General features: G+C 39.5%; 2 protein-coding genes across 5 annotated transcripts; one reads left to right on the top strand and one right to left on the bottom strand.

The window, feature by feature from the left end:
• The first annotated feature begins 24185 nt into the window (after window positions 1-24185).
• LOC142141241 (transmembrane protein 198) lies at window positions 24186-43341 on the top strand. 4 transcript variants are annotated; one of them, XM_075199533.1, is made up of 6 exons: window positions 24186-24509; window positions 35919-35996; window positions 38164-38403; window positions 39263-39838; window positions 40826-40974; window positions 41813-43341. In XM_075199533.1, exons 3-6 carry the CDS (start codon window positions 38214-38216, stop codon window positions 41960-41962), a joined length of 1065 nt encoding a protein of 354 aa, XP_075055634.1. In that variant the 5' UTR covers window positions 24186-24509; window positions 35919-35996; window positions 38164-38213; the 3' UTR covers window positions 41963-43341. The 4 variants fall into 4 exon arrangements, with proteins under 4 accessions (XP_075055634.1, XP_075055636.1, XP_075055635.1 ...); XM_075199535.1 differs by having other exon boundaries at window positions 35919-36043; XM_075199534.1 differs by having other exon boundaries at window positions 35919-36065.
• Window positions 43342-51796: 8455 nt separating this feature from the next.
• MMP19 (matrix metallopeptidase 19) lies at window positions 51797-68133 on the bottom strand. Its single transcript, XM_075199532.1, has 9 exons — window positions 67951-68133; window positions 64746-64834; window positions 62355-62485; window positions 60976-61188; window positions 57944-58189; window positions 55805-55930; window positions 54327-54491; window positions 53820-53947; window positions 51797-53496 (listed from the first exon to the last, which is right to left on the bottom strand). Exons 1-9 carry the CDS (start codon window positions 68035-68037, stop codon window positions 53260-53262), a joined length of 1422 nt encoding a protein of 473 aa, XP_075055633.1. The 5' UTR covers window positions 68038-68133; the 3' UTR covers window positions 51797-53259.
• Window positions 68134-72089: the final 3956 nt, after the last annotated feature.

Below are 72089 nucleotides of genomic sequence, written 5' to 3'. Positions count from 1 at the left end.
ATGAGGCAGAGCCAGGTGTCAGGAGCCAGAGGTACAGGACCAGGAAGTTAGCATGTAAATACTATCACCAGCAATATAAAGCTGAACTGGTGAGGACCTACCTCAAGAAACCCCCATAAGGATTAGGGAGAGGACCCACTTCAAACAGTAAATGATCTACTGATCGCCCTTAGATGGTAGAAGGATGAACCAGAACACAGTGGCAATATGCAAATAAGCATACCTGGAAAAAGGAAAAAAAACAGTCACAGGCAAATCAAATGCAAATCCCAACATATACAGTACAATTTCTGATTTTGATTACACTATAGAAGTAATTTACAAATTAGGAAACACCACATGGTGCTGTGCATAAATAGGTCCATATCTCAAAGAGCAAACTCAGTGTGGATTTCCTTTTGCACAATACTTGCTGATATTTTGTTGTGAATTAAATGGGAAAAGCCTGATAAAAGAACTATTTACTATCTCATTTTTATTTTTAATGTGTCCTCTTCATCCTTGTTTTTGCTTATTATCTAGGCATGGTACACTTGACCCAAAAGTGCTCATTAACCAGATCAAGAAAAAATAAGTTTGTCCATAAAGGCACCATCTTGCTGCTCTTTCCTTACACATTGCTCACTATGGGCCTAATTCATTAAGGAAAGGAAAGCAAGAAAAATTAGTAGCTTTGCGCCTTGGCAAAATCATGTTGCATTGGAGGAGGAGACGCATATAAAATGTGATGGCAGATTTATAGTTGGGGTAGGGCAAGTTCTAGATCAACTTTCAATTTCAGTGTACAAATAAAGCTATCAAGTATTTGTGTGCTACATGAAAATAACAGACAGTATTTATCTTATGTGCAAAATAACAAACTAATTTGTACCCCTTGCATTATAACATGGTTTGTCAAGGAGAAAACTAACTCGTTTTTTTGCCTCACTTTCCTTAATAAATCAGGCCCTATATTTTTTGCTTATGAATTGTATAGATACCTCACTTTACAGGCACACTAAAGTTTCTGTCTTGTTGCTAGATTCAGCATCACCATTGATGAAACATAGGGCCATTTATCAACCAGACAAATGAAGCTGGATAGTGCAAGTTTTCAGATGCATTTGAGCCTATTTTACCACTAATTGCATATAGTGGTGCCTCATGTAGGTTTCATGGTCCATTGGAGCAGATGATGTGTGTGGCTTGATTTAAAGTTAAAAATAAGTTCATTTACATCACCTAAAAATGCGACTTACATAAAATTTGCAGTACTGCACATCATCATCATCACCATTTATTTATATAGCGCCACTAATTCCGCAGCGCTATACAGAGAACTCATTCACATCTGTCCATGTCCCATTGGAGCTTACAGTCTAAATTTACTAACACACACATACACAGACAGACATAGAGAGAGAGAGACTAGGATTAATTTGATAGCAGCCAATTAACCTACTAGTATGTTTTTTGAGTGTGGGAGGAAACCGGAGCACCCGGAGGAAACCCACGCAAACACAGGGAGAACATACAAACTCCACACAGGTAAGGCCATGGTCGGGAATTGATCTCATGACCCCAGTGCTGTGAGGCAGTAGTGCTAACTACTTAGCCACCGTGCTTGCGTCCGTCCTTCATTTGAGTGTATACTTGCGCCACTTGCATTTGGAGATGTGGTCAGGGGCATTCATGTGTAAGTTTAGTACATTAAAGGTGTGAAAATGCAAGTCAACCATGCGCCACATCCAATTTTAACTTACATGTATCTTTAAGATACAAATTTTAGGAGGCATATCTTTGATGGTGATGATGATGGGGATGATGCTGATGATGATGGCTGCATCTTTGTTCCAGATGTATCTATACAAGATTTAAGATTGCACATATTTTAAGATACATGCAACTCAAAATACTGCCACAGAAACATAAGATTATGAATGTATTTTTGCGCTTTCGTGTAAATTATAATTTTCCATTTTTCTTTGATGTTAAGAATTAAGAGGACAAGTATGAATAAAATTAATAGTAATTAGAGGTACTATTATAAGGTACTATTATAAAATACAGAATACAGTTCCTAGTGTGTCCTTTTCAAACCACTACACTCTCACTCACACACTTTTAATCATTATTTTGCTGACATTATGTTTTTAATATTACTAATAAAGATATTATTTTAACTGCTTTATATTGTGGAAATTGTGGAATTTCCATAAAATGTATCAATGATTTGAATAATGCTATTATGAGAGATTTCCAGATTTGTGCACAGCTCCAGTATACTATACATACTTTTCTTTCTTCCAATCTTCCATTTAACTCAAAAACAAAATTAAATTCCACACTAATTGGACATGTGCACAAAGTATTAATATAAATATCCTCTAATAGTTTATATCAGAACAACTTATATCATTTAATTGATTATAATGAATCTGTTTTTGAATTACAAGAAAGCACTGTACATTTACAGCAAAAGACAATGACAGCTCTGGTATTTTTAATAAAGTCAAGAACTCTTTTTATCGCTGTAAAAACATCATTAGAGGAAATAGTGTGAATGCTCTGGACTACTTCACATATGGGTGAACGGGCGCCTCTTTGTCAGCATTCTCTCTCCTGTCGCTTTCCACAAGTGTATTGTGCCCAGTGAATTCCAATTACAGAGCTGTTGCCTTTCCCTTATTTGAACTCTCTGCAGTTGGCAGTTTCCAGATACAAAAAGAGATACAGACCTATTTGTACAGGCCTTGCCATATAAACAGGACGATGCACTTAGAACATGACATGCCAAAAAAGTGTTTTAGATAAGCAAAACAGTTGCACAGTTTATTATTTCCCAATCCCCATCTACAAAAACACTGTCAGGTTGTGTACTCTTTGCACAACATAAGTGTCCTGTTTATCTAATCTTCATTAACTAGAATTGGTTCATAATATAAACCGCTAATATTGTAACTATATATCTAAAATATTCCATAGCATAAAATATCATGGTGGATTTTATTTGAAATTTAACATGCATTTAAAGAACGTTATTTTATTTTGTTCTATTTTCACTTGGTAGCACGTTTTGAGTGGAAGTCTGCACAGAAAATTATTAAAACATCTGAGAATAAAGTACATGTCACCATTGTATTGGAAAATTGAAACAAATTAGGTTCCCCAAACCATACCCAGATTCAGCCAAACAAAGCCAACTTTGTGTGAGGCCATGCCCCTGTTCTGAGTGACTGTACCCCTTTTGTCAGAAAAATTGGGACTGTCTCATAAGAATCCTGACTGCTGGCAGGTATGATATAATAATAAGCTCTTAGCCAGCCAGCCCCTCCCAACAGTACAAGATATTGATTAAAAAAATGCTTTATTTTTTAATGAGAGGGTAACTTTTTATTTTCTGTTGTTTATTTTTGGGTGAAAATGGAATTGTAGGCCTGGTGAAGCAGTAAGTTCAGCCTTATCGCAGCCAGCCAGTATTGGTGGGAGCTACTGTGAAGAAGAGCAGAGCACTCCTCCTATATAAACTCAGAAGGTAGCCCTCCCTCTTACTGGCATCAGTGCTGGATTGTGGACTGGGAACCAGTATCATCGCCCTGTGGTCCCCACAGTATTTTGCTAGTCCTGCCCACCTCCCACATCAGGTGCCTTAGCACGTCATTCAATATATTAAGAGAGCCCTGCCAACACTGCCCTGTTTTTGCAGCCCTGCCCCACAATCCCTTGCAGCTGAATAAACATTGATGGAACCCTTCTACTGTATGTATCACTTAGAGAGAATGCAAACTTACGCTAAGTGTGGAGAGCAGATGGGGTGGGTGATTGAATGCTTCAGTTCATCAGCCAATCTCCAACTGGCACCAACGCGACCAACTGGAAGGTCACAGTGGGTGTCTATAACATATCTAACTGAAGGCAATTTATTGGCAGGGCTCCCAACAAGTTAGTAGTCCTGGTACCCTAAAACCTTAATCCTGCACTGATTATCATGCAGCATTGATTGTCATATTTGATGTGACAATGGGAGGGAGGATGGGGAGCATATGTAACAAGAGGAGGGCCATATGTTACAAGGGAGGAATCTGCTGCAGTACATGGGAGTCTTGACTAAATGTGAAGCGTACATTGTGCGGCCACATAATACACAGTCACTTGGAAGTCTAGACTTGTGTGTTTGGTGGGGGGGTCTATGACATATGTAGATCTTCATTCCCCACTGAAAGCAGGTGAATGTTTTGAAGATATATTCTCATGAACAGGCATTTTACCAGCAGTAAATTGCTAGTAAAATGCATTGAAATACTGCTAATACAAGACTTTTATTTGGAGTGAGGTGTTCCGGAATGTCTGATCTTGTGTGTCCAAGCTCCTGATCCTCCTGCATCAGCTGTAAAAGGCAACCCTAGAGTAAGCAGTGGTACAAGACAATCAGCTCCCATTCAAGTGACTGACAGATCCTTTATGACAGACAAATATGTACTGTAAGAATGGTTGGTCTCAGGTGGAAAAACTATAAAATATATATTTGTTCTATGGTGATAGTGTATTTAAAGCACTATATATATATGTTGATCTGTTCTATAGGTAACTCATATTATTCTGATGTGAGTGGGTAATATATATATTAGCAGAGCTGTTACTAGAAATTTTAGCGTCTGGGGCAAGAAGGAAAACTGACACCGCATAGCCGTAAATGGTAACTAAAATAACCTAAACTACTAAATTACTGGGGCCCCCATTCAGCTTTGAAGCTTGGGCAGTTGCCTGTCTCACACAGCCCTAGTTCCAGCCCTGCCTGCTACCTGACTGCAGGAAAGAGGGTGCGGGAGAACCTCCTCTACAACATTTCAACACAATAAAATTTTGCTATTCACTCAGCATATTTAATTTGCAGCACATATAGAATAGTAACATTTTGGTGTAATCCTGTATAAAATCATAGTAGCAAATAGAAAACAAACATTGGCAGGGGCTTGTGACCATCCAAAATCATCACTGCTACATTTCAACCTAATCATGATCAAAATAAATTAGAAACATATGATAAAGAATAACTAACATAAGATAAAATGCAAAGTTCAACTTACCTTCACTCTGGTGTTACCCCAAGTCGGTGGATCTACCTGAAGGCTCCAATGGTCCGTCACTGAGATCTTCTTTCTTCTTTCATATTAGTGTTTCCAACACACCTCCTCCGAGGACCGCAGAGCTGAACCTTTGAAGCTAGATTGTGATAACAACTGAAGGTAAGAAGAACTTTGTATTTCATCTTAGTGAACGCCACTCAAAACAGAATCTTGTAATTTTATGCGGAATTCTAATTGAAGGAAGCAAGATTCATTAAGTATACTATGTTTATTAATACCTATACAAAATGGATAAAAACACTAAACTAATAAACCCTGATTGGGTTAACCCCGTAGACAAATTAATCATTGCCAATATTTATAAGTTATATATTTGACTGTCAGAAGATATAATATTCTTTTTTAATTGTTTTTAACCCAAAGTAACCTCCTTTGTTACAATAGTAAACACTTATGTGAAATAGACAGAAGATTCTCTGCAGCTATGTAACACACAATTCTATTGTAAAGCAATGCTTCATTTGTGAGATGACCTACGGGAAACAATGTAACAAGTACGTAGAGAATCTGCATATAAGAATTAATGTATGTGTATTCACACACAAGCAATCATTGTTTCAATTGAAAGAGACTTAGAGCACATTGTTCTGTCATAAGAACAAATGTTTATAGTGATATCCCTATAACTCACTCTTTAGTTTTGATTTGACATAGGGTATTAATTGAGAGTTGGTAGTATAAGCAGCAAATACATATCACACTTTACATATATTTCAAGATTTACAATCTTTATTTTATGCAAGATTAATACTGTATAATTTCTTACACAAGAACCGAAGAAAAAAATGTAATGCATAAACCCCCCTCCCCCCCCCACACTCCCCACCAAAGAAAGCCTCCAAGACAATCCATCATAACAAATAGGGAAAATGCATAAATGTAATATATTGCATGTACACTACAAACAATGCCAAGCCACTAACATTAGCCTTGTTTCTATTAACTCTCCAACTGAAATATGATGGAGTTGATGTGTATTTCAGCATAAATAGCACAATATCATGTTGTGTAAAAGAGATGTCTGTCCAAAACATTAATTCTTTGTGGGACTCAGTCTTTTAAGCTAAAATATATAGTGTTACTCATCAGCGGTGTGAGGGTCTTCCTATCTGGCGGATCCCCTGATAGCTCTAGTAGTCTGATACTGCTCTTCCTTATGCTATTTTTGAAACAGACAACATGAATGGGAAGCTCACAGGGCAGGGGCACCAACAACACTGCTGTCTGTTTGAAAAACACAAGTAGTAGCAGTATAGACAGTGTAAACAGTCTTATGGGGGAGATTCAATTAGTCTGACAACATCGGGGCTGCGCATTTTTAACGGTAGTACGGTAAAAATATACACTAATTTTTGCTTTATGGTTGTGCAAGCAAAAATCAGTGGATATAATACACGCAAAGTGTTTCCGTTTCTGTTCCAGAGACACTTCGCGCATAGCAGTATAGACAGACTTATAGAGTATATGTAGTAGCAGTATAGACAGACTTATAGAGTATATGTAGTAGCAGTATAGACAGACTTATAGAGTAGAAGTAGTGGCAGTATAGACAGACTTATAGAGTATATGTAGTAGCAGTATAGACAGACTTATAGAGTATATGTAGTAGCAGTATAGACAGACTTATAGAGTAGAAGTAGTGGCAGTATAGACAGACTTACAGAGTATATGTAGTAGCAGTATAGACAGACTTATAAAGTATATGTAGTAGCAGTATAGACAGACTTATAGTGTATACGTAGTAGCAGTATAGACAGACTTATGGAGTATATGTAGTAGTAGTATAGACAGACTTATAGAGTAGAAGTAGTAGCAGTATAGACAAACTTATGGAATATATGTAGTAGCAGTATAGACAGACTTATGGAATATAAGTAGTAGCAGTATAGACAGTATATACTGACTTATAGGGCCTAAATCGTTAAGGAAAATTAAGCAACCGTAAGGCAAAACCATGTTGCATTGAAGGGGGAGGTAAATTTAAAATGTGATGGCAGATTTATAATAGGGGTAGGCAGGGCCGGACTGGCCATCTGGCACTTCTGGCAAATGCCAGAAGGGCCGATGGCTATATGGGCCGGCCCGACTCCCCCTGTCTTCTTGGTGGCTGGGTTCAGGAACCAGCCACCTCTGCTGCGCGCTCCCCAGCTCCCTCCCCCGTTATGCTGTGCAGCCAGTTACACTGGTGAGTTTACTTTTTTTTTTAATTTGTTTTTTCTTTTACTGAAGAGGGGGGGTGCCGCGATTTTCGGGGGGGAGGGGGTCGCGGGGGTGCCGCGATTTTCGGGGTGGTGCCCGCGATTTTAGGGGGGGTCGCGTGGTGCCGCGATTTTAGGGGGAGTCGCGGGGGTGCCGCGATTTTCGGGGGGGGGGGGTCGCGGGGGTGCCGCGATTTTCAGGGGGGGGGTGTCTGCGATTTTCTGGGGGGGGGGGGTCGCGGGGGTGAGAGCCCGGGGTGCTGGGAAAGGGGGTGAGAGCCAGGGGGTGCTGGGAGAGGGGGTGAGAGAGCCGAAAGGGGTGCAGGGAGAGGGGGTGAGAGCCAGGGCATGCTGGGAGAGGGGGTGAGAGCCAGGGCATGCTGGGAGAGGGGGTGAGAGCCAGGGGGTGCTGGGAGAGGGGGTGAGAGAGCCGAAGGGGGTGCTGGGAGAGGGGGTGAGAGAGCCGAAGGGGGTGCTGGGAGAGGGGGTGAGAGCCAGGGCATGCTGGGAGAGGGGGTGAGAGAGCCGAAGGGGGTGCTGGGAAAGGAGGTGAAAGCCGAAGGGGGTGCTGGGAAAGGGGGAGAGAGAGCTGAAGGGGGTTCTGAGAAAGGGGGTGAGAGAGCTGAAGGGGGTGCTGGGAGAGGGGGTGAGAGAGCTGAAGGGGGTGCTGGGAGAGGGGGTGAGAGAGCTGAAGGAGGTGCTGGGAGAGGGGGTGAGAGCCAGGGGGTGCTGGGAGAGGGGGTGAGAGAGCCAAAGGGGGTGCTGGGAAAGGGGGTGAGAGAGCCGAAGGGAGTGAGAGAGCCAAAGGGGAAGAGGTGCTGTGAGAGGGGTGAGAGAGCCAGGGGGTGCTAGGAGAAGGGGTGAGAGAGCCAGGGGTTGCTGGGAGAGGGGGTGAGAGAGCCAAAGGGGAAGGGGGTTCTGGGAGAGGGGGTGAGAGAGCCAGGGGGTGCTGGGAGAGGGGGTGAGAGAGCCAAAGGGGAAGGGGGTTCTGGGAGAGGGGGTGAGAGAGCCAAAGGGGAAGGGGGTGCTGGGAGAGGGGGTGAGAGAGCCAAAGGAGAAGGGGGTGCTGGGAGAGGGGGTGAGAGAGCCAAAGGGGAAGGGGGTTCTGGGAGAGGGGGTGAGAGAGCCAGGGTGGTAGGGAGTGCAGGAAGAGGAGTGAGAGAGCCGGGGGGTAGAGGGTGCAGGAAGACGTGTGAGAGAGCCAGGGGAGTAGGTGGTACAGGAAGATTTGTTAGAGACAGCGGAGAAGGTGGTGCAGGGGCATAGGTAAAAGAAAGTGTAAAGGGAGAGACATCTTAAGAATGGGAATGTCAGGGATGCAGCCATCATAAAACACAAGTAGTAATGAAGAATGGAAATGCACAGAGGGGACAAGTGTTAAAAAAAATAAAAAATCAAGCCTTCATACTCCATTCACTTATATTTTCTATACCCCCACTCCTAAATTTCTGCTTCGACCACTGCCCTCTATTCCTGCTCCCCACTGCCTGTGTGAGCTGACAGCTGCTGATCCCTCCTCGCCCAGCGTGCCCAGTAGGAGAACAGAACACAGGATGCCATAATCAGGTAAGTTCATATATTTGCTCGTGTGGAATATGTTTTTAACCATCCTTTCTTGAACTGGGAACACTACAGCGTATCCAATAATGTTTAACACTATGTATTGCTCATTATTGCGCTGTAATGTTTTTTGCATATTTATCTGTACAGAGATTTTTAATTAAGAGGAAAAAACATTGCTTGTCATAAATTTTATCTGTAATTATGTCAATATATCTATTTTTGTTTGCATTGTAAATGATGTATTAAGCTGCTCTTGGGACTCACACTCAGAATCTGATATGCTGTACCAATTTTTATTTGTGAATGAGTTTTTGTCTGAGCTTTACTAATGATTTGGGGGCACTACTATGGCATAATGTTATTTGGGGTCACTATTGTGGCATAATATGATTTGGAGGCACTGTTGTGACATAATATGATTTGTGGGCACTACTGTATGGTATATGTTTTGGGGGCACTACTATGCCATAATATGATTTGTGGGCACTTCTGCATGACCAAATATGAATTGAGGGTAATACTATGTGGCATAATATGACCTTGGGGCACTACGATGTGGCATAATATGAACTGGGCACACTACGGTGTGGCATCATATGAACTTCTGCCAAAGGCAAGTTTTTCATTGTTGAATATGATGGGAGCCCAAAGAAGTTGCTGTATCAGGGCCCAAAATTCCTCTTGTCAGCCCTGCCTGTGAGTCAAGGGGGTAGACGTCTCCAGGTAAATAATCTAAATGTTTCCTATCTAATCAAACTGATGGATCATGATGGGTCACATCCAATTATTTCTCACCCACCTCCTCTATCCCCCTTAATTTATATACTGTGTTATTTAAAATGAATAGAAAAGACGCATATCCAATTACTGTAGTAAAACAAAAATATTTTTCTCTGACATTTTGCTGTAGATGGAAATACTTTTAATGCGGCCGTGTGGGTTCAACTGATCATTAAATAGTTATGTTTTTTTTAGATATATGTTAGTTTTATTTCATGTGGAATGATTCATGAAAATTCTGCCATTACTATTTCATTGAGGGAAAAGGGTACCTGTTACCTATATGTGTGTGTAAGTACTCTGTTCGTAGTTGCTATTTTGTGGGAGATTTGAAAAAAGCAAAACATTGTTTCCTACAGTGGCGTCTGTATAATTGGTGGTATTGCTGTAGTATGGGGTGGCGTGCTGGTGGCAATGTTGTAGTGTGTTTGGTGCTTAGTATTGCTAATAAGTAGGAGAGGGTATTGCTATAATGTGGGGGGTGACGCTGGACGCTGTAATGTGGGGGGTGATGCCGGTTGCTGTAATGTGGGGGGTGATGCTGGACGCTGTAATGTGGGGGGTGATGCTGGACTCTAATGTGGGGGGTGATGCTGGACGCTGTAATGTGGGGAGTGATGCTGGACGCTGTAATGTGGGGGGTGATGCTGGACGCTGTAATGTGGGGAGTGATGCTGTAATGTGGGGGGTGATGCCGGTTGCTATAATGTGGGGGTGATTGATGTAGTATGAGTGTGTGTGGGGGGTTATTTATTGCTGTAATTTGGGTACTAATAATGTATTGTCATGGTATTTATTGATGTAATTGGGGTGCTAATAATGTAATGTTGAGGGTCATTAGGAGAAATAAATACCCCCTCCCCCCCCCACACACACTCATACTACATCATGTTGTACTGCGCCAGCATCAGTGTGCAACAATATAGTGCATTGAGTCCACGTGGGCCTGTGTGCTTTAAATGCCAGGGCTGATTTTTAGTCCCAGTCCGGCCCTGGGGGTAGGGCATCTCCTAGATCAACTTTAAATTTCAGTGTACAAATAAGCTATCAAGTATTTGTGTGCTACATGAAAAAGCAGCCAGTATTTTCCTTATGTGCAAAATAATAAACTAATTTGCACCCTCTGCATTGCAACATGGTTTTGTCCAGAAAACTTGAGTAAGAAAACTTACTCAATTTTTTGATTAATGAATCAGGCCCATAAATTATTAGTAGAAGTATAGACAGTATAAACGAACTTGTAGAGTATAAGTAGTAGCAGTATAGACAGTATAAACGAACTTGTAGAGTATAAGTAGTAGCAGTATAGACAGTATAAACGGACTTGTAAAGTATAAGTAGCAGCAGTATAAACAGACTTGTAGAAAATAAGTAGTAGCAGTATAAACAGTATAAACAGACTTGTAGAATATAAGTAGTAGCAGTATAAACAGACTTGTAGAATATAAGTAGTAGCAGTATAAACAGTATAAACAGACTTGTAGAGTATAAGTAGTAGCAGTATAGACAGACTGCTAGAGGCATTATGGACCTGCTGGATCTGAAAAATGCACCACTGGCAAGTAATGCCCATTACTTAACACCACCAAAACTAAGTTTTACGTTTTGGGTGGAGTTTTACTTTAAACGACTATTACACTCCAAGACGTCATATCAGGAGTAGAACAGTGCATCGCGGGGCCCCATAGCAAAATGAGGGAGGGGACCGATGATGTCATTATTCACCTCCTGGGTGTAAATGTATCATACCCCGGTTTTTTCAACTCGCCGGGAATCTGCGAGTTGACAGCTAAAATTTAAAGCGGCGCTGGCTTGTAAAATTTTAGCTGTCAACTCGCCGATTCCCGGTGAGTTGAAAAAACCGGGGTATGATACATTTACTCCCTGGTCACCTCACTCAGCTCTTAATAGAGCAGAAAGGGGGAACTCTCCTGAGCATGCATGGTTCTGTGCATGTGCAGCTCAAAAGATGTCTCCGCTCTGGGCCTCGTAGCCACCACACCCCCTGTACTTCCTATTATTATGCTCCTGCTTCAATTTCTAATATATGAAATTGTCACAGCTTCCTGCCTTGATATAGGACTTCATCAACTCACACAGTACATATCTGCCCGTCACTCATACTCTGCTGGCTCGGAATGATGTAAAATAGATAAGTACTCCATTGTAATATGGCAACCTGCTGCAAAGGGGATAAAAACATGATGGTTAAAATAATTATACACAAATTCTCAGAAAAATCTCTTCCGCATATTTACCATCATATAAAAGTTAATTTATAAAAGTCTATATTAAGTGGATAAAATTCATGCAGTATTAACGTTTTATCCCTCTGGTGGAATATTAAGGGCATCCATCCATGCCCTGCTGCTATTTAGGTTTTGGATATGTATGTAATATAAAAATAGAAGCACCCCTATGGGGAAGCATGTTAGGTACTATTATACCCCTATAGGTATTGTGCACAGTACCAGATATAATGCTTATTAAAGACCTATTATTGAGGTTGTCTAAGTATATTAAAGCACAAAGGTGTTGGTGGTATTTCAATGGTCTCTCAATGACACATCCATACTGCATCAGTTTTACATCATTGGTATAGCCATGGTACGTCAGTGGTGAAAGTAAACACTAGGCCCTTCTCACTATTTTCTTCCTCTTGTATCTTACCAACTGTTTATTTCATCCTTTTGCGTCTCTTTAATTTTCTGCCAGTCAACAAAGGGATAACCATTCTGCTGATGTAATATCACCAGCATGATATAGAGGAAAATAAGTCTCAGAGAGAATGCTGTTTCGTGATATGTACTTTCACAACTGATGCACCATGGATATACCATTTATATACCACTGACATATAACTGATGCCCCACAGATGTACCATTGAGACACCATTGACACCTTTGAGGTTCCATATAATTAATAATTTAAGGCCTTTATCTAGCATTATATCAGGTATTTGCACACAATACCATTAGGGAATATTATTATGCTGAACATGCTTCAACATAGGGGTGCTTCCAATTTTATATTACATATTTATTTAGTTAAGTATAAACATATCAGTTTTTCAGGTATGTTATTCAGGGGTTAACCAGGGAGTGTGTGCTTGGAGAACAGCAGCGGTTCTGGGAATTTGGCAGCTTTATAAGTTAGGGTGAGTGGCTGAATGCTAAACATTTTCAGGAGACAGGAGTTATCCTTTAATGTTTTTTACAATCACTGGCTTTCATTATTAAGTTAGAACATCGTAAATAAATAATGACAATAAAATGCAATCTGTTAGAAAAAATTGGAACAGCTTACAGATGATGTGCTTGGAAATAGTAAATCCTAAAAACTTGAAAGTTAGGTTTAGTTATCTGCTTGTCAGGGGCAGGCTGGGCTGGGCGGCTGGTCCCATAGTGAGCTATCTTGGGCTGGGTCACTAGGCCACCTGCATTTTTTTCCATTGAAAATAGGCTGCTGAGACAAGTCTTGCCCCCCGGGCTAAAATTTGCCAGCCCTCCCCTGCTGCTTTTCATAATAAATAGGAAATATATGGATAAGTTAACAAGCTAATAAGCGTCCTACAACATATTTTATTAAAGGCAAAATACACTCTTTTTTATTGCTTTCAAATTATGATTTATTTTTACTTTTTCTATAAATGCTCAACTACACATATGAGCATTAGTAATTCTGTAGCGAAAACATCAATTCCCTTAATATCTGCATTTAATCCCATTAATGGCAGCACCCATCCATGCCACTAAAAAAGCTGAAGGAACACTAAATTTCAGTCTTGGATAACAAAGGAGAAGTGCCTCTAGTGAATACATTATCATGAAATTATATTTGCTTTCCTACACTGCGACAAAAGGATTAATGATTTTCTAAATGGTCCATACACCTCTCTAATTATATCCCCAGGTTAAGTTAATATGTAGGGTTCCCATGTGTTCTACTTCTCCCAGTACAGGTTTTGCCATGGGAAATCTACTGTTGAAAGATTAATTTGCCGTATTTCAAACTGCCTGTACACATGAAGTGGCATAATTAAGGAAGAATGGTTAAATAGGTGTTTTATTTTAAAACAAATTGCTGACTTAAGCTGGTCATATACAGGTCATCATATTTGATTATACATGTATATAAGATTGTGTAAACAATTCTTAAAGATCCAGCTTTGACTGATCAACTGTGTCCGATAGGGTACAAATAGCACAGTCGCATAATAACTCAATAAAAAGTCAGATGAAGTTATCATCCAAACACATTTACCATCCATCCTGTCCAAATTCTGATAAAAACTAATCAGATATTTATTGGGATAAGTATTTTTTTGAGATTGTCCACACTGAAATTTATGGCCAGTTAGTTCTAAGCAAACCTCATGTCACAAGCATGGGCCAGCTTTTTGTTACAAATAAATAAAAAATGGAGCCTTACTAATATTGCCTTTGAAGATTTTAGTTTATCAACATCTGAGCACTGACAAGTCCAAATCTCCTGCATTAAATATTGCAATTCCCTCCTTACTTGCCTTCCCTAAACAAAACTAGTACCCTACATTCTATTTTGAATGCAGAGGCTAGACTAATCTTAGTCAGCAAATGCTCTTATTCTGCTGCTCCGTTCTGCCAGTTCCTACATTGGTTGCCTGTACATTACTGAATCCAATATAAGATATTTCCACTCACATACAAAGCCATTAACAAATTTGCACCAACAAACACCTCTTACGTTGTCTCAAATATATCTTAAATCATATCTGCCCAAGATCTGCTCCTCTCATCCCCACTTGTTACTTGCTCCCGTTCCCAGTGACAGGACTTATTTTTGGTGGTACCTACTGTAGAATTCCATTCCTTGTACAACAAGACTCTCTCATAGTCTCCAAACTTCAAGTGTTCCCTGTGAACTCATCTTTGTAGGGAAGCTTGTCAAATGCCCGAATCACGTTCTTTACCTGCCTATGCATTTCTACCGGATTACCTTCCCTGTACACAGTTCAAGCAAAACTTACATTTATTCTCTTTCTATACTTAAACAACCTACTGACCCCTAAACCAACATTGCTAACAGGATCATACAGCCAGGCGCGGGCTGGCAAAGTTCAGCCCGGGGGGTGCACAGGCGGTCGCATCACATGACACGCGATGCGGCCGTGTCATTGTTTCTATAACGATTTTACCAACGATTGAAAGTCCAGATAAGCATGCAGATTTATGTGTACACACCTACACGATTTACCTACAGATTTGTGCTTCTCATCTGTCATAACCATCTGCTGAAAAGATTGTGATACTGCACACTCCATAGAGATCTGTCTACACTGCTGGTGCATACACACTGCCACATTTGCCTGACATTGTTCCATTGTTGATAGTGATTTTTAGCTAGTTTATAAGATCAAATGAACAATAGGATGTTCTTTGGTATGATAAAACGTGATCGTGGGAGCATACACAGTAATGCACAGCTTAAGAGTTGATGGAGAAGGTGAGTATGGAGCGGGAAAAGACTGCTGATCCAAGAAAGTTCCCGACTAAGCTACAGTATCTGGTAGAATGGGTGGGTTACGGCCCAGAGGAGAGATCTTGGGAACCTGAAGAAAATGTCTGCGCACCAAGATTGGTTAGAGAATTCTACCAATGTTACCTAAACAAACTTGGAAGGTCTTCCAGAGATCGGAGATGGGGAAATAATGTCTGGAACTGAACCAACCAGGCCCTCTGACCCTGTATTTATTCTGTGCAGTTGATCTGCTGCCTTGAATGCCATTGAGATAGGTATTGCTTGAACTGCAGTTCTTAAGAGACTATTTACTCAATGCGTTTCACCCGTTCCAAACCAGTGGCCAATCTGAGGAAGAACTGGGCTATTTAAACCCCGCAGCTTTCTGTTTCTATTGAGTGATTCTTGTGGTTTGTACCTACGATTTGTATACATATATATTTGTTCAATACCACTACTTACTTTTAATACCCTGCTTGCAATCAGTATATGTTCATATTGCTGTATGTGTGGACAACTGTACTATTTCACTGGTCTTTTTCTGAGTAACAGGAAAAGCCCTTGGTATTAGGCCTTATTTTTTTGTTTTGGATGCAAAATATAATTCTGTTTCTTATATGCATGGACAGCTGTTCAGTACCAGTTGTGTTCTATATACCTACTATTATACCTGTTCAGTACCAGTTGTGTTCTATATACCTACTTGTATACCTGTTCAGTACCAGTTGTGTTCTATATACCTACTTGTATACCTGTTCAGTACCAGTTGTGTTCTATATACCTACTTGTATACCTGTTCAGTACCAGTTGTGTTCTATATACCTACTTGTATACCTGTTCAGTACCAGTTGTGATCTATGTGAATGGATTTGACCAGAATAATTATTTTGTGAATATATGTGTTCTAGATGGATATGACATGTTCTTAATGTACCACAATGTACGGCTCTCAACTACTATTTAACCACAAATGCATGAATAAATGAATGATATCCTAGGCAGGAGAGCTAGCTAGTGACGAATATATTACACCTCATACCTCCCAACATTAGTCTCTCTAGCAGCGGGACGGGGGGTGGCCACTGAAAAATGGGTGCGTGACCACGGCACAATAGGGCGTGGTCACACCCCTGGGGCATGCCTAGTACTTTTGAAGTGCTTCGCTAACCTGTACTCCCCTCCAACCACCATTTCCGTCACCCATTCAGCACTGCTCTGCCATGCAGAGCAGCAGTGAACAGAATACCTCCCACCTTTCCCACCAATCGGGACAAATCTGTCTCGATCGGGATGGCGTGACAAATTGGACTACTGTCCCGCCTAAATCGGGATAGTTGGGAGGTATGCCACTGCAGTATGAAAGGGTTGACAGCAATATTCATTAAATTAGAGCAGTTCAATATACTTTTATTGTCTGTCAGAAACAATAATTGAACTATTAAATGCCTATCACCCCTCATTGACATCCCAGGGACAAGTTAGCAGAATTATATACTGTTTTTACCCTCTCTAGGTAATTTAACAATATGTTCCTTTATGTAGGATTTGGAGAGACAATTTGTATCTCTCTGACACTCAACTTCAATCTATACAGTCAGGATGAAATATATGGAGCCTTATCATTATAATTGGGAATTATTCATTGGAGAATAACATTGACACCGACAAGAAAACAGAGAAGTTTTTACTGTAATTTTTTCTGCACTTTTAAACAATCAATGCAGAATGACACTTTTCTATATTTTTAATATTTCGCTACTATGCAAGATATCATGAGATTAATACATTTTTAATGAATTATAAATTGTGATTTATTTTTTATTAACATTATACATCCCAGATTGCCCCTATAGAAACATATTACTTTTCTCTCTCTCTGTGGGGGGAATTCAATGGGTCGCGTTAATGTTAAAAGTAAGCAGCCTGTGCACGATTTCCAATTACAGTAATAGTGCGCATAATTACCGTTAATACGGTAATTTCAACGCCGGCTAAGGGAGCCGCGATGGGGGAATTAAATCCCCCCCTTTGTGTACAATATGTCCTTAATGTCCCTGGAAATTTCTGTCTCAGGATGTCTCTATTTTTTAGAATTACCCTATATAATTTATCTTATTCTAAATATAAACTGCCAGTTTCTTGATATATTTTTATTTTTGGCACTTCATATACTAGTATTTATTAAAAATAATAATTTAATATCTAAAAACATGTCACTATAACCATATATATTTTAAAATATTAGCAATGTTGGTTATGTCTCTATACCACAGAATTTGAACAGCAGTGCCCTAGGTTGATAAATGCACACTGCGTATGCACAGGGTAATTCTGACAGATCAGTGTCCAAATGATATGGGTCATTTTCTGACCGTTTACATTGAATATGCCATTAATGTAAGCATGACAGCAACACAATGTACATTTATTTCTTCTGTCTGCTGGTACCCACATATACAATTTTACTTTCCCGACCAGTTGTCATTCACTTTCTTACACAAGTAACGTATGCAAAACATTGTATGGCTTATTTAATAAAATAATGTAAGTAAAATACGTTCTATAATTTATAGTAATGAATCACTCCTTAGCTTTCATTAGCCTTAGAGTTTAGCGAAATCATGTAAAAATGTTGCACAAATAAAGTCTTGCAGTAGAACAGACCCTTAAACAGAGGCGTGACGTTCTTGAGACGCAATCTTCTTTTGCTTCACCATTCTGAAGTACAGTGACATGTAATAAAAATACATGGATAATAAATAAAAGGGTAGCGTGCCCCCTCAAAATCCTCAACCAGACCCAGCGCTAGAGAGCTGTTTTCAATTATAACAGGGACACCAGTAGGGTTTTTCTGGGCAGAGCAGGGCTGGTGTCTGCATAACGGGTGGGGGTGCAACATTCTCTCCATCCAGAGGGGCTTATCATCAGCCCCATGATAAAAAGTGAGTGGGGCTCTTCCCAATCCATCTAGGATGTTGAGGCCAGGGTAATTCACAAAATTGAGATCCCCGGAGTGGCAACTTTCTAAGACCCATGCCCATTATACCAAAAAATAAAAAACACACAATTTTCAAATAAAAATTAATTGAAAAAAATACTCCCCGAAACCCATATTCACCATTTTATTAAATAAAAAATATATTCTCTCTTGATCCATAATAGCCCAAAATGTTATTTTCTTAATATGTTGTAGTCCAGATGGAAAGAAAAAAAAAAAAAGGTGAAAATTCCAATAAAAATTGGCCAACCTCTACACTAACCTCTACACTACAAATGGTTGAAGCAAAATCAGACTTCACAGGAATTCCAATCAAAAGTGACCAGTACAGGAAAATGCTTGTGGTTGGCCGACGGTTAGGAGGAGTCCAGGGGACTATCAGCTGTGATCGTTTTGCTTTGGTCACTCGTACTGTGCAAGCAGGTTGAGTTTTATGGCAGTTTTACTTAAGGCTATATTCCACTGATGAAACACGCTACATTTCACACCCAAATGTGGAATGAGGCAAATAGTCCCCAGAACAGTATTGAAAATTTCAAAATCTGATTGACTGCTATTGGCTACAACACATATTTGCTCTTTGCATAAATCCCTAAGTGTTTCAGAAGACACATCTTATATTACCAGAGAAAAAGTTATTTTTACTGTAATCATCATCAATGTGAATATTTTTTGTATCCCAACATTAATATGATAAAATAAGATTACAATCTCAAAGGTGTGGGGGAATGACTTAATATATATGGTAGTGGAATAACAATTGTAGTTGCTGGTGGAGAAAGTGTGTGTAGGTACTGTCAGGTAGAGGCATAGTCAACCAGCAATGTTAAAGCAGCCATTGGCAGGCGAGCAGTTAGGGGGTGTTTCCTTTTACCCAGAACCCCTCCCTCCGCGCTCAAATCTCAATACTCCACAGAGTCACAAATGTTGTCCGTTGAGAGGAGTACCGCAAGATGCTGCTAACTCCTCTCCACTCGACCAATCAGCGTTCAGGGCAGAATAAGCAGGAAATGCCCTGTTATATCACTGCAGTAACTGCAAGCTCTGCCGTCACCAGGATATAGGACATAGAAAGTTGTAGATACTATGTAATGCTCAGTCAATATGTAGTATCCTTGGCCTAGGTTTTACCAGTTGTACTTGTAACCTAGAGGCAGCGAAACAAAAAGAAGACAGCAGCTGGGACATATACTAGTATATCTTGTTAAGAAACAAGTTATTATGAAAAATCAGTGTGTCAGCAGATCATTTCACAACCTCGTACACTATAGTTGCTGTGGAACTACTATTATTGCAAACCTTTAGGACATCTTGGGATTTGTAGTTCCCCAACATATATAGTGCTCCGAGCTGCCTACCTGCACTGGTAACTTTTTTTTATTGAATTGTCATTAGCCTGAAGTATATACAGGTCTCTTCATACAGTGCTGTGTACAGAATAGTATAGATAGATAGATATATTCCATTGATTATCTCATGCATAGCACAGTGTTTATAATACAAATACATACTATTATAGATCATCTATAGTATTACATATTCACACTATATTAAATATACAAAGCACTGCAGGAGTAGATCAATGGGTATATATCTAGCTATATATACTATTATATACAGCGTATCAGATCATTTTCTTTGACTTCATGCACACTGCTAAGGGATGGAAATGAGATGCAATGGTAATAGACCGTCCAAACAACTGCGTCCTTAGTGTGACCACATTGGCACAAAGCGCTACGGAATATGTTGGCGCTATATAAATAAATGATGATGATGATGATGATGATGATTGGTACCATCTTGTATTTTCCCACTGCCATCACAAATGTTTAACTTTTCATATATTTTATTTCATGTAATTGTATGTAATTGTTTTTAACAATGATCTCTTCAATCTACAGCACTGCATAGTATGTAGACACGTTATAAATAAACAATAATAATAATAACAATAATATTATCAAAAATTACTATTTTTTTAAAATCATGTATTTTCTCACAAATAATAATTCCTCTGTTACACAGTAGTTTTCTGTAGTATCTTAAAACTCAAAAGGAATAGTGTACTGATATTAAATATATATATATTTTGAAAATTAAGTATCTTACAACCCTCTTGAGTGAACACTGACACTCACATACAATTCATGTCAAGAAAGTGTTTTATCATTTTACTATTTGAATTGACCACTGGGTGGAACTGTTTTATAGCTGTATCATTACAAATTATTTCAAATTACTTTGCAATCGCTAAATATGACAGGTCCCTTTTATGTTATGCAATGCATACAATAGTTTTCTATATACAACATAATCCATATTTTAGGCCGGGTATCCAGTGATATTTGAAAGATGAAAGTTTGAATGCTAGTAGGAACCCAATTTTTTTTTTATTATTGCTCCAAAACCTCTAGTGCATTGCAAAATCTTAAAGGGAGAGGACCCCATTGCTCCCCATCCCATTGAGCCAATAGGTCATAAAGCCAGGGCAAAGAAATAATTGGTATCTGGGTCAAGAAGTGCAGTGTGTCATTCCTTACTCTGTGCACTTTGTGAAAAGCCAGTTCTGCCTCCACCAGTGCATGTTCAGAAACCACCAGCCCAAATTACTGGGAGCACATACAGCACATTGGGCTCCAGTCAGCACTGGCATCTTGGCCTCAAATCAACGTAGTTTGTCAACCCATCGGGTCATTCATTCCCTGTCCTCTCTGGAATAGAACAAAATGACACTTGATCTTAGCCAAAAGGCAAAGATCCAAGAATGATAATAGGATCTCATATCAAACATGTATACATTTGGACAGGTCAATGGATAACTGTCGACCCAGTGTTTGATGTGGTTGAGGTCAAGGCTCTGTGCAGCCCAGTCAAGTTCTTCCACACCAAACTCATCATTCCATGTCTTTTGTAGTCCTTGCTTTGTGCAGTGGGGCATAGTCATGTTGAAATAGAAAAAGGCATTCCCCCAAACTCTTTCCACAACGTTGGAAGCATAGCATTGTCCAAAATGACTTGGTATGCTGAAGCATTATGATTGCCCTTCACATAAGATGAGGGGCCTAGCCCAAACCCTGAAAAACAGCCCCATACCATTGTTCCTCCTCCACCAAACTTCACAGTTGGCATAATACAATCAGGCAAGTAATGTTCTCCTGACATCCGCCAAACCCAGACTGACCCATCTGACTGCCAAACCGAGAAGTGTGAATCGTCACTCCACAAAACACCTTTCCACTGCTCCACAGTCCAGCGTCAGTGTGCTTTACACCATTCCATGTGACGCTTGACATTAGTCTTGGTGATGTGAGGCTTGCATGCAAATTCTCGGCCATGGAAACACATTCCATTTTTTTCCCGCAGCAGTTTTTGTGCTTACATTAATGCCAGTGAAAGTTCAGAAATCTTCAGCTATGGAATCAGCAGAGCGTTGGCGACTTATAAGCACCATGCGCCTTAGCTGTCGTTGACCCCGCTCTGTGATTTTACATGGTCTTCCGCTTCATGGCTGAGTTGCTGTTGTTCCTAAACGCTTCCACTTTCTAACAATATCACTTACAGTTGACCATATAATATTGCAAAGGTGGCATCCTATCACAGTACCACGCTTGAAGTCACTGAGCTCTTCAGAACCACCTATTTTGTATCACAAATGTTGGCAAATGGAGACTGCATGGGTAGCTGCTTGAATTTATACACCTCTGGTAATGGGTCTGATTGAAACACCTCAATTCATTAACAGTTGTGACCAAATACCTTTGTCCATGTAGTGTACTTGCATTTACATTAAAAATTTAGCAAAATGTTCCAAAAAACATCCAATCCACAACACAATGCCCCAGAAAGTAGTGGGTATGGTGACAACAGGTTTCACTATCTGCCCCATTTACATGAGTTGAACCAGTGTCGGACTGGGACATGAAGGGCCCACCGGGGGACTGCAACGCAAGGGGCCCACCAAAGGGGTGTGGCCAGCCATCATAGAGGCAAGATCAGACACTAGAGGGGGAGTGGTCAGCCCACGAAGGACAACTAGCACCACAGTATTGTACGTATATAAAAAATGCAGTGTGTATATAAAGAGTACACAGTCTTGACCTGACCCTTAGATTGGGCGGAACAGTCACAAAAAAAAAAAAATCTGGATTGTCCCACTGGAAGATTTGACAGACTGTCCTACCTGTTCTTGTCACTCAACACCTGTGGCTGCTGGTTTCTTTAGTTGCGGCTTGTCTGGATCCTGGAATGTTCCCTATTTGGAAAAAAATGGGCACAATTAGAAAATTCCAACCAGCCCTGGCGTTAAATCAATAGGACCCACAATTAATGCTTAGGCCTTCCTTCAGCCCCAACATTAAAGTAATAGTATTCACATTTAATAAATAAACCTATTTCCCTCCCTCCAGACAGTCCCAGCAATAAATAGCATTTAAGTATAATAAATATACCGATTTACCGCAACCGTCACTGCCATTAAATAATTCATATTCACATTTAATAAATAGACCTCATGCTCCTCAAACTCAACCCCACATTTAAATAATAGCCCCCAAACCACCCCATCTTAAATAGTCCCCACTATAAAATTAAATTGCCCCACCATCACCCCACAAACAAAATAGCACCCATTAGTTACCCACCACCTACCACACACATATTACATTGTCACAAGCCCGCTGTGCCATCACACACACATTACTGCGCCTCTTCATCGCCATCCTCTGCTCCCTTATGATCACACTGCACCCTCCATGCTGCTTCTGACCCCCCCTTCATCACCCTGTGCCATGCTGCTCTGGCCCCTCTCTCTCATACCCTTATTGCCCCTCAGCATCTCTCATGCCCTTATTGCCGCTCAGCATCTCTCATGCCCTTATTGCCCCTCAGCATCTCATGTCCTTATTGCCCCTCAGCATCTCTCATGCCCTTATTGCCCCTTAGCATCTCATGTCCTTATTGCCCCTCAGCATCTCGCATGTCCTTATTGCCCATCTCTCTCATGTCCTTATTGCCCATCGCTGTCATGCCCTCATTGCCCCTCATCTTTTATGTCACATTTGTTTCTCTTCCCTTTCCTTCAAAATGACAGGCTGCTCGCTGCTGCGCACTTTACTAACCTGCTGCTTGCTCCTGCATTCTGCGTGTAGCTCCTCTGGGCGGCAGGACGTCCTCTTCTTCCGGTTCTTCTTCCAAGATGAGTCATGTGATGACTCATCTGTACTGCGCATGTGCAGAGAGCCGCAGTCGTGTCTGGGCTCTCTGCACTTAAATCACATATTCACCTGTTCGGAACCACGGACCAGGCGGGGGCGTGGCTAACCAGCATCGGGGCCTACCGGTCTATCGACCGGCTCACCGGCAGGCCAGTCCGACGCTGAGTTGAACTAATTATAAAAAAGTTATCAAATGCATGTATTTTGACACCAGTGTATACAAGCCTTTACTAAACTTACCAGTATATACAGTGTTACTAAACTTATGTAGAAAAATATGTGAAAATAAAGCCTGCTTAGGACATATTTTGTCTTACCAGATCTGCAACCCTTTTAAAACTTTATATGAACAGAGCACCCTTTATAACTGCTTGTCCTGGAATCATCCTACCCATTAAGCAACCTGTGTAAGCCAACCAATTGTTTCCCATGAAAATGCATCTAGTGCAGAGTCAATCTTTGCATTATATCAGATTTGAACAGTAAGGTCCACAACATCAAACTGTCCTGGGACAAGTCACCTCATTATACACACAGACAATGTTACAATTAACTATAGATCAGTCCACTTTCTCATTCAGGGGGAGCGCGATCAAATGATTTCAAGTTACTCGTATTTCTCTGCGCATACTACGTATGCTTTCTAATTAAAACGAAAAATGTATTTATCTCACATCCACATGCTATCACCACTGTCGCATTCCCCATATATATATCGATTGTGGATTTATTGCTGGCATCCCCTCCTTGGCCGGGATGGTCTGATCGGGACCGGGTGACGTCACCTTTCAGCTGTTGTGGGGAGAAAGAGGTTTCAGTTAGTTTGAATGTGGTCACTGTGTGGAGTGTGTGCTGGAGGCTGGAGATGTGTCCTCATACACACCAGGTAGTGGTGTTAGACTGGGACACTAAGTCATCTGACAGTAGTTGTTCAGCCCCCCGCCGGGCAATGCTGCACTGATTTGGGAGACCCCCAGCCTCTAGTAATGAACAGCCTGCAGTATTGAAGAGTTGCAACAAACCGCCACCAGCCACTCCCCACCCCCTTCCCTCTCTCGGATCCCTGGCTGCCGGAGGAAGTGACAACTTACTGCCTGGAGATCATCTTCCATCGTCCTGCAGTGATCTGGTAAAGGAATCATAAGACTTGTACTATGCATGTACCAAAGCTGCTGGGTGTTATGTTAACCCCTTGGTTGCATAGATGACCAATGCAAAGTATATAGCTGCTTCAATGGTCCTTTAGCAGCGGAGGAGATAAGTTTGTCATTTTTGTGTCAAGTAGACATTCATTATGTTTTCTGTAAAAGATTAAAATAATAAGATTATGATATTGCCTTCTATGCAGCCAGGTTTGTTTGTTCATTTTGTTCACTGTTGTAAACTTATGTATGTAAGCCAAGAGATCTAGTCCCATAGAGCTTACAGTTTAAATTCTTGTGGAACAGGAAAATAAATTGATGTATGTAATATTCATCATCGTTTATATAGTGCCACCAATTCTGCAGCGCAGTACATAGAATATTTGTCACTCACATCAGTCCCTGCTCCATTGGAACTTACAGTCTAAATTCCCTAATGCATTGGCAGACACACACATTGATGGACTCACAGACTAGGGTCTATTTGATAACAACCAATTAACCTACCTGTATGTGTTTGAAATGTAATGTTAGAAGGTGCTAAGTATGGTGTTTCAACTAAGAGATTTGCGAAAAACCTCTGATGTGTCACTAGTTCTTAGTAATCTCTAGCATCCTATACTACCCTCCCTGATACATTGTGCCTAAATAGCATTTTATTTATTAAGTAGAAAAAGATTCTGGAGAATTGTGCACATTCCATGACCTAGCAGTACCAAATTAAGGACATAAAAAGTATCTTATTGTTTAGAACAGTTTCCCAGTTCTGTCCTCCAGTACATCCTGCATGCTTTGAAGGTACATGTGTGAAAATTTCAGGAATAATTTCTAGCCAGTCAGATTGCATCTGTACGATTAAGGATATCCTGAAAACATAGCCTGTTGGGATGCTTGAGAGAACTGAGAAACCTTATTATTTACTTATTACACACACACACTACGCTCTCTTGGCTCATTAACTTATGTGGTATTTGTATGTTTTTTGCTTTACAAATGTTAAAGGATATTTGGGATTTGCTCATATGAATATACTTTGCATTGAGCAAAGGAGTTAATGTGAATCAGACCAGCAGTCTTGTAAGAATTGACAGTGATAGTAGAAGGGGAGGGAGATGATGGCACGTGTGTGTTTATTTGGGATGGAGTGCATTCTTCTCATTGGTGAACATTCTTGAAACATTATCTGCTCAGTTACCTGGATCTTGCGGTGCTATATACAGCTCACTGCATAGCATGAAGCACTCTACTATGTAGTGAGCTGTAGGGAAACCATTCTGTGTCTTCATACGTTCTCTAAATAGAACACCTGTTGCAGCTTTAGGCTTATTTACAAGTGTCACATGTACAACAACTTGCATATATGTATTTGACACGGCCACTTTAAAAGCTAAAGACTACTTTAGAATTGGGTGTTTATAGCTTGGTCATGTCGCATGCAAATACTGTGAACTTCTGTCATTTGCATAATGAATTGTCTAATGGTTTTGTCAAGAGATGGTTAACTACTTAATGTGTGTCTTATTTAGCACTGAATTACTTATATGAGGTGTCTGAATGTACTATTAATATAGTATGATGAAACTGGGGAGCACAAGGTTGCCTCAGAACTGAAGGCTGTTTTTATTTTGTGTATTTTTTTAAGACCGAATTCCCTCTGTTGCAGTTTAACATAAAAAAAACAGGATTTTGCTGCACAACACGTCGCTTAATTTTGTATATTTTGTTTTAACAAGTAAAGTGAATTTATATTAAAGAACAATATGTAGATAAATGATAGACCAGGGATAGGCAACCTTCACGGTCCGCAGGGGCGACCCTCTAACCTTAAAAAGGACCACACGTTATCCTTAATCTCGGTAAGAAGTTAAAACAATACATTTAATCAAAGGAAGAGACACCACTTTGTAATAACATTTCAGCAGGCATTCTAATGTGTAAGATAAACAAGAGTTATAAGCTATAATAAACAAATCTGATAATTCAATGGGACTTCTGAGTGACCAGATTTTCCATCAGCTTTTAAATGTTGGGGGTAAAGCTGAAACATGCGCAACACAACTCTGCATCTGTCATCTTGTTGCGTTCGTTGTTTTTAATATGACCCATGATGGAGATGTCTGCTCACACGTGTAAGTGGGACTAAAAATGGACAACCACTTACCAGGAATCGCACATCTCTTCCCAGTAGAATAAGGAGGGAGAACAAGTGGTGCTGACCACATGCCCCTCCCTCTCTGATGTCAGATGTACTGCTTGTGCTTTTGAACCTTCCTGTATTGTGTAGAAGAGGTCACATGATGCTTTAGGCAAAGAATATGATAAAGTCTTGTACTTTGTTTTATCACTTATTCGTTGCCCCAACTTTCATTTAAGAGTTGTATTCGTGAGTGAAGCTCAGTGGTGCTTAAAGAAGAGAACAAGGAGCTGGCACTGATGGAGCATAAACCAGTGGGGGTGCAGGTGAAGCCATGGGTGGTGGCTTGTGGACCAGGGGCCAGCTGTTGCCCATCACTGTTAAGTAATGATAATGTGTTAAATAAAATTATGAGCCTTCCGAATACTGACGATCAAGATGTTGCAAAAAAAATGCCATATTGAACATAAAATTGCGAATAGGGTAATGTGTATTTATTGTCCAGAATCACTTAAGTTCTCCTGAATTAGTTGCTCATCCCACTAAACTCCATGGAGGTGATACATGGGCTGAAGGTCAGGTGAGGAGGATAAATTATGGTATGGCATTGCACAATTCAAGAACATCATCTCGCTAAAAAATTGCTTGTGGTGCACAGCAAAATAGGGAACAATTAGTTGTATTAATCTCTTGAAGTTGCTTCTGAAGTTTACCCATGTATGTTAGCCTTTATGGTCTATCAATCTGCAAGTGACATTTTTTGTATGGTAATGTATCACTATCCAAGGGGAATTTTAGCACATTCTGTAATAGTGTCTGTTGTATAAAGATGTGTATGTGTACTTTCAGTTGTGTGTTTAACATTGATTGGAATTGTACTCCTAAGAAGAACCGCAACAGCTTTATGGGTGGTGTAGGTAAGCGTAAGCAATAGTTTGTTTGTACATATAGGGCCTGATTAACTTTTGTTAATAATAATATAATATTATTCTTTTTATATGGTGCCACAAGGTTTTCGCAGCACCATACAAAAAGTAGGGATGTGCACTGGCCACTTTTGGTGTCTCGTGTTTTGGGTTCGGATTTGTTTCGCAAAACACCTGACGAAAGGTTTTGGTTCGGATTTAAGGTTTTGGATTTATTTTGAACAGCACAGCACGAGATATAGCAGGACAGAGGACCACCTAACACACCCTCCCTCTACCCTGATCAATGCCCGAGTGAAGATGGCGGCGGCTAGCGGGGAATTTATAGAATGAGTATCGCGAGATCCGACAGCGGGATTATGACTCAGAGCCTCGGTTTCAGTTTTGCAATTGGCGGGAATACCCGGATCTGTCTCGGATTCGGCTCGGATCGGCAACGTTCGGGTGGGCTCGGATTTCAGATATCCGAGCCCGCTCATCTCTAACAAAAAGAAACAGTAGACCAAAACAATACAGGGTAAGACGGAGCAAAACAAGTAGAACCAAGACTCCAAAAGCTCCAGACACAGCAAGTACAGTGAAGTCGGAGAAGAAGAAATGGAATTTTTACAGGAGGGAAGAGGGCCCTGCTCATAGGAGCTTACATACTAAAGGGAGGGGAAACAGACAGCAGGCACGAGAGGAGACAGTGGAGGGGATCAGGTGGAAGAGGAGACAGGGAAGAGGGAGGAGAACAAGGCTGGAGAAGGTTAGGTAGATAGCTGGTAGGCTTTGAGAAAGAGATGGGTTTTGAGAGCCCATTTGAAAGTGCTCAGATTAGGGGACAGATGGATGGAGCAAGGGAGGTCATTCCGGTGAAGGGGGGCAGCACGGGAGAAGTCTTAAATTCTGCCGTGGGATGAGGTGATCAGTGTGGAGGAGAGGCCACGGTCATTGGCCAAACTCAGGGAACGGGCGGGAGTGTGAATGGAGAGGAGGTTAGAGATACAAGGGGCAAGGGAATTGGAATATACATTCTGCTCCACAGGAGGTTTCTGTTCTATCCAAGGTCTGGATGTCTTGCATGTATGTGTTTTGGTTTTGGTTTTTTTTGTGAGTGGGGGGGGGGGGTTTATCCGTATTATTAGCTCCAGCTACAGGGCAGGTGTAAGTGCCAACTGATAGTGATGACTACATGTGTGTATACCAAAGAACATCCTGGTGTATTTAATGTAAAACAAAAAATTTTTTTTTTTTTTGTAAAAAGATATTTTTGATAGAAATATATAATTCTGATGGGACATTATATTGCACATATGCATGTGCGTATCCTGCAGGCTGTTCTGTCTGCTAACATACAAAAAGAACAGTTTACAGTTTATACCCAGAGTCAAATGGAAACATATCTTGCAATACACCTGGATTTGAATACGGGCACACATACATTCAAGTTCCACGCTTGTTTCAAAATCGCAGCATGCGAAGATGAATCTGACCCATAGTGTACATTTTAATCATTCATTACTACTGTAACGTGACTTAAAACTTGCTGCATTTTATAGCAGTAGATTGATGTGGAGTTAAGGGAGGAGCCAAATATTGGGCAAGGGGAAATTTTAAAAATGGGGGCGTAACAGTAGTTCCCTGTCTGTATCACTTGCACTGGGCACAATTTATGATGGCAGCCCTGATCCGTTGACATCCTAAGAATAACGTGGGATCTTGTCCCACCTGGCACAATAATGTGCTTCCCATATCAGACTGGTAATTTGTTGGCTATAGAATTATGAACTGGTGCCAGACTTGGTTTTGGCCTCCTCTGATTCCTATGTTAGCGTGGGAATGGCAGCAGCTGGCGAGGGGGATTGGCATGTCCTAGATTACTCCAACCTATGTAAGTCCGTTCTGCCCTGTCTGTTCCCTGCATTACTGACAAATTGTGGCTTTGCTTTTGCATTGCTGTCATATTTCCTACTTTTTCCCTCTTAAGCTGATGACACTTTTAGATGTAAATTATCTGCCTATACATGTATTTGTAACGTTTATTTGATATTGCTTGATCCTATGCCCAGTACTCTGTTCTGTGTATCTCATTTTGTTATGCCATTCATCCTCATTCACTCATTACTTCCTATTGCTATGCATTCAGTTTGCTGCACCCACATTGAATACTTTTAGTTAAGCGTATCTGTTTCTCTCTGACTTCTCACAATTCCTATTTTGACCTCCCACATATGCATTCTGTTTGCTGTATCTTGTTACTTCAGTGTCTCTATAAGCCTTCATGATAACACAGTGCAGGGCTAACCCATGCTTGGATATATACTTGAATGTATTACTGGTTTATAATGCATGGCCCCGTTTTCATGGGTCAATGTAAGTAAACGCAAATGATGAACATAATGGTGTAGGATAGTTTTATAAACACCCACATGTTAATGCACCCTTAAGAGAAATGTTAGGATGTGTTATAAACTACAGTTATTTTCCCTTAGGATTATCACTTTAAAGACCATGGGGGTATATTTACTAAACTGGGGGGGTTTGATAAAGTAGAGAGATTGCCTATAGCAACCAATCAGATTCTAGTTATTTATTTAGTACATTCTACAAAATGACAGCTAGAATCTGATTGGTTGCTATAGGCAATATCTCTACTTTTTCAAACCCACAGTTTAGTAAATATACCCCCATGTATGTATCTGTAGCATGAGATAATTAAAATAACTGAAATTTCTGATGTTTTTACTGCACTAAAAATCCCTAAATGATATGTAAATGTCAAATGTATATTTCCAAGGATATATGCTTTCCCACAGCAAATACACTTGTTGGCAAAACCCCAGTCTTAAAAAGTGCTTAGGCTGGTGAAATGATTGTTTGGTGTAAATATACAATTCCAGATCTGTGTGGCCCTTTAAAAGCTGCTGTTGTGGGACACTTACTGCTGCGCATCATGATATTCTGAGCAGTGGTGTCTTCTCCTGAGAAGCCACATATAAAATGTAGCTCCAAAGGTTCTTGTTTTAAAGTGGACCAATCTTGTACACCCTGTGCAGGCAGCCACTTGGTGGGCTGAGCGAATAGTTTCTTATAGATTTATAGTATAACTATGACCTCACTGAGGCATGAGGCTCTTTGTCACTAGTTCGTTTTTTGTTTTTTTGTTTTTTTTTTTAAATCAAATATTTTTTTATTGAATTTCTTCCCAACAAAACCTAAATAAAAATAACTAATATAGTTTGTGTACATTGTACCTTACGCTTAATGAGTGTAATAAGAAGATTAATTTTGGATATTAAACTTTCTATTAATATTAAAGTAGATTTGTAATGTGATGTCACTAGTTCTTAGTGAATTCATAGACCGTATATTGGCTGAGCCCATAAAATGTAAATATACACTGTGTAAGTTACAACCAATATCAACAGGACAAGTTGGAACTTGTTCCTATAGTGGTTTGCCTTATTTGGGACCAAAAAGGAAGTATGGGGGAAATTGTATGGTTGCATAGATGTCCTGATATTGCTTTAAAAAATGATGGCCTGTTAATGTCATCATGTATATACATTTTTCACACTTACAGTACATCATAAGAGAAGAGCCTTTTTAGTGTCTTGCTTGCTTTTAATTGTATTTGACTTCAGTAGTGTGTTTTTTTTTGAATGGTAGAGGGAGGGGGTTTTCCATTTCCAGTCTTGTAATGCCTGATTAACATGTCAATGTAAACCGCTCAGCTTGTTGCAGAAATGGTAAACTAACAGCAGGTCGATTTTCTAGAAGAAAGCAGCTGAGACGGTTTAACGTATAAGAAAATAGCAGATTGTTCACAGAATACGTTGGGGAGAACAGATGCTGCCATTGGCCAGCTCCAGTTTGAAAAATGCAGACATTCAAAATTCCGCCAGCCCAGACTCTGAGTAGCTGAGATAATCCCTTATTAACCCTTATTACAGCTGTGCTTGACTACTTCACGGCATACACTGCCCCATAAGAGCACTTGTGGATGTGACCGAGTTAACTGTCATTCCTAATAAGAGCCCTTCATAGCTAATAGCTAATGGAACTGCTGGCCTGTTCTGCACATATCTGACATTCAGCTGGGGCCAGTGGGTCAGAGCTGAACACTTGTAGGCAGACTGGAGCAAAGAGTTGGGGTTCTAGGTGGTCAGAAGAGGGGGAGTAAGGGTGGCTGAGGGGCACACAATTAGTGCTTTCTCTTTCTGGAATGTAAGAAGGGACCATGACCTAGTTATGAATAAACATTAATCTTCTCGCTCGCATTACAATATCATTTTAGGCATCTTCTGCTGCCTCTAATATTCTTCCCAGTGACAGCCTAGAGACAAGTGATTCCCTTCAACTGTGAAACACCAATAATGCAGAATGTGTTGCCTCGCAGGGTAAAATAGTTGAAGCACAGTTTTCTATGGTGTAGAATATAAATGACACAGCTGTAGGGGTAGACTTTGTTTTCACGTCCACAGATATTCCACATGTATAGTCTTTTGTTTGAGGGGGGGGGGGTCTCTTGTACTGAACCTAGTCCAACTATGTAGAGCATAATGTATTACGTTTTATTGTTGGAAGCTAGTAATACATACATTCAGGTGAAATTGTTAATGAACTGAGACAATGCAATTCATATGTGCAAAAAAAACAAAAAACTGTTTGACTGGATGCTGTATTACATTACTCAGTAGTGGTGGTCTGGGCACAGCAGAGTTAAACAAAGTGAATTTCACCTTGTTCCTGTTGCCTTATACATTGTACAAGGAACCAACTGAGGCTTAAGACTCATTACTGGATCCTCTAGTAACTCTAATGGTTACTCAAAACTCGACTCGTTTCCAAATCAGCAGCTCCTTTTCCCACAGTCCTTCACCATATTACTGTACCTTCCATAGAATGTTACATAGACAGGAATTGTAATTCAAATATCACATGAATGAAAATAACCCTGATTGCTATCTAGATTTGAGGTGTCACTGAGGATTTCTTGGCAGGTCCTTAAATCTGATGTCTCTATGTTCTATCAGTGCAAGTTAGTGAGTCCAGTTTACAGCTCAGTGAGTTAGAGAAGTACTCTGCTGTTTTCTCACCAGCACTTGCAGCCTGTGTTTGTACATCCAGTTCCAGATGTTTTGGAGGGGAACTAGATACTTTCCATGTAGAGCCTCCTAGACATGTCATATTTTCCACCATCCGCATAATCCGGTTTTCTCTACTTTCCCCTGTTCACTATTTAACTGCTGGGGGAAGTAACACCTCTATAGATATGATCAGCCTGTATTTCCTTTTAGAGAGCACTACTAAACCCATTGGTAAGAAGCAATATACCCGACATGGTCAGTTTGTAGTATATTAGTGTACTTTATACAGTATGTGTGTTTTTTAAAAAAATGGATCTAGTTATTAAACATGATAGTGATTCATAGCTTTGTTAACTGTTGTGCAGATTCTGACATCTTCCAAACCTAAAATATAATAATGCATAGATATTGGTATAATTTTCATATTTTGTGATTTTAAATTGCCACTTATTTAGGACATAAGCTTATTCGGGTACTAAAGTCCATTCTTTTGTGTACTTCAGTTAATTTTGCACTTTTATTTATTTTTCTATATACTAACAGCTATTAGAACTATATTGCTAAACTATAAATGTATACATTTAAAACTGATTCATATCAGCAGTGCTTGACATATCTCAGGAACAAGATTATTGGTTGACCTGCTCCTAGAAATAAGCTTTTCACATAAGTGCGGACGACGGCGCCAAGTACATGGACAAGGTCTCCTGCACCTTAATGGTGGTGAAGAATTAAAGTCCTTTTTTTGGGCGGATTCTTATACAAGTGTGCCCACTCCACCACTTTATCCAATTTTAATAAATCCATCCCAAAATGAAATCTTGTCCCTGCATTTCAGTGCAAAGATAAGCATCTGCTTAACTCCCATTGGTCAGTGCCAATTTTTGCTCCCCTGCAAATATCCGTGCAGCCTGTCTGCACATCCATGTGCTTCCCTGTGAATCTTGGTGCATGATTGGCTTTTGAAATCGACACACTGGCTCCTCCCCTCCACAGCATGATGTCCACCCCTGCCTAGAGGCATGGTTAAAATGTAATTTTAAACACACAGAGCTGGTTCATTTGGACAGCAACCCTTGTGCTATGTAGAAGTATGTGAAAATATATTGTATAGTAATGCCAAGAATATAAAGAGAAACTTATAAAAGCTACAGTGTTAAAATACAAAGGAGTTATGTTCTCCAAATAGAACCTTGCATATGGACTAACATTTCTTTACGGATGCCCTTTGTGTCTGCTTTCATCTGTCCGATGCCTTGGTCTCCAGTCCTGAGACATTGTTCTTGTTTAGTTACTCTGACATTTGTATAGGTTTCCTTTGGGTTCCAGGCCCTGTACCTTGTCTGTGATCCATTACCTATGACTGCTAACTCTGGCTTCCAATAACTATTCATCCTGAAGAGGCAATTATTCAGCTACCTATACTTTTCCCCTGGGCCAAGTATTGTTCAAGCAAAGCCAGTGGACTCAGCTTTGTGATGAATATCTGAGGCCAACATGACAAAATAGTTTTTACAATGAAATGGGTAAAATAAAGCCACATAAAAAAAAAAAACAATGCACCATATTGAATTTTAGGGATCAGTTTATTACAAATATTAGCATATATACAAATATACAGAAGTCTGTCATTTAATATAATAAACACCTTGGACATTTATACTATGAAATCTAAAAAAATAAAAACTTGACCTACCCGTCCAAGCCAGCACACACTAACTTCCATGTCACAGACATGAGTACCTCTACAATGGAGGTAGTCACGTTCATGACATGGAATTTAAATATCAATAACGAGAAGTGTTAACTCCTAATTATCCTGCAAAATGAAAATCTGATAGATGATTTGTAGACTTTGTTTTCTAATGCAGGTTAGCAAAAAAAAAACTTCTATATCTCATGCATAAGAACATTGTGGAACCATTAAAGAAAGCTATCGCTTTGGAGGTGTAGATTAACAAGCTCTCCCATCAAGATTTCTTTCTGTTCATGTACCAAAAACACTGATACTTTCCATTGCTGCGTGGTTTAGTGGTGATCATCTTGTTTTCTTTTTCACAGTTCATCATGCAATCTTTCTGTTCTACTTCAAAATGTTAAACAATTATTTGCAACCTCCCAAGCTGGAGTGTTTTCTTTGACACAAAGGGCAGTCTCAGAAAGCGATCATATTCCATGTCCTATTGTCTTTCTAAACTAATGAATCTGCCACTTCAAGCCAGTAGTGTTGGTTAGAGCCAGTATTGATAGGTGTCATATCCGCAGAGTGACTGATGAGATAAGGAATATAGGACATGATGGTACATTATACATGTGACATGTAAAACCTTATCTTCTGACTTGTGTTACAAGTGTTGGAGAAACTCCAGTCTGGTTAAATGTTTATCACCAATTAATCTATTATAATTAGATCTTCTCCTGTGACATTTCTAATGACTATGTAACGGTGGCCTTTGGATGTTGATCTTTTGTGATGTAATGGATTTCCCATGAAATCAATGATACTAGAGCCAAAACCAGCAGATGTCAAGTTCAGAAAAATGTGTGATAATAGATTGTTCACTGGTATACCTGCTGACATTTGAATTTACAGCACAGTCTGGTGTGGCAGGAGAGGATCAGGGAGTGGTTTTGCAGAACAGGGGTTTGGTCGCATTTGTCCAAATTTTATCATCTGGAATGCAGAAGATATTCATTTGTGATATGGAGAACATAATGAGGATCATGGCTCCATAAGTGCTGGGATAAATAATTTAACTTGATCTAAATTTATTATAATCAGTGTAATCTGTACCCACAGAGCTGTCTTCTTTGTTTGAAATGTTCTTCATACCCACAGTAACTTAAAATCTGCATATCACTGCTCTAGACGGGAAACTTTTTTTTTTATAGGTTTTTGGTTTTTTTTTGTTTTTTTATTTTAAATGGATTCACATGGGACCATTAGCAACTCAATGGGGTCACACCTTACAGTTCTAGAGAAACGCGGGAGAACGTGTATCATTACGTCCAATTCTATTAGGATTGTTGTCCTTTATTACATCACAGTATTTGAATACCATGTTTCCCATGATATAAAGTGGCAATAATGTACTGCTTTGACCGCTATGATTATAGGCTTGGTATTCATACAAGAGTAAAGTATCTGACAGGAATCTATTTGAAAAAAACCTCTTTAATTTTGCCAGTGTGTCATTTACTGAATACATATCCATGGTACTGAAGATATTTACTAGTTGTGTGTTCTTTCTCTCTTTATTTCAGCATGTTCTAATGCATGATGTTCTGGTAATACCAGCCACTGAGTCAGAAGATAGCCACAGTCTCCTACAAAACAAGCTGGTGAGAGTCCACAAGAGAACTGATACGTCTTGTGTGCAGGGCTACAGGTTAGCTTTGTGAGGGTGTCTGGTATGTACCACTCTAAAGCAGACCACTGCCATGATTACAGGGTGACTTCTGCAGTATTGGAAGCTGTGTAACACTTCTCTCTGTAGAATACACCTTGTGTGGCATTACCAATGCATTATTGTGTTCAATAGTTTCTATGTTTTTTCCTCCCAGATAATTACTTGATCAATAGTTTGATAACTGGTTTGTCTTCGTGTGTGTGTGTGTGTGTGTGTGTTTTTGAGCTATGTAGAACACATTGGAAGTCTAATCATTTGTGTTTTGACAGTGGAATGTCCGTATCCTATATAACTTAATCCCTGAATAACACATCCCAGAGAGAGTCACATATGCTTGTCCTGGATTGCAGAAATGCTGCTCTCTAGGGCATGTATAGGGTTTCAGGGCTGCCGCTAGCTCTCGGGTTTCATGCTGGGGGTATGCCCACTGCTCCTGTGTGTGCACCAGATGTTGAGCTGGGCAGGGCTCGGCCGCACACCAGAATGGTTGGGATTCCCAGCTGCTACCTTGTTCTCCTGTTTCATATTTTGAATATGGACGTGGAACTCTGAGTGCCACCAGAGTAATTTTCCTGATGAGGAAGATTCCTACTATCATAGTTGCCAAATGTCCCTAACTTTCAGGGACAGTCCCAGGTTTCATCAATTGTCCCTAGAAACCATTTTATTTTTTTCCCACTATTGACCAATTTTAACTGTTTTTGTGGAGTTACTATTTATTGAAGACTAATATTTACAATACAAAATATGCCATAGCAAAGCCCTGTCAAGTTGGCATCTCAAAATGGTGATTGCAGTGCACCAAGATATGCCTAGAGTCTAGGCCCTAGACAGTACCAAAAGTCTTGTGTTTAGATATATCTACCAGGTAGAAGATCAAAATTATTTAAAAATATTGGAAACTATGTATTTTCTCTTTATTATACTAGGAGTGTCTCTCTAATAGTTCATACACCCACTTTTCACATTCTTTCCATAGGAAAGTAACAGATGTGTGAATATCTTCTCTTCCGGGGCTTCACACGATCTCCCCTCGTTAGGTTAAATTACCCTATTTTACGCACCGTGAAATCAATATTTTTACAGTTCTGCCTACTGCAGAAAATAGATGATTACATGTCTATAAAATGCTCTATTCAAAAATGATTTGTTTGTTAGTGCCAAGAAAAAACAATTTATCATCTTGCTGCTGGTCGACGCTGTTCTCTGGATGATACTTAAGTGACTTGCAGCAAAAAAATATTGTATTAAACATTCAGTTCCACTCTAGTCACTGTTGCGTGTCTAATTGTCACGTGTCTGTTGCACATCTTTATGGATAATATAGGGGTGGCACAGGTCTTAGCATTACTACCTCACAGCACTGGAGCTAAGTGCTCTCCAAGCAGGACACAATCTGTATACAGTTTGAATGTTCTCCCTGTGTGATTTGTAGATATCGTATGTTTTAAATTTTTTTTTTATGATGTGGAATCCTTTCCCTGATTATTAGATGTTTGGTGTGTGGAGTTTTTTGTTTGTGGTTTGTTTTTTGTTTTTAGTGGCACTTTTATTTTTCTTAGACTTTCAAGTAACTACCACAGCAGTGGGTCATTGGTTTCATTCTGACCAGGGCCCTATCCTGCAGTTTGTATGTTCTCCTCGTATTTGCATGGGGTTTCTTCTGGCTTCCTATCGCATTCCTAAAACAAACTGGTCGGTAATTGGCTTCTGACAAAATTAACCATTTGTGTGTGTGTGTGGTAGAATATTTAGACTGTAAGCTCCTCTGTCCAGGGACGGGGTTATGTGTATCTGTATGTCTGTGGATATATATTTAAAACACTGCATAAGTTGGTGTTCTATAAGTAATAAGGCAAGAACTTAATTGGAAATAACATAACTGTGCTAGATGATAATAGTGCATATGATTGCAGTTATATTATGTTTTGTATGGGGTTTACTTTGTATCAGTCAGTGAGATGTTGCATTAAGACTCATTCTGGCCTCTTTTTTTTTTTTTTTATTTTTTAGATTTAGATTTTTAGATTTTCTTCAATCTACGTAATATAAAAATAAAATACTTGCAGGGTTTATAACTGGCTCATTCTGTCTTGCAGGCTTCTTATTAATGGACTCTCTCACCTAAGCTCATGCTCCACATTCAGTGATGGCGTTTGATTCGTCATCCTTTGTCCTGCCTGGTGTTCTGCAGCACTTCAATATTCAAACTGTAGACACTGGGCAAGAAGACCCTTTCATGGACTTATGTAGTCTGGAGAACGGAAGGCATTATGATGTGGTTCCAACAGTGGTGTGCTCCTTATGTTGCCTCTTCGGGCTTGTCTATACTTTTTTTGGTAAGCAATTGAAATCTCTTTAAAATATAGAAACTAAAAAAGATTTCTGAGTCCTCGATGCAGATTTAATTGTGTCTCAACGCGTTGCTTCTGTTAAGAATCTTTGCTCATTCTTTTATGTTCACTGTGCCATAATAACCGGTTACTTACGTAGAAACACATTGCACAAAGTTCTAAAGGGACCTAGCGGCTAACCGAGTCTGCCCCATAGTCTACATTCTCCTCTGCTGACTTGACATTGAAAACCAAAAGAATGGAGTACTGTATTTAGGGCGGAGCAATCGTACACACAGAAGTGGAAAGAAATGGCTGGTTTCCCCAAATTTATCAAAAGCTTGTCGAAGAAAGCATTCAACAGCCTGTCTTTATTTTTTTTCTTAACATATGCTACAGGATACCTATATACCTATGCTCTAATATAGCATCTAACGGAGGCTTACATTCAGTAGGATGCAGTGTAGAAGAACTGGTAGATTGTAAATGTTCTCCCTTCTCAAGGTGTTAATTCATGTCATTATCTTTTAATATACAGCAATTGATGCCCCTAATGTGTGCTTAATGATGAGCAATGTCCTCATCCTAGTCCCCAGCCACTTCTGGGTATAAATGACACTGGATATAGTGACTAGCATTCTAGGATTAGTGCTCCTTTTCATTATTTCCATGTTAGGCTGCTGTCACCACTTAATTTTTTCTTTTTTTTTTCTTTAAGCAATGTTTTATGTGTTGATTAAAAAGCAATGTTTGAATATAAAAAAATGAGTGTTGCTGAAATCCAACTCTATAGAAATGAATGTAAAATGCTCTAGTGACTAGTCTGTAACATGCAACCATATCTTTCTGTCCTGTCTCTCTGCAGGTTACAGGTGCTTTAAAGCCATTATGTTTTTGTCGGGCCTGCTGGCTGGTTCAGCGGTCATCTTTTTACTGTGTTACAAAGAGCGGATCATGGACACACAGCTGAGCCTGGAGCTAAGCGCAGGCATCGCCCTGGGCATTGGCCTTCTCTGTGGACTGGTCACAATGCTTGTGCACAGTGTGGGTCTTTTTATGACGGGCCTGCTTTTTGGACTGCTACTGGCCACCGCCTGCCTGGTGGGCTTGGAGCAGTTCTACCACCCTCCCACAGCCTGGATTCCAGTGGGAGTGATGATGGGATCTGCTATGCTCTTTGCTCTATTGAACCTGCAGTGGCAGAAACTTTTTACTGTGATTTCCACTGCCACATTTGGCGCTACTATCATGACTGTCTGCGCAGATTATTTTGTTGAGATGATGCTGCTAGTGCAGTATGTCTATGACCGACTCCGCCTAGAAGCCTCACACTCCCTCTGCTGGTTCAGCTGGGTTGTCCTTAGTATGTGGCTATTGTTGAGCATTCTGGGAATTGTAGTCCAATGGAAGCTGACAGCTGAAGGCTTCTCTCATACTGATGGTAGGTACACCATTGCTTATTAAAGTACTATTAATACTATATCCACAGGTCAGAATAACTTTGGGTCTGCTTGTTTGTATTATGTATATGCAGAAACAGCAGTAAGAAATTATATGGTTTTCTTTAGTGTCTTTTTTTTCAATGTTTTTGTGTCTCTTGTTCTCCAGTGAGTGTATGAAATCTCTAGAGACTTAAGTCTGTAATGGAGCGGAAAAAGCTGTAGAAAGTTTTTACTATTTCATAAAACGGCAATTTTCAATCCAATTATATTAATTGCCATTACCATTGTGATTCTTATGTTTTAGCCAAACAATATGAAAGTTTAGTTTGTTGGATTTAATTATCCTTTAGTTCACCTGAGGGACATATGTGTGTTTATAAGCTGTCCTGATTTCATACTGTGTTCAATTTGTAGCAATAGGATCTATTAAATGGGTCTCTGCAAACCATGGGGTGTGCATAGAAGTTTATACAGGTTAGTGGTTAATGAGGGGTTGAAAATATATGGACTTTCTGGCAAAATGTTATACTGGCCTGTAGACATCACGAATTGTATATGCAGCGATTCACAGTCATACCTGCTTATTGCTTGTAGAGTTGCTGACCACACATTGTGTAGTAAGAGCAAACAAAGTCGAGTTGTACAATTAAAATGTAACTTCAGTCTCATTTGTTCCCAACTTTTTTAATGTTGCAACTGACCTGCTGACAAAGATGCTGCTAAATTAACTCTTTCCTGAAATGCTTGTATTTTAACCTACTGGGGAAAAAAAACACATAATTATTAATAAATTAGTATGTTTATGAAATAGCTGCAGTTTACGTCAAGAGTATTCTGTATTCACTATTATTTCCTATGACAAATTTAGCCTAGCGTCGCTCAAATTGGGATATCATTGCTCCGTCTCGTCTGTCTCTTGCTCTGCTTTTAGAAAACTACATTCTCACTCTTTCTGTTAGCACTTAGTTTGTTTCTTAATTTGACAGTGATACTAAGCAGACGCCAGAAACGCCTCCAGCTTCTTAGAATTCGTCAGAAAGACGCCAAAAAACGCCAGAACCCTACTCCACAAGATGGGACGTACCGGCGAAAGGCCAACACTATGAAAAGATACACTGGGGACATCCTTGCACCGGTGAGAGAATAAACATGTTTGGAAAGTTGAGTTCCTGGTACTATTGCAAAAATGTTTTTATAAGCAATATTTGACTGTAAAAGTAAATGCATACAGATAGTCAACATATACACAAAGGAGTGCCCATAAATATAGTGCCATAGCAACAAGTGATCTAAATGTGTAATCTTATAGCAGAACGAAAACCATTATTTTCTCTCTACCCTGCAACTGTAGATCTTTATCTCAGTGACATGGAAAACAGATTGATTGTGAATGCACAATGCTGCATGCGCTCGTGTCAGTGTAGAATGGGAGGTAGTTACACACATCTTTATGTAGTGTGCAGGAAACAGGCGGCGCACAGCTAAGAGTGCATTCAAGGGCTCTAAACAGTCTAGAAATGCATAAATAAATGCAATTATAGATTCTATTTAATATGATGCTTTTATTGCGTTCACATAACTACATTGTAATCCTGAGCTTCTCTTATTGATGCAAGTAAATGAGGACACTATGCTTATACTTGGCATAGCTGGGCAGATTGTTTTTAAAGCTGTCTTGTACACATCAATTTCCCACACTGTGTGTGACGCGTAAACCAAGGGGGTAAGAATAAATGTTGCTTGAACCTAGTTATAATATAAGGAAAACAGAGGAATTGTCAACATATTTTATGTTTTTGAAAAGCAAACCACTTGATTTACTACTTGGCTATAGTTTAGCAAATAACAAGTTCTCTCTGTTCACTTTACTGCTGATAACTCTCCCCCTACTTAGTGTTACAGAACTCTAGCTATGGTAACCTTGCATGTTGCTGCTGAGATGTGGTGATGCCATTGTTTCCTCTTTGTTACAGAGTTACCTTCAGAGCTTGAGAGACCGTCAGACTGGTACAGGCACATCCATGAGCAGCCTAAGCACAAACATGCAAACTATTGTGGACATGGACTATGAGTGCGGCTCCACTGTGCCCCTTACTGCCACGACTCCGGTTATCCGTGTCTGAGGTCCCAGGGAGAACACCTACCATTGCTGTATGTTATTACAAGACCTCTTCTTGTGCCTTACATGATGGCTCTTTTACATCTCATCCTCATTTTCCAGAGCCACTGCTGTCATCTCCTGAAGATTCAGTATGTTGGAAAAGAAGTCCTCAGACCTTGTACACCGTTTTACTTTAATCTAGGTTTTATATTGTATATGCCGGATAGGCTAGTGATGTATGGGTGTCTTTTACAAGATCAGTGAAGTGCAAATCTTCCTCATGGACCTGTGAACATTGTGCCTTCAGTGCAAGCTGGTTTCACCTGGACACTTTTTAGCTGTAAAATACTAGTTTAAACACCACATTGTACCTAAAATCAATTGGTGTCACATTATTTGAAATCTACTGTTTAAACCTCTACAATACCAGTATATGGTTGGGTGTTGACTCTGCATACCCATGGAAGTTTTTCAAGTTCTCTGTGTAGTTATGGTTAAGTCCAGCTTTGTATTTTTTGTGGGCATTACGGATTCAAGGTTTATTCTATAGATCTAATTCTAACCTGATTGTTGGGTAGGTACTCTGTCTAGTAGAACAGATATATTATTATTTGCATTTTCAGAAGGCTGCATACACAAGCTCCCCTGAAGATGCTGACTGGCCTAACAGTCCTGTAGATACCCTACTAGAGAGTGTACCTAACCAACAGTTTAAAGATACTGTAGAAATGATATTTGCAAAATAGAAACCCTTGTTCTTTGTTCCATACTTATGGGAAATAAAATGCACATTTAGGTGGTTTTGACCAGGGAAAACTTATGGGGTAATTGTTCAGCTCATGTTGTTCCCTTCTCCGTAGGCTCACATCTTATTTGTTTGGGGTGAGGAATAAATATTGATTTAACCACCTTCTAATACTAGTACATCAGGAATGGAGATAAGAGAAGTGAATATCTCCAGAATTGCAGAATATATGTTTATTTTGTCATATTTTCCATATATAGTGATTAAAATGTCTCGCTGTGCTGACTCTTGACAGTACATTTGATAGAGGATTACATACCCCAGATAATGTATATTTTGTGTGTAAAAATTAGTAAATGTATATTTTAGTTAAGGTGTAAAATTAAGCCACTCCAGTGTATTAAACTATTCTATAGATATCCAGGCATGGTAACTTGGAATTGTGACAATATTGAAACTATTGCACTTTACTAAATATCAATATGAAATGTTAACTAAACTGTGAGAGGCAACACAATAATAGTCTGTAATATGGTGAATCAAAAGGAATTTATCTGCAATGTAACTTTTTTGGGGGGCTATGTCCACCTCTCTCAACCTACCCCCGCCCCTCCCGCCCAAACAAATAAACAACTAAAGACATTTCCTTTAACAAACTCCCCTTCCTGACTTCTTGGCAGTTTTATTTTGTCACAAATTTCTCCCTGTAGCTGTAATGCTTCTATGATTTAAATGGCCTCTCCCTGAACACGGCATTCACACATGATGGGAAGACCCATTGCAGAAAGCTTGCTGTATATTTGAATTTGGGTAAATGAGGCTGCTGGGGGGGAAGGGGTTTGATTCTCTTTGCACAGCTGTCTGCAGGGGAAAAAACATTTACAACTGTGAAGTTTTGAAACCCAAATAATTCAATTTAAAGCAAATGTTTCCCCATTTCTACATTTAGGTAATTTGTTTTTTTTGTTTCAAGATTTGGCAGCATTCATAGAGCATAGCGTTAGGCGGTGTAATCATCAACTTCCTGTCACATGACCATGTTTGGGAAAATGCAGTGTGTTAGCGGTATCCCTAAGCTAACATAGGTAGGCACATAAAACACCTGTGTGCCATTAGTGTAAGGGGGTGCCACATGAATGTGCTGTGGTTTTCCAGCTACAAAAGCACAGCATTCATAAGCACTCAATTGCTAGATTGTACTCTGTCACACAAGGGTGAATAAACCATGAAGGTGCTGCATGTAGAGAGCTGAATCTCTTGTGTGACAGGAGGAGGAGTGTTCATTCTTCAATGTGTCTGAACGGTACTGTTGAAGCTATTATGCTGCCCTTTTGTAGCAGAAAAAGCCGTGTTTAAGTGCCTTAATGTGACACCACCCTAAGGTGGAAAAAGTCATTTATTTTTCCTACCATTGAGGGACACTACAAGACATTGAATATAGTAAAACCACCTGCCTAATATTGTGTAGGTCCCCCTCACGCCACCACAATGGCTCTGACTATCGAGGCATGGACTGCACAAGATCTCTGAGGGTGTCCTGTGGTATCACCAAGACTTTTGCAGTAGATCCTTTAAATTTTGTAAGTTGCGAGGTGGGGCCTCCATGGCTCCCAGACGTTCCAGCACATCCCACAGATGCTCAATCAGGTTGAGATCTTGGGAATTTGGAGGCCAAGTCAAAACCTTGAACTCTTTGTCATGTTCCTCAAACCATTCCTGAACAATTTTTGCAGTGTCGCACTGAGCATCATTCTGCTGAAAGAGGCGACTGCCATCCGGGTTTACCATTGCCATGAAGGGGTGTACTTTGACACGTACCATCTACCTAAACATTGTTTCAGACAAACTAACATCCACACGAATGCCAGGACCCAAGGTTTCCCAGCAGAACATTGCCCAGAGCATCACCAGGACCTCAGTGGATCAGGAAAACTGTGTTACAGCTTTACATACTGATTTTCTCAAATACCAAACTAAATCTTTCATACAAAACCTTTTGCTTTTGAAAAGGCCTTAGTAGAGGACATTTAAGCCCATAGGATTACTTATGTTTGCCCACCCCATTTATGAACAATAAAAAAAACGAAAGCTATTTATTGAGCAGTGTAATAAGCCTATTTGAAATGTATTAAATTCTACCCAAACCACATTTTATATAGCATTAGACTAGAACGCTGTGTTTTATGCCGAGGAGCTAGAATCTTATACAACACCAGTAATAATCGTACACAAGTGTATTTCACTAATTTATTGCAGATTCTTCAGGATGAAATTGAGTTATACAATAGATGTATCCTCCTTTCTGGCTTCTATTAATATTTTTTTTCCTCTACATATAATGTTTGATGTTTAACAGATGTTTCAAATACGGTTTTCTCAGGTTTTATGCCTCCGCCTTGTGCTGATGGTGGAAAATAGTATAATGACCACGAGATTTATACTGTTAAATAAGTGTGATGAGTTGTTCTAATTACATTAGGCAATTAATTTGAACACAAGACAGAATCCATACAGTAACACACATGTATAGAATACTAGATTTGGCACAATGTATACTAAGCTTACCCATTTTTAACCAGAGGTGCCTAAACCACTGCAAAGCCTTGCTCTGTAGTCCTGTACAAAGATGAATGGAAGTGTTGATAGGAATATTTTACATTGTTTACATGTCACTATTGTCTGCAGATCTATAAATGAGTTAAATGTTTTATGTTTAAAAGTTATACTGGCCAATTACTAAAATGGCTTCACAACTCTAGTTTCCATGACCTAGCCTTCCTTTTTCACATGTAGATGATTTGTATGTAATGTGTCATTTTGTTGAGGTGGTTATTTTTATATCCTGTACCCAGAATTTGTTTTAGAATTACTTTATGGTCACAATGTGAAATGTACAGAACAGGGTTTATTTGGTTTTTTAGTTAGTTGGTAGGAAGGATACAGAAACCATGGTATGGAAGGATAATGTGCCGTCTATGTATAAACTAGACTGTAAACTGTTGGCGAATACAACTACGCAGCATTCTTATAAATGTTTGTTCAGTCCACTTTCTGTACATTGTGAAAGAACATGAATGAAAGTGTTTTGCAGTCATGAAGGGCTCTGTGATGAGTGTGGCGGAGAGCAGATATAAATGAATCATTGTACCCTGTTCCCTGCTGCTTTTAATGGACTTCTCTTTTAGAAGCTGCATTTGTTCTGAGTAGGGAAGGTTTCTATTGATGAGATTATGATGTGCAGACCTTGTTATAAAATAATTTCCTGAGCAGTTTTGAAGATATGATTTTATCTTTGTAATTCTTTCATGTTCCATTAGGAAAAAATAAATAAAATCACAAGAGGCTTTCTGTTGTTAATGAGAGAGCAGAACTACAGCAGGAAATAGAATACAGGAGTGCACTGGTCAGTTTTATTCTTTCAAGATTATATTGAAGATCACCAAAAATGTAACAGACGTCATTTATTTTACAGTCTTTGGCATTTGATCAGCAGTTTGTAGTGGTCCTGGGCCCTGATGACAGAGCTGGGTGAAATAGTGGCCATATAATGAGTGGTGGATGTAATGTTGCGGACTAGAGAGGAGAGAAATCTTCAGAGCACTTATCCAAATGATCAATTTTATTCTGCATTTAACGACAGAATTTTGCACACTGACTTTAAGTGCTACGGTACTGGCTGCACATTATTACCGTTACTATAGTAATTTCTCCACTGATTTTTGCTGGCAGCTCTAAGCGCTGCCGGCAAAAATCTGCAGAGAAATTACCGTAGTAACAATGCGCGGGACGCTTTATGCTAAAGAACAACGCGGCTAATTGAATCTACCCCAAAGTGTCACCAGTCCCACTGAATCCACAAAAACTTCATAGAATGAATTGACAATTGTCATCCTAGTATTAATAGTGTACTATAGAGAAGTTCTGTCAAAGGGCAATTTTGTTAAGACTTTAAAATTCATTCTTCAATTGCCTATTGACACAAGTAGGAAAATCTCAGCTGGACACCAGCAATGTATACATGCTGGCTACTTGTCATTGGCTGAGCAGGTACTGAGCTCCAGCTCCATTGAAAACAATGATGTTATTGGCAAAGAAAATAAATACTATTGCAGTACTGTTCCAGGGTGCCTTGGCTGACAGGGCTTGTTGTCCCACAATAGTATTTCACCTGTCTAATATTCATTTGAAACAGCAATGCTTTTTTCCCATGGACTTTTTCTGTGCCTATTCAAATACATTGCCCATTCAAAAGAATGGAAAATCCTACTCTAACTGGATTTCAGGCAAGTGAGTATTTTTGGAATTGTTTTATTCTGGCAGCAGAAACTGGTGATTTACTTTTTATTTGATTAGGCGTATTGCAACTTACTAAAAATTGACCTTTGATTCATATCCCCCAATATATTCTGTGGAGCTAGTTTTCATATAGTTTAATGGTTATTGTATATTCCCTGATTAATAAAACTACTATCTACCAGAACCACAGAATTAGGATTCATTCATAGTTAAAGCCAAGTTAACCCAACAGTCATGGTGGCAGATTCGCAAGATTACAATCAGGAAATACTAGCTTAAAGAAATAATGGCTAACTGACACATATAGTGTAAAAAATTAAACATATTAAAAAAAAAAAAAATACATTTGTCTTGTTACAGATAAAAGCTTTATATTTTTCAATATACTTTTGTGCTACATATAATTTTAATAACCCTTTAATCATAAATTACTGTTAATTTGCTCCTGGCAGTCAGAGGTGGATCCAAAGAAATTAATACTGAAAGAGTGATTAGAATGAGAACCAGGATAGGACAGTGCCTTCAAGACCTAGGGATTGTAGCATTTGTATGAGGAGAGAGTGGTCAACAGTGTCAAATGCAGCAGAGAGATCCAAGAGATTAGAAGAGAGTAATAGTTATTACTTTTTGCTGTGATGAAATCATTGACAACCTTGGTCAGCGCAGTCTCTGTGAAGTGTTGAGAGCGAAACCTGACTGAAGCGAGTCCAGTAGATTATTTGCTGTAAGAAAGTGTGTGAGGCGAGTGTAGGCTATTCTCTCAAGAGATGGGGTGGTAATTTGAGAGAGCGTTTGGGTCAGAATTTTGTCTTGTCAAAATAGGAGTAATCACTGCATGCTTGAATAGTGATGGTAAAATATCAGTAGAGAGAGGGAGATTACAGATTTTAGTTAGAGGTGGAATGAGCACAGTAGACAGGGACCTACCAATTTGTGAGGGTATGGGATCAAGAGGACTGGAGGTAGAGTAGGGGGATGAGAAGAGAGCAGAAACTTCCTCTTGATTTGTGGGATCAAATGAAGAGAAAGTGTTAGAGGGTGCTACAAAGGAATTGAGCTGACTGCTTGTTTAGGGAGATGATACCATTTCAAGTCTGATCTTGTCCTTGAAATAGGAAGCAAGATCCTGGGTACTGATGGTAGTCGGAAGATTTGGGGTGGGAGGGTTGAGAAGAGATATAAATGTGTTAGAGGCGTTTGGGGTTAGAAGCCTGAGCATAGATGAGCGATTGGAAGTATGTTTGTTTTGCAGTGTCCAGAGCATTTCTATAGGAGTGATAGATAGAAGAAGTATATGTGATGAAATCATTAGCGGTACGAGATTTACGCCAGTGACGTTCTGCTTTCTGAGAAACTTTTTGTAGAGTTTGTGTTACTTTAGTGTGCCACGGTTGGTAACGAAGTCTACGTGGAGTATGTAGAGTCGATGGAGCCACTTATCAAGGGCAGTTGCTAGGGTTTGGTGATAATGAGGTACTGCCCTATTAGGGGAGGAGAATGTAGAAATTGGGGTGAGAAGGTGTTGAGGAGAGGTGGAAAACTGTTAAGAATCAATAAAATTAATATTCCTGTGGGTGTGAGCAGGCTTGAAAGAGTTTGACACTGGGGAGGGTAAAGAACTGGCGGTGAGCGAGTAGCTAATAAGGTGATGAACGGAGAGGGGGATAGGAGTGTTAAGGAAATCAGAAACTGAGCAGCATAGTCTAGAGAAAACAAGATACATTTTTTACTAAGGCGTCCATAACACTTTGCAGACAATTGTAAATAATGAAATATAGGATGTAAATAATAAGGGAGTGGTTAAACCAAACAGCAGATAGTATAAATAAATTTGACAGAATATCTTATAAGAATGGTACTTTCCGGTTTTGCAAGTCATCCACACAAGACCTAATTAAGGGTTTAGGCCGCCCTAGTATAATACGCTGATAGTGACCCCTCACCTTCCACGCCAAGCTAAAGGTAAAAACGAACGCATCCTTGACTGTATAAAAGCAGCTTCTTTCACCTCCCACCAATTTCCCCACTCCCCCACCCTTCCCTTACCAATGTTTACATAGCTTCTGGCTTCCATGATACAGGCACAGTCTAGGATCAAAGTTCCAAACAACATGTTTTCCCAGGAAGAGGTCAGAAGATAAAACAAACTGAGATGCATTGCAGGGGAAATATGTTTCTTATGCATCTGATTGCTCTTGGCATTGTGGTTGATTTGTGAGGCGCCATAGTGCTCCACAGTGATGGGCAGCAGAGAAAACACATCAAACATAAAAGAGGGACATACAAGGTAGAAAAAATTAATGCAGACATGAAAACAAAGGTTATGGACAGCAGTCCCACTAGCATGAAAGCCTCTACAAGGCAGTGCACCATCCAGGTTCATTTGAATTAGCCCGATCCTATAGGAAAGGGGCCCAGCACTGTTGGGGAGTATGGTTACTACAGTCCAAATACCACTGCTCCCCTGTCACTCAATCTTGCAGGGTTTATGTGGGTAAGTTTCTATTTTCCACATTAACTTTATAAGGTGTGCTGCACCGGCTATGTAGTGCCATGAGCACTGTAATAAGACATATCCTGCGGCAGGTAAGGGGCACACAGCCACAGTGACACCAAGGCAGTGGGCTTGGGAGACTGTGGAAATGTTGACAGTGAAGGAGATTTGAGTGGATGTGGTGAATCTGAGAGAAGGTACGATGATCAGCTCTGTCATGAACAGGAGTTTTAGGGAGTGTTGGGAAATAGTGGAGAGACACTTGGTCACAAGAAAGTACAGAAGGGAAGATGTTGTGTTCTGATCTGTATGGTCATAGCCTCAATGCATTTCTGCGTTTGTGTTTGTGGGTGCAAATGTGCCACAGTATTCACATAAACTGGTTCCTCTATCTGCCAGCCATATTTTTGTTTCTTCTTGAAACCATTATTATTGTCCAAGTTCTCTGAGTTGCCTGTGTGAGGCAGCTATGAACAGAAGTGTATTATGTGTCCATATTCTACACACAGGTAACGCTGCTCACGTTTATTTTGTGGTGGAGCGTTAGGCTCAGGGGTGTTTACCGGTATACATGGTGGCCAGCTTTTGATTGCCAATGAATGCAAAATAATTAAATAACTTTACTCAATTCCTGTTTTTCAATAAGTTCTGCCTGTAATCTTCTATAACCATTGACTGCATTTTGCTGCACTTAAATGTATTGCAGTGCTAATTTATGGGAATTTTTACAAAAATTCCCATACATGGGTCACCTTTCTGTACATGGTTTCAATACTACCACATAGACAGAGGGTAAACATGAAGCTAATTAAAAATATCACCCCTATAGTCTAATTTTAAAAGTGCAATATTACTTTTATAACTTAATGTGTTCTCTCTAAGTAAAGTGCTGCCTTTCCCACTTGCATATATTTACCATATTTACACTATAAGAATTAGAAAATGCTATTGACGTTATGCCTTATTGTGTCAGTAGCCACACTGAACAGCGGCGCTAGCCAGGAAGCACATTGAAAAGGTTAATCCACCACCCTACATGAAGTCACATCTAAAGCATACTTGCCAACGTTATGTTGCTGGCATTTGGGAGATCCTGGGGAGTGGGTGTGGTGGGAGGGCAAAAGGGGGTGGGGCAATTCACATCATTATGGCCCCGACCTACAACAAAAATTGTCATTAAGTCGCGGGGTGGGGCCAAAATGATGCGATTCCCCACAAGACGCATCGTTTTGGCACTAGATGGGCAGGATGCGGGAGACTTGCCTGCTTTCCCAGGAGTTTGAGGGGCTTACCCGGAATTTGGGAGTCTCCCGGACATTCAAAGAGAGAACGCAAGTATGTTCAAAAGCTCTATTGCACAGACCCCAAGCCAAATACAGCAGGAGATACTTTTCTTTACAACAATTTATCGCTATTTTTGCTTTTTATTTTTTTTTTTACAATTCTTGTACTTTTGACACATACTGTTAAAACTTCTCAAGCTACTTTAAGGTGTTTTATGCCCTGACTATCAGTTCATTGCACCGCTTGGACATTTGACTGATATACAGCGATACAGTACAGTAAGAAGGTTCTTAAAAAGCATATTATAGACTAGCAATTATATGAAACTTCTCCAATATAAAATTCTAAAACCAGTTGTAAGGTAATATAATACAAGGACGTAAGTGACAAACAACCATTGTGCAGTTTAAAGGATATAGCTTCTGTATTTCACAGAATAACAGAATGTTATGTCCCAGCAGCCAGGAGACACATTTAATAAGCACCACCCTGCCTGGAGACTCAACATACAGGTCTAAAGCCACATCGATCTGCTTCCATGTCTTGGGATGTCTTTTAGTAGTTGTAGGTGGTGGATAGCCACAAAACTGTATAACTAATGTGTCTATCATTAAATGATTAGGTCGGTAATTCTACTTACCTACACCTAAATCAAAGCCTTTCACAGAGTCTGACCCATGTTTAGAAGCTTTGCTGTTTTCTGATCGGTACCTGTTCCATTTAATGCTTTTGTCACCAGTTAAATACATTCAGGTCCATGTGATCTGCAATGACCTTCTACATGTAAGCAAAACAACTGCATGTCAAACAACGAGTAGCCTTCCTTACTATTTGTTGTCTCAAGTATAGGACTTATATGGTATCTGCAGCATGTTAATAATCTTATCTTACAAAGTAATAAAATAAAGAAATAATTGACATATGTAGATTAAAAATTTGTCCAATGGAAAACAGTATTCCAAAGATAACAATGGAATACTGTCATTAAACATTGACCAGATACGTGTACAGAAGAAGAGTAATTTCACACCAAAGTAACTTTACACCAAATGTTTTATTGTTTTACTTAGATCGTCACCTGCCAGCAGATGGCACTGCAGACTTCTGCACCTGATAGCAGACCAGGTTCTAAACCAACGATTTTCAGTGCTTTTCCCATCCATATTGAAAACAGAAATTTAAGTAATGGCAAAACCTCCTTTAATTAAATCGCCATTTTAAATATGATTGGCAAAATTGCAGAAAATTGGTGATTTGCCTCAATCGTACTTTATTACATTTACCCCCTAGAATCAATATACTAGGATCCATGTAAATAGAGACACACACTGATTACACATGATGCAAGGGTGCATTGCATCTAGCTCCTGGGTCTGTATTATAAATAGGGATGTGCAACGGCCACTTTTGATGTCTCGTGTTTTGTGTTTTGGATTCGCATGAGGTTTTGAGTTCGGATTTGTTTCGCAAAACACCTGACGAAAGGTTTTGGTTCGGATTTAAGGTTTTGGATTCGGATTTATTTTGAAAAAAACATAAAAAGTGCTAAAAACCAGTTTTGTGGGTTTTTTTTTTTCACTCCTACGCTATTATTAACCTCAATAACATTCAATAACAATCATTTCCACTAATTTACAGTCTATTCTGAACACCTCACAATATTGTTTTTAGGCCAAAAGGTTGCACCGAGGTAGCTTGAGCACATAATGCCCAAAAAAAAAGGTCCAAGATGGAATTGTTCTGGGCCCTCCCTCCCACCCCTCGCGAGATTCGACACGAGACTTGGATGACAGAGCCTCGTTTTCATTTTTTTGCCCGCCGGAAATATCCGAACAGTGCTCGGATCCCGTTTGGATCCGCACTGTTCGGGTGGGCTCGGATTAGCGGAATCCGAGCCCGCTAATCTCTAATTATAAAACATCAGGCATCATTCATGTGACCTAAATGCAGAGCAACCATGCAGAATATGCAATTCATATGTGTCCGGATTTACATTTTGCCTCTAGAAGTACACTCAATTGATAAATGTACAATATAATATAGAATACATTATGCCCAGATCATTGAAAAACTGTTAGCTACAGAATTAGACAAGAGGAACCCGAGTGTCCATCATACCCTGATTTTATATTGCTGTACAAATATTTGTCTATAGTTGATGCTGTTTCATTGGCTCTGTATTGGTTCAGGAGCTGAAGAGATATCAGAGAATGATACGGAAGTTTCACAGTCACTGTATCATGATGTCCAAATAGACTGCACAGAGGAATGTTATTTAAATTGGTATCTTCACTGATTTGCCTTTGAAGTTTTGTGCAATAGTTCAGAAATGTCTCAAAACAAAGCGAGCAAACTGCTGTCTTCTTACTAATTGTCGAGCATGTCTCAGTATACAGCAGTTATCAGTCTATACAGATTTTTTTTTTCTTTCTTTTTTTTTAAACCTTCAGTACGCCATAGGTGATATTGGAACTGCTGCAACACAATTCTCAAAGTGTTATTAATCAAAGTGGTAGCACTGCATCCAACGCTCTGCCTTGCTCAGTGGGTATCCCCGATCCAAACTTAGCTGCTTATTCAACCTCCAATACTTGTCTCCCTTGAAGAAATAAATCTTGCCATTCTTCCAAGTCAGAGCTGCATCCAACTTCCCAGGGATTCCCGTGAATAAACTAGAGATTTTCTTGGCTTGCAGGATGCTCCAGCCTAACTCATCCCATTGCCAATATTCATCACCCTGCAAAGAAGATATGATATGATCAATGCTTTATTTATTGCATTATTGCTGACACTCAAACCAAGCATCAGCGCAGCATATAATAATACACTTTTGAAAACATATTCTCCGAACTGAGTCACAGCATATTTACCTGTTGGTGCAAGGAATGATTAAAGTAATCATATGTGACAGTGCAACTATTACAGTGGAGGATAAAAAATATCTAGACAAACAAAAATGGCTACATTGGGCATCGGCAATACATCATCTCTTTCCATCCAGTCACCACTGCAGAGGTTAGTAGTGTCTGGTCTTACAGTAGTATTGGATACACATTTTACCTTGAAAAGGAATATCTTCTGGTTTCCTTCCCAGTATAAGGCTGCACTGATATTCGGGGGTACCCTCGTTAAAATTTTTGGGTATCCAGAGTTCAATTTAAAATCGGTGTACCTCCATAATTTATCTCCTGAAAAAAAGCACATGACATCAGAACATGAGATAATTATTGGAAGAACCATATTTGGATGAAAGACCTAACTAGCAAAACAGTGGAGGTTATTGTACCAATGACCCTAGCCATACCTATGCCCAGGTATTGAGTGGCAGCCAAGCTTGGTGCCATCGTATTGGGTCCTAGGCCTTCCCAACCACTCTACTTCCCTTGTAATGTACCCAGAGAAAATGGTTTAAGCCAAATTGCTCAGCTTTTACATTGAACCATCAGGAATAAAAGATGGCAATATCTGAATGTGTTGTTCTATCTGTGTCTAATCTGCATAATACACTTTGATTTCTCCAGTGGTGGACGTATCACACAAACCACATCGCCATCATTTACATCTTACCTTTAAAGAAATATGTCCGCTTTGTGCGCTTGGAGTGGACAGCAGCATCCAGGTTCCCTGGGAGCCCTTTCCATAGGGTCTGGATCCTCGTGAGTGGGCTAATGCCATAGTCAGTGATTGTCCACACATAGTTTCCTTTAAAAGCAAAGGTTTTCCCATTTGGTCCTACATGTAGGAATAATAAAATCAGAATTAAGAGGAAATGTTTGTCATGCTTCTGGTATATCTTTTAAACATTGCCAAGTTGAGATTCTGAGTTTTGCTGTAAGATCTATGCAGCATACATACTGGTAGTGGACAGACTGAAACCCCTGGGTGATTGAGGGACACCACGCGTATCTAAAGCACATGTGAGGGTTATATATAAATTACACAAAGAACATCTCAGCATGGCTTATGTGTAAAAATGCTGGACTGTCCATGGCTGCAAGAGGGCGTCTCCGTGACTTATAAAGTGGGGTGATTGTGGTGGGATAAAACATAATCAGCAAAGGGCGACAGTGGATGGAAGTATATACTCCAGGATCATTAGATCCGTGCATTGCTTCAAGGCAGCATAGGCACGTAACTTTGCAAACTTCAACCTGTGGATCAATTAACCTGTTTCATAAAACTGTGTGATGAGAACTCCACAGAGTGGGATATCATAGTCGGGAGCAATGTATAAACTGCTCATTTCACCTGCTAATCAGTGGCGTGACTGTACGTGGTGCAAAGTGTGCAGTGCACACAGGCCCATGAATCATGAGGGCCCCTCACCAGCCCCTTGACTCATGGGCCCACCCTGTACCCATGGGTGGGCCCGTCATCATCCGTTGTCTTTGTTCAGCAACATGGTGGCCACATGCCACACTCTGTCCCGATTCATGTGTATGAAGAGGTCCAAGAACTAATCTTGTACACAGGCCCACTGATTTCTTAAAAGCCTTTTGGCAATGCATGTTTGTGAGTTCAGACGTACAAAGAACAGTGGAGGACGGTTATATTGTCAGTTGAATCAACCTTTACAATGTTCTTGACAATCAGACTAGTGCAGGCCTGACTAACCTGTGGCTTTCCTGGTGTTGTGAATCTACAAGTCCCAGCATGCTCTACCAGCTGTCAGCTGGCTATCTACTAGCAGAGCATGTTGGGGTTTGTAGGTTCACAATACCTGGAGAGCCACACGTTGGCCAGGCCTTGACTAATGCATGTGTGGTGCTAACCTAAAGAACTCTACAGCCCCAAGTGCTTGTTTTCAATAGTGAAGTGTTCTGGTGGTTTGGTAATGTTATGAGTCCATTTTCCTGGTTTGGTTTAGTTGCAGACATTCCCTAAGAGGGTAAGATCAGTGCAAAACTATCTAGTGGCCTATCTAGTGACTCCTAGGAGGAGACCTTAATGTGGGTGTTTTTAGAAATTCCAAATGTGTTTGAGATATATATATATGTATTTGGATGTAAAAATCAGGCTTAGAATACATAGTGGCGGTCTCTTACCTAGAATCATTGCATCTAGGTCGTCTTTGCAAGGATCTGGCATCGGGCTGGAGGGAGTTGTAAAGATAGCCGGTGCGGCCGTCGTAATGTGTTCTTTTTTATCTTCCTCATAGCGGTCATTTTTACCTGAAAACACATTTAGAAGTGTACATCAAGTATATATTGGGATTTTGTTGTCATTGCTTTCCAGTTAGGATATACTTTTCAATAATAATAATAATAATAATAATAATAATATATGTTTAATAACAACACATCTACCAATTGGAAACTAAGTCTTGTGAAGTCAAAGATATTTGTATCTCCTGGTTTTTTTTGTATGGGCCAAAAACATAAAAGAACTTTGAAGGCATTATGAAGCAATGAGTTTCTGATGAAGGCATAGACTAAATATTGGCATCTGCACCTGTATAAATTCAGATGAGCTTAACGCTATGGCCAGACAGATCTCTTTTTATGTTTTTAACATGCAAAAGGAGATTTTTTTCTCTCATAATTCCATCTTCTAACAAATAATAATCATATTTTTTATAGCACTATACTTCGAAACTAATTCATATAAATTGAGCTGTATTGAAATGCTTCACATTTTATTCCAATAAAACCTTTCATCTAGACTTAGCCTTATATGCTTAGCTAGCTGAGATGTGCCAATATAATGTATGCTTTATATCTTATAACATACTTTGTCAAAACTCAAGTGAGCAGCATCGGTGTGAAATTGTTAGGTAAAATATTTTCTTTTGTTTATGTATTATGTATATATCATATTTGAATTCCCTGATTTAGAAATAAGTATGATGTCATGATTTAATGATTATATCAATTTAATCTGCTAATGAAATAAAACTTTACCGTTAACTGATTTTGATAAACCAGCTTATTAAAGATAACAGATTGAAACATTGATATTGCTTTTAGGGTGCACTGTAAATTATTTACATGCAAAATTGTGATGTAGTTGTTTGGCCAAAGAGTATTTAAAAAAATAGACAAAAAGTACATTTTAAGGCATTCATATAAATGCCTGCGCAATTAAATTATCACAAAACATAGCTTACTATACGCAGCATGTAATAATATACTGGGATAATGCTAGCATAACTCAAGGAGCCAAAGAGACCAGGGGGTATGTTTACTAAACTGCGGGTTTGAAAAAGTGGAGATGTTGGCTATAGCAACCAATGTCTATATATATATATGAAAAAATATATAGGGAAGCGCTGATAAAATTAGCTTTTTAATATGACATATATAATATTAACAACATAAAGCACAAATTAAAACACAAAAATTACCGTGGATAGCCCAAATCTAGAGCAATGCGGATTGCATATTTGATGTATTAATGAAGATCAATGGTCATAACTATTGTGGTTGTGTAAAATGTCAAAAATATATGCGCATAAAAATATTGTAGCATAAAAATAGTATAGCGTACGCTAGTTACAATGTCCTGAGTATGTAATTCCACAAAACACCGTTTATATAAGACCTATGACTCTCAATAGATGATTCACAATGAGCCTGAATACAGCCAATATGGAAATGCCAATAGATATTCAGAAAATAATTCCGTTGGTCACCAGTCCCAAGCTTACATAATCTTAAGGGCACATGCCCAAAGTATATGTAATGATGAATAGCAGTAACTTAGCTTGATAGAGTGCTGGTTTCCGTGGCTTCCTGGTCTGTACTGGGCTAAAAGCCTAATGGTCCGGATATCACCTAGGATGGAATAAGCAGCTGGTGTACGTACTGCTGCCGATCGGGAATTCCCAGAAGGGACATATCGTAGATCAACTGACGCGTTTCTCCGCCATCAGTGACCGTTTCATCACTAAAGGCATTTTTGTTTATTGTTCTGTACTGTTTCACCCTGAATAGTCTACTGTTGTACTGTCTACGGCGCTGCGGAAACCTTGTGACGCCTAACAAATAAATGATAATAATAATATCTAGATATATATATATATATATATATATATATATATATATTTATTTATTCACCTTGCAGTTTCCAAATGAGTGAAGCGTGAGTTGTTACGCAAGGCTATGAGATCCATAACCAGTAGCTTAGTAATTGCATACCAGAGAAGGGGTGTATTCAGAGGAAAAGAAGAATACTACAGTACTTACCATACAAAACCTGAATCCCCTTCACATCATCATCATGGAGACGAAAGTTAGGCTTATATCCAGCATATTGAGGAGCCATGAGTGCATTGCTGTAGCGAGAGTGGCCAAGACCCAAGGCGTGTCCCAGCTCGTGTGCCGCAATGATACGCAGATTGACCCCGCGGTACGTTCCCTCAGTCCACTGCTCATCCTCATCAAAATGAACCGTGCCCAACTCCGGGATATCAGCATGAGCCAGGACTTTCCCTGCAACACAAATGATTAATTAGAGGGACTAGGAGGATTTATAGCATTTTCTATTCCCATATAGGCCAGTTAGAATCCAACCTATTATAAGCATATACACTTACCATACCTGGAGGTATGAATACTAGTCTTCCCATCTCTGTTATGTGTCTGGCCTATTAATAACATTTCCATGGAGTCTTGTTTTTCTACCAGTCAGGCTCTTAGAATACTGACCAGGTGGATCCTTTGCCTCAGGGTTTACCTGCAGAATCTTAATATTAAACATCCCTGTTCTCATGTTTTAACAAAGTGGTTAATTTATCCTCTGGGTTACTGGCCATCAAAAAGTAAATACTATTTTTTAGATACTGTATTTAAAGAGGCGCATGATTTAAGAGTAGGGTTCCAATTGTAGAAGGTACAGTGTAATAGACTTTACAGAGGTAAACACAGGGTTTTCTTGGACACCATTCCACCCTTACTTTTATCAAATCCCATATTATATTTGTCACATATCACATAGCAGACAAATTGTATGTAAATAAAAAGTAGTCCTGCCCTAGTCTTGTCTCCAAACCCATCGTAAAGCACAAAATAACTGGGACACTAGATAAAACTGCTCATAATGATGACAAACTAAAGTAAGGATTAAAATCTAGTAGTGATTTTTTTATTATTTATTATTGTTTGGAAAATATTTTTGGTTCAGAAGATGGCAGGCACCTGCCTCCCCAATCACAATAGTGAAATAAGCTGCCCACCAATAGTCATAATAAGCACTCACAACCCTGAGACTGGTTCCTTAAACACCTGCTGAAGCTGAGACCTGCAGGTGTCTGGAACAGCGGAGGAACTAAGAGAGACTGAAAAGTTGTGGAAGCAGCGTTGTTGGTGCAGGTGGAATATCAATGAATGGCTGCAACTGTCTAATCACCGCCAAAAAACACTACTTCACCAACTTTTGCTCCTTTCAACCTAAACTGCCTGAAGTCTTAACCATACATAAAGAATCAGCTGGAAATGATATTATATTAGAAAATAGGATAATTGAGATTGATTTACTGCTACAAACTTCCTGGTGAGGATTTTCACAATTTGAAAGACTCAGCTATAATGGATGATTGGTGGGTCGTTAGTACTAGTGGTGGATGCATACCTAAGAGGACAGTACTACCTGGATGGAAATCTCTGATTCTAGCAGATTTTCAATTCTGATTTAAGGACCAAAAGTTCAAGAAAATGTTGATCTTTATTTCAAAATTCCTAAATATTCCTATTCTCAAAATTCATAAATATTGACTCCGGAACACTTTTGAGGTTTCTTTAGAACAGAAAGCAATCGCTTTGAATACAGCCTTATATACAAAATGCTATTCAATAAATGGAAAGAACATCTCATCACATATATTATACACAGCATGCACTGCAGGATGCGTATACATGGGTGGACTATGCTTTACACTGTCCAGTGTTCTGTGCTGTGTTCAGCATCTGATGTATGATGGAATATGGAAGTTGCTTTATTCTGCATTCCTTTTAAGATCAAGACGTATGGATTTTATAACCTACATAGGGATCAATAATCCCTATTTAAGATCATATTAAATGATCAGCACATTGTATGTGGAGCATAGAATATGTGTGAGTCTGTAACCTAGATAATATTATAAGACTTCAATTTTACTAAACGCCTCTGATATGTTATATATAATATATTTTGTTAAATTTAGCTTAAATATATCCACCATTCATGTTAATGGTGGGGACCCATAAAAGTGTTTAGTGAGTGAAATTAATGTAATGAACTAGGAAGGTAACACTACTACTTTAAATTAACTGTCATTTACACAAGCAAAAAAGACCCTAAACTAAGTCCTTTAAAAGCCAGCTTTTTTAGTGAATGTATGACCGCAGTGTAACAGAGAGTACAAATAAGAGTACTTTGTGTGAGATCAGTACCGTGACAGAACAAAATGCTCCAGTGTCTAAGAAACTAGACTGCTTCTATACTTTCTGCAGGGAGTTCATGTATCTCACACAAAGACTTTTCCTAACAGTGCACTAGATCAAGAATGTACTGGTTTACCTCCAGTGACATAAAACACAAGCTGTCAATGAAAATGTTATACAGGCCAGTTACTCCTTTAGACAATGCCAATATACAATCTACTGTCTGAAAGGAAGGAACAAAGATATGACTGGAATAGACATCTCTTAGGCTATAATGCACCGTTTACAGCATTATCTACAGGTAAATTGAGGTGATGCAATTATTATCTTAGTTTTTGCCTTGTCTGATCATGATATGAAAATAGTTAGTTTTAATTTTTGTACTTTTAATGGCTAAATTGGTAGAATTAACAGTGTTCACCGCTTAATAAAGTTTGTTCAACTTTTAATGAGATGATTACAGAAGTATATATAAACGTGCAATGTCAGAGAGAGAGAGGGCTGCTCTGACTGATTTATGACTCTGAACTACCATGGCAATCACAATCACATGACATATGATATGGTGAGCAGAGAGGTTTTGGAATGACCCTCTGAGCTCTGTCTGCGCTGTAACACCCCCCTCCCCCTCTTCCTGCTGAGATCTGTGAGCCTTTGTCTGTGTCAGGCAGCCATTTTGTTTTAACTGCAGATATGTTTTGAAAATCAGATGATTTGTAGAAGAGCAGCTAGGATGCTTAAAATATATTTAACTTGCTATTTAAAGAAATAAAAGTATATGTGGCATTGTTGCTTTAATTAATATTGCATCTTTGCTATAATGAATATGTGGATATATTAATATAAATACATACCAGGACCATCAAATGGACGTGAACAACCAACCCCCAGTCGATGGAATGAAATTCTTATGTCTGCTCTTCCATAGGTGATCTCCCTGAATTTCAAGGGGGTGATGTCACTCCAGTATTTGAAAGCTGATTGGATGGCGGCCTTCACTTCATCAGCTTTCATGTCTGGTGTGTAATTATGTATGCGATAAGTCAGGTTTTTTTTCCTCCACCGACCTAATCAAGAGTGAAAAGTTGGAAAAAAAGACACAAAAGTGTAATGATTACACCTAAAGGAAATAAAAATGTAAATCCTTTTATCTGCTATATGAAGTGATTGCCCCTTCCCTCACAAGTAAACTTATTTTTATACAATATTTTCTCCATATCCTTGTCAATGAGGGTCAATATTCAATTGGCAGCGGTGTTCCAAAAACGGGCCAAGTTGTCAGGGAAGCTGAGGGTCACAGAAAAAAACTTATGCTACCTATATGAGGCAACTTCAGCAATTTGAAGGCAGCAAAATGAATAGCATAGTATAAAAACGTAACTGTTTTCTTAATGTAAAAAAAATAGTGGTATTTACCTTGTTGACAGAATAATAATAATAATAATGTTTAAAAATTACAATATTTGTCTTTTAAAGTGGGCGCAACTCATACAAATGTTTATGCCACATTTTTTGATGCCATAAAAATATTGCTATGAATGCTGATTGCTCCCTGGGGCAAAGCAGAACCTTTGCTTGTATTTAGAGGAAATATTATACATTTTCGGGGAGATGCAGAAGGGAGTACACAATTGACAGAACACATGGAGAATTCAATTAATAGTGAGGTGCCGGCGGAGCCTCACTCTCATTGAGGCTCCTGTGACAATTTGCAGTTAATTTAACCCCCCCCCCCCCCCCCATAATGTTAGACAAGACACTGTTGATTTTAGCACCAGCTGTTTGTCAATTTTTGTTATTGTATTTCTATTATCTGTGGTAGTCTATACCTTTTGCATGGTGAAAAAAAAAAGAATTATAAAATCACACAATTTTAATGGCTAATGAAAAAAAATGGCAAATTTACAAAAGCTGAATTGCCAAAGAATATAATATTGATATATGATAACACTGATATTGTATATAAAATGTTACATGAGTTGTGATATATATTAAATATTCTGTAAATTCTGCTTTCATTTGTAACTTAGCCTGATGAAGAGGCCGGCAATGCAAATTTATGTCAATAGCCAATAAAGGTATCACTATGAAATATTATTCTTATTTTGTAACAGGCAAAGGTATTCACTACTACGTTTATTACAGGATAACAATGTACTTTACTTGTAAATTCTTCTCACTAATGGCACTAATATACTCACACATACTTTCTAGGGTTCTGTAACTAGTTTACCTAATAGCAGATATCGGTGAGTCTTCTGGTTAAAGGGGTCTTCTACTCCACATCTAGGCTGCTTCATCTTCTCCAGAGTGTCAGTGTCCAGGACCCCTGTTTCAGGTAGCTGGGAAGCCACTTGGAACACTCTGCATGAAAAAATGAAAGTCAGTCTCACAATGAGACAACATATGCAGTATTATTTCATTGCAGCTTCTTTTCTCCTATGTCACAACAGGAAGATATGTGCAACATTGGCATGTCAAGGTCAATAGAGGAGATTTCTGTTGGCCTCTAGCCTGAAAAGGGTCTCCAGTATGTTTAAAACATGTTAGTAAGAAAGCACCTATAAATAGGACCACAAATGCATTGCACTCCTAAACTTTCCCTGGTATCAGATAGTCTCAAAGGCACAAGTCTGTAGAGTGACTTCACCATTGTCTTTAAAGTGCAGTGCTGCTCAGGACAGAATTCCTGACTAATTCACCACCACACTCATTAGGTATGTATTCACATGAAGTGAGAAGGTGCTGTCAATAGAAGAAATGAAACCTCCGACTGATCAAGCAAGTTTTGGACCTGAAGATGAAAGAGTAAGATTGCTCTTACAGAGATGATGAAAAGAATTGCTACATAATAAGAATGTATGCAGTTCCTCAACCCTGGAGAAGTAGTCCCAGGTATTAGACAAGCAGGCAGTGCTCCCAGTAATGTGTTTCAATAAACTTAGTATCTTCATCACATATGTATAAGGGGAAGAAGCAAACTTCTATAAATATGTGGATATATATTCAGGTGGGCATTAATTAAAGACTGTCAACATGTAAGATACAATATAACATTCCAATTCATCAAAATAACATATTCAGAAGGCAATATTTACCAATGATAAAACACATTAATATCATAGCTGATAAATTGTGTTGTAAGAATTAAAGATGATGCAAATGCACTGGTACTGAAGGACAGTTTGTTTGAGAACAGACACAAAAAAGGAGAACATTTTATTACCATATAGCAATTAAGGACAGTGAATGGGAATCCCAAGATAAAAGTCAAACGAATGCTCTGGATAGAGAGAAAATGTACCCTGTAATGAAAAGGACCATGAATAGGAGAATGAAGAGCTGTCTTAAGAAACCAGATACTACCATAGGAGCAGTACTACAGCCAGTCATTGCTATGTACTCAGTAGACCAATAAGCATTTGGAACAGTCAGACATACAGTAGTGCATAGTATATTGTTACAGAGAGCTCATATTCCCATAGAGCATTCTCACTAATCTTTCTTCCAGGGGTTTGACCTCTTTGGAAAAAAAATCACAAAATCACAGTTATTTCCACAAGATAAAAGAAGCAGAAGAAGCTACCTACACTCTGCCCTTAGGCCAGGCTGAGCACACCGCAGACTTGGCTGGACAAAGTCGGTAGAATTTTCAGACAGACAAAGGAAAGGCTTTCAAGAAGCAGAAGTATTTTCCCGCAATGAAGGTTCATATGCCAAGGGCTTAGAAGATCAGCCAGTAAGGATAAGCTTGACTTTGTTCAAAGACACCTGGACCCAAACAAAAAGGGGCCAGCCAGTCCAAAAAACTCATCAGTAAGGTATATCCATTAGAATTAAGAATATTATTGAGACGGAATATACTTGTAGCCTCACTGACTACAAAAATGGGGCATTAGGGATGACTGTCATGGAGGGAATCAAATAAATGGAATTAACAAATAATTATTGACACAGTCTAACTATCTGATATGATAATTTCTCCACAAGTGAAAGTGGTGACAATGGGCCTGATTGGTTTAGTAAAAAATTGAGTAAGAAGTCTCCTGGACAAAACCATGTTACAATGCAAGGGGTGTAAATTAGTTTTCTATTTTTACGCAGAAGTTAAATACTGTCTGTTTTTTCATGTAGCACACAAATACTTGACAGTTTATTTGTACACTGAAATTTAAAGTTGATATGTGTGTGCGACATGAAAAAACAGACAGTATTTAACTTCTGCGTAAAAATAGAAAACAAATTTGCACCTCTTGCATTGTAACATGGTTTTGTCCAGGAGACTTCTTACTCAATTTTATACTTAACTTTCCTTAATGAATCAGGCCCAATATCTGTAGACATCAGATTTTTACTGCCTTTTGGTTTTTTTTTTCGTATTGTCAGACAAATATGTACAACATTCATACTGACAACAAATTTACTGACAGTTGGGAGATCTGCTCTGCTGGGCCATGAATATTGGGCAATGCAATATTTGTTTCACTGTAAAACATCACAATTCTTAGCATCAAAATTAACTGCCAATGTGCATTATTCATTAAGGATCTGTTTAAATAATGCATTTGTGTTTCTTTACCACTGATATTAAAATAAAAATATTTTGTAATTTATGGCAATTTACCGTACAGCTTCTTGCACCTCCTCAGGACTGAAATCCTCGCTGTCACTCTCAAGGGGCTTCTGCAAATATCCAAACTCCTTCAGGTATCTCTATAGAAAGATGAAGCAGCGATCAGATTTAGGAAATATCCTATATTGTCCCGCACATTGGTGTCATATTACGCAATAAAAATGGATTAGATACAAAACGCATATGCCGATACTGAGTTGCACTACAACCAATTAAAGTACACGATGCAAGTCTGCAGCTGTTCTTATGTAGGCATGATGTAATGCAAGCAGGTACCATGTACTTCATATCTGTCTGATATGACCTAGCAACCCCATTTATGCAAATCATAAACAAGCTACATTACTGCCACCACATTTCTTCCACAGATGAGTCTGTTAGACATTTATTGCTCCGTTACCACCATTGATGGGAAATTATTATTATTACTGTTGTAGTTATTATTATGTGGTTTGTAAGGCATGTGCAGAGACCTCTACAGCACACCACATATACTGTATGAAACCATCTTTATGTCTACTATGTTTTCAGTTATGGACAGGCAGTAGTAATGGACAGGTCAGCCAGAAGGGGGGTGGGGGGTGGGGCTAGGACTCGGAGCCAGGCTGCACATGGACTACAGAATAGAATGTAGGGATAAAAGTAGACATAGTTTTGAAACGACTGCACTAGATGAAGGTGAGCTTTGTTACTAAGACTCATTATATATATTATAAGCATGTTGAACAAGTATAAGATTATCCATTTTTCTTGTGGCTGAGTGGAAACCTTGGGGAAAATATGCTCGGATTGGATTGTTTATGTTTAGTATGTTTAGTATTCTAGTTCTAGCCCAGGCTTGGTTTTAGTATGGTTGTGGGACACAATCCCATGAACAGTGAGACAGCAATTAAAATGGCAGACACAACTTGTGTACATGCTCTGAAGGGCATACTTGCCAACATTTGCTTTCTCTCCTCCAGGAGATATCAGAGGAGTAGAGAGCAAGCAAGTGTGGGATAGGCCACAGCCCAGACCCCTTTCTTGTGAACTGCATCATTAATCCCCTCCCTGGTATCTGGGATAGCGCCTACATTTTTTTCGAGAGTCCGGGAGAAATTTCCGAAATTCAGGAACCTCTCAGACATTGCGGGAGTGTAGATAAATATGCTGATTGTGCACCACAGTGTCTGTGTTCTATAGTGGTCTATTTAACTAATAGAGAAAACCACGATATTGGATATAGGGCTTCCCCTACTTAACAAAGCCCCGGTGAAAGCTATCATCACTGGCAATAGCCTTCACTGGCAGGCTTGACCAAAGTTTCCCCATTTACCAAGGACAGCTGCTGTCCTCTGTCGATAGCTGATGCTGGGGACACGAAAAGTATTTTTTTTATTTAAATAAAGGTTTTTTTATGAGTTAAAGATATAAAATTATATTTATATTCTATTTATTACATATATATATATATATATTTATAACTGGAAGCCCGTCTAGCAATGCCAGGTCATGCTCAAAGGGACCCTGATGGCCGGCGAAGAGATAAGAGTACTCAAACTGCTGCCAGCTAGTATTACCGGGGAGCTGAGCAAACTTTTATTTTTAAATTGCTGTTTTAGGCAGCAATAGAAAATCTTCCATATTGCTGGATCTTGATAAATAGACCACAGGGCGTAGACTTATCAAACCTTCTAACAAGCAAAAGTGGAGGTGTTGCTCATAGCAACCAATCAGATTCCAGCTCTCATTTTATAGCCTGTACTAGATAAATATGTGTTTCAAGAATAGAGACTGACAGATTTGCAGACTCTAGAAAACCAAGAATGGTCAATAGTTACTGCGATGTGAGAAAGTGGGAAGGTACAGGACCTTTACATTTCTTTGCATATAGCTCAGAATACACAGTTAAGAGAAAACATAGATGTAGCAGGAACTCATAAACTTTCATTTGCAGTCTCACAGTGAGAGGTAATCAGACAGAGTCTGCAATTTGCCTCTATACTCTGGCTGTGAAGGCTTCCAGAACAACAATGAAACAATTATTATTATTATTATTATAATGGAAGGGGTTTCTCTGTTTCATTTTTGTAACTCTAACAAAAGTAAGTCCAAAACATGTAATGACAGATTCAGTGAGCACAATAATGATATTCTTATTGGTAAGAATATTTATATAGATAACCGCTATAAGCATCAAACTACTTGCAGTGGTCCCTTAGTCATACTTGCCAACATTTCATTTTTTTTTTCCAGGAGCTGCTAGTAGGAGGTAGGCGGGTAGGGGGCGGGGCCAAATGGTTACGGAATGACGCGAATCGCGTAATTTTACAGTGGGGGCGGGGCCAAACACCGTGATTCCCGGTGAATCGCGGCGTTTGAACCGTATTGTGCCCACTTCTGGGCAGATCAGGGAGATTGCCACATTCTCTCAGGAGTCCGGGAGACTCACGCAAAATGTGGGAGTCTCCTGGACGTTCCGGGAGAGTTGGCAAGTATGCCCTTAGTATGAAATGTTTCATTTATTTTTGAGAACTGAGAAATATACATTTGTTGAAAAGCTGTAGCTCCTTTTGAGAATAGGTACAACACACAGTTAATAGCCAATTAGCCTGTTCCACGATGTTAGTGTATGGGATGCTGTAGACTAAGTATAGCACTCACAGCATTCCAAATCCCAACAAATATCTGCACTCTCAAGACAAACAATATCTCAAACACGGCTCCTTCATGCACATTTCACCAGCTCCAAAAAGTATTGATCAAGTTTTTGGTTGCTATTTGTCTCGTTTTGTTATTCTGTGTGAAATATTTAATTATCCAACAACTGTTTGCATAAGAGATGCTATAGTCACAATTTCATACAATTGCAAGTATTTTATGTGTCTAACTGCATTGGTGGATTTTTGCCATCGATAGTCTAATTATTTAAAAAATAATAGTGCTGTTTATATGACATTAACAGCAGTTTTATTAGTCTAAAGGGAGTATTCTGAAAATTCTGTTATCCGCATGTTACATGACTAATTGGATGCATTAGTTGTATTGGTAGATGAAACAAAGAACCACATTGCTGAACTGTTGGTACTTGTGAACCAATTACACTAACTGCAGTGCCATACAGTAAATAAACTAGATGTCATTCATACAAATATCATTCTTACATTTCACTGTTTATGTTTCCAGTTTCTATAGGCTGCAAAGCCATAACACTTACCAAGGCTTCCTCCTCGGAGCTGGGATCTGCCAGGGTTGCTGCATTAGCAGAGAGGGTCAAAGTCAACAGCAAAGAAAGAAACAGCATCCTGAAGTTGTGCTCTTAGATGTCTTCGTTTCTGCTTGTTTGCTGTGGGTTTCCCTTGCAAGCCTTTAAGAGTACTGCCAGCATGACTCACATACACTCCTCACTGGTTCCTCCTCCAAAAGTCCTTCTGGAATGCAGAGTTAAACCTCTCCCCCAGACTCAACATGAATATATTTATGCAACTTTGAAAAATTTCAGCTTGTAGTCATTTACAAATGTTCATTTATTTTCTGGACATTAATTGCTGACAGGCTGTATCTACGTATAAGAGGACACTCAGTTATTATGAATCACTCTCCAAGACAGCATCTGGAGCATCTGTTACTTTGACATTTCTACAGTCATATCATAGATATCTGTAGTGATTCGGGGATTTCTAATCATGCTTAATCATTTCAGCTTTTTTGTGCGACAGTATAGTGTAATACAAAGTTATGATTGATTATGGTTTATTAATATTTATTATGGCAACAATATTGTGATTTATAATTGGTTAGAAGTAATCAAGTCACCAGCAATGTCTGGTAATTTTCATCACATGTTATCGGAAAGTATTTACATGATTAAAGCACCTTGGAAACAAATCTGGGTCACTCATCGAACATACAATATGACCAGGCCATAAAAAAATCCATTACTTGTACTGAGTATCAACTAATATTGTTTATAAAGCGTCGACATATTACACAGCATTGTACATTGATGAGATCATGATACATATTAATTACATACAATGACATGGAACAGATGATAAAGATGGACCTGCCCAAATCAGCCTACAATCTGGGGTGTGGAGTAAACGGGATAAATCAGGTATGGGAATAACAATAATAGGTGTTGGTTCGGGATACATGTTCATTGGTACAGTCACTGTGCTAATTCCTCCAATGGTTCCAGCCAGTTTGTGATTACAGTCACAGTGCTAGTTCCTGGCTCCAGACAGTTTGTGATTACAGTCACAGTGCTAGTTCCTGGCTCCAGCCAGTTTGTGATTACAGTCACAGTGCTAGTTCCAGGCTCCAGCCAGTTTGTGATTACAGGCATAGTGCTAGTTCGAGGCTCCAGACAGTTTGTTATTACAGTCACAGTGCTAGTTCCTGGCTCCAGCCAGTTTGTGATTACAGGCATAGCGCTAGTTCCTGGCTCCAGCCAGTTTGTTATCACAGACACAGTGCTAGTTCCTGGCTCCAGCCAGTTTGTGATTACAGTCACAATGCTAGTTCCTGGCTCCAGCCAGTTTGTTATCACAGACACAGTGCTAGTTCCAGGCTCCAGACAGTTTGTGATTACAGTCACAATGCTAGTTCCTGGCTCCAGACAGTTTGTGATTACAGTCACAATGCTAGTTCCGGATTTCAGCCAGTTTGTTATCACAGACACAGTGCTAGTTCCTGGCTCCAGCCAGTTTGTGATTACAGTCACAATGCTAGTTCCTGGCTCCAGACAGTTTGTTATCACAGACACAGTGCTGGTTCCTGGCTCCAGCCAGTTTGTTATCACAGACACAGTGCTAGTTCCTGGCTCCAGACAGTTTGTTATCACAGTCACAATGCTAGTTCCTGGCTCCAGACAGTTTGTGATTACAGTCACAATGCTAGTTACGGATTTCAGCCAGTTTGTTATCACAGACACAGTGCTAGTTCCTGGCTCCAGACAGTTTGTGATTACAGTCACAGTGCTAGTTCCTGGCTCCAGCCAATTTGTGATTACAGTCACAATGCTAGTTCCGGATTTCAGCCAGTTTGTTATCACAGACACAGTGCTAGTTCCTGGCTCCAGCCAGTTTGTTATCACAGACACAGTGCTAGTTCCTGGCTCCAGCCAGTTTGTGATTACAGTCACAATGCTAGTTCCTGGCTCCAGCCAGTTTGTTATCACAGACACAGTGCTAGTTCCAGGCTCCAGACAGTTTGTGATTACAGACACAATGCTAGTTCCTGGCTCCAGACAGTTTGTGATTACAGTCACAGTGCTAGTTCCTGGCTCCAGACAGTTTGTGATTACAGTCACAATGCTAGTTCCGGATTTCAGCCAGTTTGTTATCACAGACACAGTGCTAGTTCCTGGCTCCAGACAGTTTGTGATTACAGGCTCATGTTTGTTCCTATTTTAAATTAAGGCAGTTGTATTTCCCCCTGGTGGTGCAAAAGTGAGAGTGATGCCCTTTATAATGGGATGAGTGCAAGAGAGCACTGCGAGTTGGGCTCAAGTTTGAGTGAAGTACAGAGAGCAACAATCTCTGACATGTGAGAGAATCATAATCCGACTGGAAGCTGAGAGAGATTTATGTATGGTATATCAGAGAGATATCAGAGAGTGAACAGAGCCGCCTGATATAGGTTGGAGCTTTGCATAAGAGAATATATGCAAGCTTGCAGAGAAGTGAATCTACAGCCAGGTGGTCAGCATGAGGTAGGGCTCATGGAAGCCATACTACCACACCACACATAGGTGAGCAGTGGTTACACAGGTAAGAACTTATTCTCACTTATAGGGAGAGATTTACTAGAATGTGGTTTGGAATAACTGCATGTTATTTGGCAGTTTTACATGCGGTTTGTATTATTAGGGGAGTTTAATACATGAGGTGAAGTGCTTCATATTGCATATTGTTCCAGCCAAATTCCAAAGGTAAAAGTGCTTAGTGGGCTATATGATCCAGTCACACAGCAATGTTGGTTAGGGGGTCAGAGGGTTATTGTTTTGTGTGAACTGTGTAAAGGTTGGTAATAAGGTAACCTAATAAGGTTAACAGTATGGTTGAGGAATATTATAAGCTGAACAGATGTTTTCAGAGAACACTTAAAGGTTTGAAGACAAGAGGAAGGTCTTATTGTGCAAGGGAGTGAATTGCACAAAGTGGGTACAGCCCGAAAAAAAGTCCTGTAACTGGGAATAGGAATATGTTTTGAGAGCGGATGAGAGTCACAAAACAGAGTTCTGCACAAGATAGATAGTTTGAGATATTTTGAGACAAGTAAGAAGATGTATGTATGTAGATGCAGTTTTGTTGATAGCTATGTATGCTAGAAGAAGTTGTTTATATTGGATTCGGTAAAAAACAGGCAACCAATGTGGAGACTGACAGAGCGGCTCAGCAGAGCGATTTGCAAGGAAACAGCAATCCAGTTCTAGTCCGGTCCAGCAATCTGGTTCCACTCTGGTCTTGCCCGCTGAATCTGCTATTTTTGACTTCTTGCTAGCCTCAAGTGCCATTCATATTTAGTAATCTCCTGAACTCTCAGCATCCATCACCTGCGCCAGTTCTTTTCTTCTCATGGGAAGGAACCTAATCAAGTCCCCCAGCTTTGTTCCAGAGACACAACCCAGTTCGGGTACAGGCAAGTCCTCAGGCGTAAAACTAACAAGTGCATTTTTTTCATTTTTCAGATCTCTTGCACTGACAGGATGGGAAGAGGATCCAGTGCAGCTCACTGTGGTGAGTATTCCCAAATAATGGGAATCCCACATATCTACTAGTTGGGAAGAGGTTAGCTGGTGACCTCAAAATGTACAACTATATAACCAGGGATGTACTTTATCATTCCCTATAGAATCATTCACCCTGAAACTTTTTGTCCTTGACAATGTCTGTAATTTTCATTGGCCAATTGCATTGGTACCACTATGCTGGATACAATTGTGCACGGTGCATATATCACCTTGAATGTGTAGTTACCGAAAGTTAACAAAATATTGAAATCTATGCATACATGTTCCTGATGGGCCTCCTGGATCTCCTGGAAATGGGTCCTACCTGCCTTAACAGAATTCTAACCACTATAAAACTCCCTCAGCCAGATTTACAATTAATAGCTCCTTGTCAAATCTGTATTAAATTAAAATTAGTACCAGACAATGTTGTCCTATCTTGCCCATAATTTTTGTCCTATGAATGAAAGCAATGCCAAGATCAATTAGGGCTAAACAGGATATCTCAGGGTCAGGTTGAGAGACAATATAATTCATCATCAGTTATTCCGCAGCGCTGTACAGAGAACTCATTCACATCCGTCCCTGCCCCATTGGAGCCTACAGTCTAAATTCCCTAA

The sequence above is a fragment of the Mixophyes fleayi genome, chromosome 2 (assembly GCF_038048845.1).
Source record: "Mixophyes fleayi isolate aMixFle1 chromosome 2, aMixFle1.hap1, whole genome shotgun sequence".
NCBI classification, from domain to species: domain Eukaryota; kingdom Metazoa; phylum Chordata; class Amphibia; order Anura; family Limnodynastidae; genus Mixophyes; species Mixophyes fleayi.
The sequence above is the reverse complement of the archived record's forward strand: the minus strand, read 5'-3'. Positions and strand labels throughout refer to the sequence as shown.

Excerpts from the sequence above, each read along its gene's own strand:
- LOC142141241 (XM_075199536.1), top strand. The coding sequence starts at position 38,214 with ATGGCGTTTGATTCGTCATCCTTTGTCCTGCCTGGTGTTCTGCAGCAC. Across the intron at positions 38,404-39,262 it reads GCTTGTCTATACTTTTTTTG|GTTACAGGTGCTTTAAAGCC; the intron begins GTAAGCAATTGA and ends GTCTCTCTGCAG. Across the intron at positions 39,839-40,825 it reads AGGCTTCTCTCATACTGATG|TGATACTAAGCAGACGCCAG; the intron begins GTAGGTACACCA and ends TTAATTTGACAG.
- MMP19 (XM_075199532.1), bottom strand. The coding sequence starts at position 68,037 with ATGCTGTTTCTTTCTTTGCTGTTGACTTTGACCCTCTCTGCTAATGCA. Across the intron at positions 64,835-67,950 it reads GCTCCGAGGAGGAAGCCTTG|AGATACCTGAAGGAGTTTGG; the intron begins GTAAGTGTTATG and ends ATCTTTCTATAG. Across the intron at positions 58,190-60,975 it reads ACGTCCATTTGATGGTCCTG|GGAAAGTCCTGGCTCATGCT; the intron begins GTATGTATTTAT and ends TTTGTGTTGCAG.